The following is a 69,374-nucleotide window of genomic DNA, read 5'->3' on the forward strand; positions in this document are numbered from 1 at the left end:
AATTAAGCCCCTATCTCTCACCATGCACAAAACACAACTCAAAGTGAATCAAGGACCTAAGCATTAGACCAGAGACCCTGAGCCTAATAGAAGAAAAAGTAGGCCCAAATCTTCATGATGTTGAATTAGGCCCTGATTTTCTTAACAAGACTCCTAAAGCACAAGAAATAAAATCAAGAATGAATAAATTGGATGGATTCAAACTGAAAAGCTTCTTCTCAGCAAAAGAAACAATCAGTGAGGTGAAGAGCCTACAGAATGGTAACAAATTTTTACCACACACATATCAGATACAGCACTAATCTCCTGGATATATAAAGAATTCAAAAAACTTAACACCAAAGAAAATAAATAAATAAATAAATAACCCAATATGAATAAATGGGCCTAGGAACTGAAGATGATATAATCAACCAACAAATATATGAAAAAATGTTCAACATCTATAGCAATTAGAGAAATGCAAACCAAAACTAGTCTAAGATTTCATCTCACTCCGGTCAGAATAGCAGGGGGGATAGGGAGGGCAGCAGAATACAACTGACACTAGGATTGCTGTATGTATACACATGGATGTATAACCAATGTGATCCTGCAATCTGTACACGTGGAAAAATGAGAATTCATACCCTATTTGAATAAAATGAATGATATGTCAAGATCATTGTATTGTCTTGAACAAATAATAAAAAAAAGAATACAAGCAACAATAAGTGTTGGCGAGGATGTGGGGGGGGGGGAAGCACACTCTTACATTGCTGGTGGGATGGCAAATTGGTGCAACCAATCTGGAAAGCAGTATGGAGATTCCTTAGAAAACTTGGAATGAAACCACCATTTGACCCAGCTATCCTATTGCACAATTTATACACAAAGGACTTAAAAACAGCATACTACAGTGACACAGCCACATTCACATAGCTAAATTGTGGAACCAAACTAGATGCCCTTCAATAGATGGATGGATAAAGAAACTGTGGCATATATACACAATGTAATATTACTCAGCGTTAAAAGAGAATAAAATCATGGCATTTGCAGGTAAATGGATGGAATGGGAGAGTATCTTGCTAAGTGAAGTAAGCCCATCCCAAAAAATCAAAGGCTGAATGTTTTTTCTGATAAGAGGATGCTGATCCATAATGGGGGTGGGGCATGGGAGGAATGGGAGGAACTTTGGATAGGGCAGTAAACGACATTCCCCAGCCCTTTTATACAATTTTTATTAAAAAAATTTTTTTTTGGCACTGAGATTGAACCCAGGGGCACTTTACTGTGGTGCTATATCCCCAGTCTTATAATTTTTTTTTTTTAATTTTGAGACAGGGTCTTGCTAAATTGCTGACTGGCCCGAAACTTGTAACCCTCTAGCTTCTATCTCCTGAGTATAGATATAAATAATTTGTAGTGGTGGAATAGCATCCTATTATGTGGACATTTATACTCAGAAATAACCAGTTGAGGATCACACAACAGTAAAAAGCAATTTAATTGTCTTCCTTAAGTATATTCCATTTATCTGGTTTTGAAATTAAGAGCTGATTTGTTAATAACCACACTGCTGGACACTTGGTGGGTAGAAGGCTCTGTGCTAAGCCCTAGGTGAGACTTTTATAAAAGGAGAAAAGAAGCAATGGGCCAGAGGAGAGAACTTTCCTTACCAGAAGCAGAAGGTGATTTGGAGGCTGAGAAATACTTTGATGAGGGTAGTGCATTTAGAGTCTCCTAAATGAGGGAGAAGGGTTTTAAAGGGGGTGAGACTGGAGGATATTCTATAAGACACATGATGGAGGGGCCCCTTTCCACCATAAACAGAATGAGGCAGGTGGCGCAGAGAATGGATGTGACTAGTTCAGGCTGGCAGCACTAGGATGTTCTCATTCACAGACCCAGGACTCTCACGCTGGCCTGATCACAGATTCTGTTTCCCTGGGATTCTAGATGTGTGGCCATGACATTTCCTGAATTTTTTTCTCTTATACTGAGGGCATATGAAAGGTTGGTCCAGGTGTTTAATGTCACGGGATACTGGCCATGTCTCACAGCCTATACAGGCAAAGGGGAGGAATGCCTGAGAAAGACTTCGTAACAAATAGTGTGGGATGCTGGTTGACCTGCACATAATAACAGCTAATATTTGGAGACTAGTGAAATTATGTAGTAGTACTTTTACTACTCTGCTCACACCAGTATTTATGGTCAACACACGTGGAGATTTTTTTCCTCCCACCCCTGTGGGAAGCCACAATGAATGACCACACTCTCCCAGTCCTGATGCCTGAGGTTCTGACCAAACATTGCATTTGCTCTGGCTTGGGCGGGGTCTAGCTCAGAGAGTAAGAGGTCTTCTTTGTGGGACGTGCCTCTAGGGTTGAGTTACACTCCTCAATCCCTTGTAGCCCTGCCCCTTCTGCCCTTTTTTGGATAGAACTTTCTAAAAACAAGAGACACCCCCCACACCCATAAAAGCTCACTTCCAAACGTGCGCTCTCTCACACTCTCTCTCTCTCTCTCTCTCTCTCTCTCTCTCTCTCTTTCTCCAGCCCTCTCATGACTTTCTCTTGCTCTCCCTTTTGGGGAGCCTGAGGCTGAAAGTGGAGAAGACACCCTGAAGCTTGTGTAAAGGTAAATTGTACCCGTGTTTTATTTGGTGTCTCTGCAAATTCACACGAGCAATCTTCAGTACAGCTGCCTGTGCTGGTTGTGGGCTGCACACCCCAACCAATTCTTTAACTCTCAGTGGACATTAATTGGTTGTCCTACACTTCAATTCCATTCTGACCCTGTCTATCTGGAGCTAGTATCAGATCATAGGTTAAGGCCTTAGTCCTATAAGATGGCCCTTACTTGAGATAGCAATTGGCAGTTTAGGTTATCACTGAGCTTCTGACTACATACTTAAAAATTGGAGATCTTCCCCTCCATGGGCTCCCCTGGTTCATCCTTCTCTGAAATGGGTGATAGAACTCAGGAAAACAATTTTCCTATTGGATTACCAGTTATTACCCGTAGCAGCCAGAAGGAAGAGGGGCATAGGGTAAGGCATGTGGGAGGGGACATGGAATCTCCATATCCCTCAACCCCCCCCCCATGTGTTTACCACTGGGAACCTCTCTGAACCCTATCCTTTAGAGTTTTCCTGACACAGTTGTAATTAATTTAACAACTGGCCCTTGGTGAGCAACTCAACCTTCAGCCTCTCTTCCCTTCCTGGGAGAAGGGGTATGGAGGAGTGGATACAGGGCTGATTGTTGCAATCCTCCAATTACATGGTAAGTTCCTCTGGCAAGCAGCCTCGCCCCAAAGCTACTCAGGAGCCCTCAGTCTTCAATGATCTCATTAGCATGAGAAGATATTATCAGAGATCAGGAGGGTTAGAAGGGCTATATGCAGGGCAGGAGGAGGAGATATTACACCCATCATATGAAATTCACTTATTCATTAAATGCAAAGCTCCTGCCATCTGCCAGGTTCTGAGGGGAATTCTGAGATGGATAAGACTCAGGCCTGGCGCTCAGTGATTCATAGCCTGGTCATGAAGACAACCAGGGCTTAGGGAAGAATGACATTGATGTCATCCCAAAAAGACTAGCAGTAGTCCACAGGCGCATAGGAGAAACCAATTCTGCCTGGAAATGAAAAGAGTTTCTTGTAAGTGCAAAGAAAGGGTTTGGATAGGAGGAAAAGAGGGTGCTCTATTAAGAGTATTGATCCTGATTAATACTTGAGAATGAGATTCATCTCATTCCCATTGAAGCCCCTCCTTCCTTCCTCACTTCCTTTTTAAACTGTCCTTTAGAAAAATCAACCTTGGAGGTGACATCATGCCAGAGATCATCCGCTAAAGGTATAATTCAATGGTTTACTGTATATTGAGAGTTGTGCAGCCATTCCCACACTCTAATTTTACATACTCGAACATTTTCATCACCCCCAAAGAAACCCCATACTCCTTCACGGCCACTCCTATTCCTCCCACTCATCCTGCCCCTAACTCCCAGGCTTTGGGAAATAGTCTATTTTCTGCCCCAATGGATTTTCCTTTTTTAAATATTATATAACTGCTACCATAGTAATTCAGGTTGTGGGGTTTTTTTTGTTTTGTTTTGTTTTGTTTTGATAGCATTTTCTGACACTCAGTAGGTGCTTAGAGAATGTGCACTTGATGAATAGGTGAATGTAGAAAAGAATGAGAAACTGACCTGAAGTGTGTTTCAGGGAAATAATAAAAAAGCCAGGAGGGCTGAGTGTCAGAAGACCTGCCCTCTAGTCCCGGTTCTGTTGTTCATTTCTATAAGCCAGGGAGAGTCACATGACCTTCCTGACCCTCAGCTTGCTAATCCACAAAGGAGGCAAGAATGCAAAGGATGGAAGGGTTTTGAATGTCTAAGCAGGCTGCACCAGTGGAGAATCATTTATGTTTGTTATTTTTTCCTACCCCTTGACATGCCTGTAAGAATAAATCATGTACCCACCAATGACATAGGGTAAGGTGCAATGCAAAGTGACAGCATCAGGGATCCCACCTGGGGACGTCCCCCAAACCCCATTCCTGTTCCTGGAACAACTGTTACCAAGACAGGGAAAAAAAACTAAACGGACATCACACATTCATTGCCACATGGGCTTCCAAGCCAAAGGGAGGGATTAAAATCTGGTTTATAGTGAAGAATAAACTCAATTCACTGGAAGAACAATGATGATATCACTTTCTCCTATCTTTTGGCTTTCGGATTATTATGCTCAGTACTTCCCTCCTACAGGGCATTTCCATCAATCAGAAAGAGGGGGGACTTAGGCTTACGAGTGAGTTCTCTATGGTCTCACCCAGAATTGGAGACGGGACTTCCCTCCACAGTCCCTTTCTCTCTATGTAGGTTCAGAGGAATTTAGAGGGGGGCTGGGATGCCCAAGTAGATTTATTTTCTGAAGGTAAAATTCAGGTTTGGCAGAGAGACATAAAGGACAGAGGTGGCATTAGAGTATCAGAGCAAAACACCTAAATATCATGAAGAGATTTTTTTTCCTAAACCTGGCCTTGACATGAAGGTCAAGATGACTTCACCCTCAGGTGCACTTTTCTTTCACCCAGTATTTTTGTAAAAGCAAGTCCCCAAGTTCATCCTTTCATTGGGAGTAGAAGAACCTCAGGGCTAGGCTTGGTCCAAGACAGAAGCAATGGACCAGGCCCTACTCATTCATTGCCTCTGGTGCTCTGGGCACTACCTCCCCCTCCACTAAGGTTCACCTTCTTATCTTTCTCTGTTTCTCTTCCAGCACTTGCCCCCACAGCCACCTTTTTCTTCTCTTCCTCTAGCCCAGGGTTTCTTTTTTGGGGGGAGAGTACAAGGGATTGAATTCAGGGGTACTTGACCACTGAGCCACATCCCTAGCACTATTTTGTATTTTATTTAGAGACAGGGTCTCATCGAGATGCTTAGTGCCTCACTTTTGCTGAGGTGGGCTTTGAACTCGAGATCCTCTGGCCTCAGCCTTGAGCCATTGGGATTACAGGCGCGAGCCACCTTGCTGGGCTAGCCCAAGGTTTCTTAACCTCAGCACCACTGACATCTTGGGCCACGTAACTCTTCGTGGTGAGGGGCTAGCCTGTGCACTCAGTATACTTTGCTGTAACCCTGGCCGTTCTGCTAGATGTTGTAACTCCCCCCAGTTAAGACAATTAAGGATGTCTCCAGATGTTGGCCACTATTCCCTGGGGACCAAATCATCATGCAGAGCCCCTCCTCTAGTCCTTTTCCCCTTCCCTTGGAGCATTTACTGTGTGAAAGACACAGGGTCAAGCCCTTCATGTATTTTACACAAATGCTTCTCAAAATTCAATGGACATGAGAAATCACCCTGGGAGTCTCTCAAAATGCACATTCTGATTCAGTAATTTTGGAAAGGACTTGAAATCCTACACTTCTAACAGGCTCCTATGCATTGTTGTTGCCTCTGGTTCATGGATCACACTGAATGCAAAGTTATATGTGATTGTGTCCCTGTAGCCCTGTGAAGACTCCATTTTACAAGTGAGAAAGCGGAAGTTCACATCTTGGAACCCAAGTCAGGTCTGCCTGCCTCGAAAGCCAGTGGTCTCCGTGGATGTTGGCCAAGGTCCCTGAGCTTTCTTATTGCTTCCCCTCTCGGGCAGTGGTGCTGTGACAGGCTCCTGGAGGCTGAGGCGCAGGCCTGCGTTGGCTTGGAATATCCATGTTACATTCTCCCTTCCTTAGAGTGTGCTGCTTCTGAGCCCAGGTGGATATCCTGGAGCTTGCTGAGCCATACCACTGCCATGTGACCCTGTTCCAGCCTGCCTGCCCTGGAACCAGCTCATCTTGCCTGCCCATCCACCTGTTAGCTGGGTGCTGACCTGTGGCTCCTTTTCCCTTTCTGCTTCCTGTCTCCTCCCATCATTGCTCCACACTCTCACCTGTCTTCAGATCTGCTTCATCACTGTCCTGTCATTCTTCTCATAGGAGCCCGGGGTGTTTAAGAATGCTCTAGATTCTGAAGCAAGGGAAAGTGTGACGAGTCCTTGCCTAGGGCAAGATGGAGGAGGACTCAGCTGATGACAGTGATGGCAATTGGGTGCTGGCTGGGGATTGCGCATGTTTTGTCGCTTAAGAAAACAAACAACATCATGTCTGCCAATCGGGGAGGGGAGCACCCACACCCCCCCACCCCCCCACACGTACACACACACACACACACACACACACACACACACACACACACACACACACGGAGCATGTACACAGTTCTTTCTTCTCCATCTACCTGGGGACTGCTATCCTTCTCTTATCATTCTAACTCCATTTCTGCTTAGACCCAGTTTAAGGAACTCTGAGAACATTCATATATAGAACAGGTGTAACAACACCTTTTTTTTTTAAGTATAGTCTTGTTTTATTTTTTAAAATTATACAGTAAAGGATTTTGTTAAATTTTAGCTCAATTTTTTTCTTAAGATTTCCCAGTAAAGTGCAATAACCAGTAAATATGGTGTAATTAAGGTTATTTCGTAAGTTGACCATAGCATTTCCTGTTAGGTAGCAAAATAAAAATTAAAATGGAACTTAATTGTTTAAAAATGTCATAGTTATTTGTGGATCTATCCTAGGCTTACAGTTTTTTTTTTTAATCAAACAGTGAAAATAAGACAATTTCCATATAAACAACTGTCTAAGAAGTCTTAAACTACTGGAGTCTTCAATGCCTTTTGTAAAGAGCCCGAGTGAATGCCCCAGGCTCTGAGGTCCATAGGCTTTCAACCACAGCTGCTCATTTTGTTATTGGTAGCACAAGAGTAGCCAAAAATGTAAGTGAATAATTGGGTGTGGCTATGTCCCAATAAAACTTTATTGGTGGGCACTGAAATCTGAATTTCATGTGTTTTTTCATGTGTCACAAAATATTGTTCCTTTTCTTGATTTATTTTTTCCAGTCATTTAAAAAGGTAAAACCTATTCTGAGGTGAAGGGGTGAAACAAGGCTGGTCACAGTCCCCACATTCCACTGGCCTCCTCAAAATATTTACCACTCTTAGGTGCATCATCTGTTTCCAAGAGGGACAAGTACACACTGGGCTTCTCTGGTTACCCCGACTATGCATTATCTTGTTTCATGGTGTATTCTGCAAGGCAAGCATTCATCAAGACGAGGTTCTATGGACTACATTTTGGAAAATGCTGCTCCAGCTGATGCCCTCATTCCACAGGCAGGGAAACTGAAGCCAAAGGGCCTCATGAGCTGGAGCTGTGGTCAGGTCTTTTGATGGCCTCTGCTGGGCTTGATATGTGATATTCGACACTGCCTGCATCCCCTGGGTGAGCCCAGTCAGCACTGCACAGGCCAGGGCTACTCTACCAGGATACTAGGGCTCCCAGCTTTTCAGGCTGGTCTATGTAGACACTTTCTTGTTTTTCCTAGTTTCTAGAATGTAAGGAGAAATATGTTTGGGTTGAATGACTTTAACCCTAGGGACTGTGAGTAGTGCATGTCAGAAAACACTTCTAAAAGTTCCTGGCCCCAAGGGAATGAAGGGGAGGCACTTAGGGGCTAGCCTTAGCCTCTGGGCTACTGACCCATCATGAATTAAGCATAATCATTGAATTATTCTGACATCATAAGACTGGTATGCTCTGTGTACAGAATTTAAAAAGCACCTCTCTGTCACTGTCTTTTCTCCTTATACCTGCCCTCTTGGAGAAGTAGGACAGATTTTTTTTCTTATTCTTTTTTTTTTAAGTTTTATAGATGTAGAAACTGCAGCTCAGAGAAGCAAGGACACTTGTCTTTGACCACAGAGACAGTGGGAGAGCCTGAATTCAGACCCAGGTCTCATCTCACCTCACGGACTGCCTTCTGTATTGCTTCATTATCTTAAAGTGAAGGGTGACTAGACAATTAAGTATTCCATGACAAATAATCCTCTCCCCACCTCCTTTTCCTCTTCTGTCCCTCCCCTCCCCAGCCCCCTTATATACAGGAAGGGTCCAGTCACTTGGTGCGTGGTGAGGAAGTGTGGCTTAGCTTACTTGTCTATAAAACCAGACCAGCTCCCTCCACACAGCCAGCCCTGGAGTGTCACTTACGGAGCCTGAGGTGAGTAATGGGGGGGGTTCTGGCATCTTTGTTCTGAAGCATGGGGCTGCTGCTTTACCTGGGGCTGGCAGTCATGGGGGGATGGCAGAAGTCCTTTTAAGTGTTTTTTAAGGACAAGATGTGATGGGTTGAGGAGATATCTCTCTAATTCAACACCACGAAGAATTCAGTTGGTGCGGAAGGAAGGCCAGGAGGATTATGAGACCCAGAGACGAATTTTCAAGAGGGGCCACAAAACCTGTAGAGTTTGAAAGAAGGGGATGGAAAGACTTTGAAGGAGATGCTGAAACACAGACCCACGTGACAGAGGACAGTGAACACTGGCCCTGGACCCCTATTCCCTTTCCCTGGTGTTGGTGATCATTCCAAAGGCAGGGCTTCTCCATCTTCCGAGTCCGGGGGTGGGAGGCTCTGTCTTTAGGTGTGAGAACAGGGCTTGGAACAGGAAAGGTTCTTCAATGGTGTTGGAAAGAAGTAGGAAGTAAAGAGTGTGGGAGATGGAGAGGGAGGAAAGAAGAAAAGAAGAAAAACAAAGGGCAAAGAAAGCACTAGAAAGAAATTCTGTGCCTACAGTTATAAGTAGATCAGGGTGCCGAGTTCCTTTGCTGGGGAGCCCTTCACACAGACTTCTCCAGTTGGCACTTCAGGGGAGTTTGAAAGGTGAGTCACCTGGAACTCTGATTCCGTTCTCTGGTTCAGTTACTTGCAAAGCCAGTTCTTAAGAGTCCGGAGTGAGTGGGTTGGTTGCCAGGTGAGGTGGCGCATGCCTGTTAGTTCTAGCGGCTCGGGAGGCTGAGACAGGAGGATCGCAAGTTCAAAGCCAGCCTTAGCAACTTAGTGAGGCTCTAAGCAACTCCGCGAGATCCTGTTTCTAAATAAAATATTAAAAGGGGCTGGGACCAATGGAATAGAGAAAGGAAATCAGGGGGAAGGAGGGGAGGTACTGGGGAATGAAACTGATCAAATTACTATTTTACTTATGTTTTTATTGTGTGTGCATATGAATATATTATAACAAATACCACCATTATGCATAACTATAATGTGCCAATAAAAAGAATTTTTTTTTAAAAAAAGGGCTGGGGAAGTGGCTCAGTGGTTAAGTGCCCCTGGATTCAATCCCTAGTACTCCTAAAACAAACAAACAAAAAAGAGTGAGCTGGTCAGCTGAGATGGTAGAGTGACCTGGCTGTACTTTCTGCCCCCTCCCTTTGGGCCAGGAATGTGATGAGGTATCAGGGGTAGTCACCTCCTGGGAGGAGGGAGGGAGACCTGTCTTAGCGTGCCTGGGCAAATCTCAGATAAGTAAATATGGAAGCAACACTCTCCTAAGTTTGGGCTCGCTAGACATGTTCTTTGGCATGTTCTTACTTTTTTTGTGGGGGGGTGGTGGTAGTGGTGGTGGTCAAATTCTAATTAGCAGGCTGGAGGCCTGGGATGGCTGTAATGCAGAAGGAAGTGGGTGCAGGGATGTGGAGATGGAAATGTGGAGTGGAGGAGGGCAGGTGGAGAGACGGCAAGACCAGCGTGTATGAAACTGAGGAGCCGGAAGCTTTAGCCCCACCCCAGTGCACCCCAACAAGCCCCACATCTGTAGTATTCAAGTTTTGGAACCCATCTGTTTTAGCCTATTTCCGTTTCTCTCATGGAGAATATCTGAGATTGGAAAATTTGTAAGAAAAAGAGTATACTTGGCTCACAGTTCTGAAGGCTAGGAAATTCAAGAACAGGCAGCCATATCTGGTAAGGGTCTTCTTGTTGGTGCTTGCAGCATCCCAAGCAGTGGGCAACTTGGCTTTTATAACAGACTTGCTTTTAGATGATCCATTAACTCATTAATTCATGAACGGATGAATTCATGGAGGGCTGAATCCTCATAATCTAATCACCTCTTAAAGGTCTCACCTGGCCCCACTTCTTCATACCTCATGTTGAGTTTTTTTTTTTTTTCAATATGAGTTTTTCTTGGGACATTCAGACCATGGCACACTCAGGTGCCCCATCTATATGCTCCTGAGGTTGGCCTAGACAGACTCACAGAGCATTATACTGGGGTGTATCCCTCCTGATCAGAGGTCATGCCTCAGGAGAAGGCCCCCTTTCTTTCAGCAGGATCTGTCTGCTCTTTCTTTGCTGCAGATGAGCTCTTGGTTGCAGATGGTCACCCTCCGTTGCCTGAGCCTGATCCTGTTTGTCTGGAGCCAGGTACCAGGGCTCCAGAGCCAAGAATTCCAATTTGGGCCCTGCCGAGCAGAAGGGGTCAATCTCCAGCAACTGAGGGAGGCCTTCTGGACCATCCAGGAAACCGTGGTGAGTGCACAGATGCTCTGGACCCAGCCATGGGGATAATTATGAAGACCTTCACAGGTTGCTCATCAGTTTTCTACATAAGAACTCAAGGAGGTCAGGAGGCACTATGAGCCCCTTGGTACCCTGAGAAAGCTGAGGCTCAGAAAGATGTGGTCAGCCCCTAGTAAAATAAACAGAACTCAATGGAAAGAAATATGCTGATTTGTTCAGGCTTCATCCTGAATGGTGGGCTCTGGTTCTAAGTTCAAGATCTGAAATGAATGGCTGGGCTGCAGAGGGAGCTCCAGGTGCAGCCCCTCCTCCCCCATGTCTCCTCCTTACCCTGCAAAATACAGAGCAAACCAAACTGACTTATTTCCTCTTGTCTCAAATGACTAAAAGAATCAAACAGGTCCTTCAGCCAAGTCTGTGTTCAGACCTGGGATTCCATATGCCTGTGTGGGAGTGAGGGGACACGCTTAGTGATGTTCTATACATAAGACTTGTCCCCCCTCTCCAGGGGCTAGCTCAGCACCACCCCTCCTGGGTCCTCCTTTGGTCCCTCTGGTCTCTGGCGCCTCATAGACTGGTTGGATTTAGGGGTCCGGGGAAGCAGCTCATACTTGTGGGATTAGCTTCCTCACTGACCCCTAACCTAGAGACATCTTTTCTTTCTGTTCCCCAAGCAAGCTCAGGATAACACCACCAGCGTCCGGCTGCTGCGCCAGGAGGTTCTGCAGAATGTCTCGGTAATCAGATGGTGGTCAAGAACAATACCTCCTTTTGTGGGGCTGATGGAGTCCTTCCCAATCTACCCTGGGTTGACCCTATACAGGGTAGATCTGGCCATGAGCCAGAGAAGCGTGCAGATGAATCACTCTGTGGCGGTTGAGACTTATAAACATCTTTCTCCACTGAGCCAGAGTGTTGTCACCAGTCTCTATTTCACTTTTGCTTATATAAACAATGGGCATCTATTGAGCTGAACCTTCTTTTCCACTAATATGCTTTTCTCTTACCTATTTCTGTCTTCTCATTACCCGTCAATTCAGTGAGTGAGTACAAATGTACTGAGCCCTGATCCCTAAGAGGCGCGGAGCTTCAAGAGCTGAGGGGGGTTGTAGTGCATTGCTGTTGAAGAATGTTCCTTTTTCTCATTTCTTTTTCTATTAGTCATTTTTCCACCAACTCTTCACCACAAAGTCCAAGTTCAAGTGCTTTCAGGGTCCCTGACCTCCCCATATTAGGGAGGCTGTGTGGTGCAAAAGAAAGGGAATACCAGCTCCATGAGGAGTCAGGGTTCCAGACCCTCGTCTGTGCCTGCCACTGACAGCAGTGTGACTCTGGGTGGGTCACCTCCTTCCTGAGGTCTGGGTTCCTCCTGTGAAACAGGTGTTATTCTCTAGGGCCCCTGAAGTTCCTTCAGATCAAACGTTCATCATCTCCTAGAAGGCTCCTGCCCCTACTGTACTTATCTTGCCTTGGGTTGCATATGGGTCGTCCCTCCAGGGTGGGCAGAGGTTTCTGCTTTGCAGTGACTCAATCCTCCCTCAGGATGCTGAGAGCTGTTACCTTATCCACGCCCTGCTCAAGTTCTATCTGAACACCGTTTTCAAAAACTACCACAAAAGAGCTGAATTCAAGACCCTGAAATCATTCTCTACTCTGGCCAACAACTTTATTGTCATCATGTCAAAACTTCAACCCAGTGTGAGTAGAACCAAGCTGGGCCTTGGAGTCGGCCAATGGTGTGTTTTGAGAACACTCTCTTTCCTTATCCGGTCCTGGCTTCTATTCCACAACAGGGAGTTATGGGGGTTATGGAAAAAGAGTGCTGGGTTCAGGTCTAGGTTCTGCTTCTGATCAACTGGGTGACACTTTGCAAGGTGCTCAGCCTCTCTGGCTTCAGTTTTATCATCTGTTAAATGAGCATGACACTTCTCCCTGGAGAATTAAAGGAGATCGCTTCTGCCACCTGGTAGGAGTTGGGCATTGACTACTCTGAGGATAGCTCAGCTCTGTCCTCTCAGGCCTTGGGACCCTTTGTAGCATCACCATCATCATCATTTAATTCTTGGCTCAACATTGTTTTTTCTTGTTATCCAGCAGGAAAATGAGATGTTTTCTGTCAGTGAGAGTGCACACAAACGGTTTCTGCTGTTCCACAGAGCATTCAAACGGGTAAGGCTAAGAGCTGGGAGCTTGCTCACCTAGCAGAATAGCTCAACCTGTCACACTAAGGAGCCTCAGAGACCTAAAGTGGAATTTAATATAGGTGACTCCACCTGGTTTACCCCAAACCCACCTGACTTAGCAGGAACATAGGCATATTTATATCAATTAGCATGTACTTTGTATAAGTGGCAGAAATGAAGTGGTCTTTTGTTCCCCAGCTGTTATCAAGTTAAAATGCTATTATATTTCCCTACCAGATGATTTCATTATTGGGGACTTTCCCTGTGAGAGAATTTTATGGGTACTTGAACTGGGTAATGAAAGAAGGCGAGGAGTCACCCCACCCACCCCCAAACACATCTGCAGTATTTTCCATAATGCTCAACTGGTCTCATGTATGAATACAAATGATGGAAAATTATATTGTCTCTTCCTAAATTTAGACACACACACACAAAATAATCCAAATTTCATTCTCAGCACCTCTCCCCACAAGTTATTTTTTTTTCCAAAACGTGATTTTGATCATACATTAGCCTATAAATAAGTGGTGAAGAGCAAAATACATGATGGAAAGAGGCCACCCTGGCTCATTTCCTCATTTGCGCAGTGGACGCAGGTGGTGGGCCATACCCACCCCAGGCTGCATTCTGTGGTTCTTGTGGTTAGGGGTGCTGAGTGCTCTTGTCCTTTACCCAACACTACTCTGAGGCTACCCCATGGCTACTCTCTTTATCCTCATCCCTGAAGCAGACAAACACTCAGATGGGGACAAGGGATGGGAAGGAGAGATCATCAGAGACCATTCCACAGGTGACCCAGCCCTCGATTTGGAATCATGTCTGTTTCTGACATGGCAGATTGGAAGGAAAACCTTCTCTTGGCTAACGTGGCTGAACTCTGGCTCTCCTTTCTCCTTAGTTGGACATAGAAGCAGCTCTGACGAAAGCTTTGGGGGAAGTGGACATTCTCCTGACCTGGATGGAGAAATTCTACAAGATCTGAATGTCCAGACAAGAATCGTGAACTTGTTCATTCTTCATGTGATTTCAAACAGGTGTCCCTTCCTGTGCGGCTCGCTGGGCACTTCACACTCTTGGCCATGAACCCTACTGTGGTCCCAGGCTTCCCTTCAAAGACTTCATTCTTTCAGCATCTTTCAGCAGCCCAAACGACAGTCACAGGATGCTGTGAACAATCTACAAAGTGGATTCCTGTATTGATTACAACTCCATTTAATTACTGCCAGTGCTTCAACTGGAGTTATATTTATTTGCAAGGTGCTAAATTCCCTGGAGACAGCAGAATATAGTGTGCCCCATATTTCCCTTTTTATCTCCCATGATCCTTGCTGCAGTGTGGGGCAGTGGGTAGGTGCTCAATTAAGACTTAATAAACTGGATTTTATTTTTTTTACCTGTGTTTGGATTTTTGAGGAACAACGAGGGATGCTAGGATATAATATTGAACTTTAACACATGGAAGTCATATATCTGCAGGGGCACAACATTGGGGTGAGGGTGAGCATTAGTTTGAAAAGTAAATGATGGAAGATAACATGTTGGTTAAAGTGCCTGGCACAAAGCAGATTGTCACCCAACATTTCATTTCCTGCTGCACTCCCTACCCCTCCCCACCCTACCCTACTCCACCATCCCTTCTCCCTGGATCCCTCCCTTTCTTCTTCTTGTCATTTTTTCCTTTATCTGATACTTGAGAAAGTGACAGCAACAAGCTGACATCACTGATGGTGTCTCTGTGCCTGGAGGTACTGTCAAATCTGTGATGACATTTCTTGCTAATAAAGGGGGCAACTCATCCCAGATCTGGCAGTGTGTTCTCCCTACTTCTGGGCAAGTGCCTGGGGAGACTGTGTTGTGTATCAGGGAAAGATCTTCTCAATGGCAAGAATGGTCATTCTCAAGCTCTAACTGTACTTTGTAGTTCACATCAATCCAAAGATAGTATCCAATTATGACCTTGCCCCAAAAACTTAAGAGAAAGACTACACTTAAGAGCTGCTAGGAGGCAGGGTGTCTCCTTTTCCATGACAGAAGAGCTACTGCGGAGCCCCTGATCCTCCAAGAACCCCATGCTACTTTCCTTCCCACTTTGCTATATGTTGTCTGGACCTGGCAAAAAGATGAGGGACATTTTTTAAAGCAGAGAGAGGTAATGACTTGGGATGACTAAAACAGACCAAAAATGAGTGTTCTATCAGGGTTAGGATGTAGAAGAAGGGTAAGGAGGAAACAAAGACTGTGTCTAAAAGAGCAGGAGCTGCTAGGGTCAGGGTACTTTTCTATAGCAAATGAGGGAGACTTAGACTAAAGAGGATTGGTATATATATATATATATATATATATATATATATATATATATATATATATCACTGTCACTAACAATGTTGGTTCTGAGAATGTAGGATACTTTATAACATCAAAGTAAATTGGACAGGAGATAAATAGTTTCACACTAGCAAGTTCCAGCCTTTGGGTCAAGGCAAAGTCCTTCCTAGGAGTGTTATCATACCAGGCCCTGCCTAGCTCACAGGGCTGAGGCCCATCCTCATGAAGTGCAACCCAGAAGCTGTCTGTTTGTGTGAGGCCTAAGCTTGGGAAGGGCTTCTGAAATGGCAGCTATGCCTACACTCCATACTAATGCCATGTGATCTAGAGCCAGAGCGGCAAAGTCCCTGTGACCAAAGACACTGCAAATGCCACAGTCTGTTACATGGTTTGAAAAGGAAGCAGGCAGCATTGAGACAAATGCTATGCACACCCAGACTCCTCGAGGCACACAGTGTGGGGTACAAAGGTGTGCAAGATTATGTGGGGCAGAGCCATGCTCAAGGCACAGATAGATGGGGGCATGCAAGGTGATCAGGGCTCTGTGAGGGGATGGAGCAGTCATTGGAAATTAGCAGACAGACAAGACTTATTGTCATCAAGGTGTGGCTGCAGGGGTACAGCTAGGAGGGTGAGTCAGGCTGGGAATATTGATGTAATCATTTGACTCAGTGTCCTCCCTCTTGACAGCAGGCTGGTGGCAGATGCTCATATATTCACAGCTGGTCTTCAGACATGGGGTATGGAGCCAGGGAGCTTCGAGCACCTGGAAACACCAAATAAGCATCACTGAATTTGGATGGATGGTTTTAGTACCTTTCCAGTTGTGTTTCCATAACAGGAAATGGGGGGCATGACGGGGGGGACTCTGAGTTCTAGAAGGCAAAGACAAAGAGGTAGCTGATTTCCATCAAGTGGGCCAGCCTTGGGGATTTTCAGGGTGGTATCCCACCCAATACCTGGAAAACACTTAGAACTAATAGGGGAAGGAAATGCCTTAAATGGAGCTCAGATTGAAATCGTGTGGCTAAACATGGGTCTGAGGAATCCCAGCTGTCAGAGGAGTAACCCCTTGGGGATAAAAATGTGACTTGTGGAACAAATATGCATCTTCTCGGGGAGGAATTCACAGGTACAGTGATTCACCCTTGTACCTCTCTGTAAGAGCTTGGAGAGGCCATGACATGGCATTCCAGAAAGGGGCTGGGCAGGGAAGGGGAGGAAAATTGCTGACCATGTGGCACTGTGGTGCTTCTCCTCCTCCTCAGACAGATGGCTTCTTCCCTTCAGATCATCTACCTTTAGTATGATTAGTTCTTAGAGGACAGGGCTGTGCCAAAGACCCCAACATGGCACAAGTACTATAATATTCACAGAAATCCATGGTAGGGACTGTGATCACGTACTTAAACACAATTCTACGATCAGGATGTTCAGGACCCTGGATACAGTGAGCACTCATGGAAAGGAGCTTTTATGTTTTGTACTTTCCAAGAGGGGAATGCAGAAGTAGCTTCCTTCAAAAACATCTCCTAGCTGGGTGCAGTGGCTCACACCTTTAATACTGGCTACTCAGGAGGTGAGGCAGGAGGATGGCTAGTATGAATCCAGCCTGATCAACTTAGTGAGACCCTGTTTCAAAAAAAAAAAAATACAAAGTGTGTGTGTGTGTTGGGGGGGGGATATGGTGTGAATGGGGATGTAGTTCAGTGGCGGAGTGCTTGCCTAGCATGTATGAGGCTCTGGGTTCAATCTCCAATACTGCCAGAATAAACAAACAGAATCCCCCATTGCCTTTTACAGTTCATCATTTGAAACTGACTTACTTGGTTTTAAAATGAATTTGTTCCATCAATGTTTTTGCCCCGATACTGGGAATCAGAGTCTCAAGTAGGGAGGCAGGGTAAGCTGTGAGAAAGGCCCCTGCCCAGGAGAGGACTGTGTGGTCCCAGCAGATTCAGAGGACGGCTGGTGGATGGTGGAGTAGACAAACACGGTGGGACCATTCCTAAGCTGCAGTGAGCTTTCTCTAATGGGGTGGGAAGGAGAAAGCTCAAGAAACTGGAGGTAACTGGCAGAGCTGGGTATCACTCTCTCTTTTTCAGCAAGGCTCATGATTGCCAACCAGAGACGACCTTTCACAGCTTCCCTTGAAGGCAGAGGTTGCTGCTTGACTAAGCTAATTAAGGTCGATAATTAAGCTAAATAAGTACAAGGAATGTGTGAAACTTCGGGCCATGGTCTTAAAGAAGCACTTCTTTCTTTCTTGGTGGGCTGGAATGTAGATATGATACTAGAGACTGAGTATTGACCAGGGACCAGGACCATCCAGAGATTGAGGGAGCAGAAAGTCCCTGCATGACTTCATGGCTCAGGCCACCCCTTCCTATCCCTCTGATTCTTTGCTTGAGAGGAAAATAGGCTGCTAACTTTGGAGCCATGTGTTTGGGGGTCTGTTTCATGAACTTAGTCAACACTCTAATTAAAACTTGGCTTCTCCGTGGTGACAGAGAAAGAAAAAAAATGGCATTAGTTCTTTTTTTGGTATTGAAACCAGTATTTTAGTCACTGTTGGTTTCTTTAGAAAATAAAAGGTTTTCTTAATTTGGGAAAACAAAATGGACGGATAGATTCAAGGCTTCTTTCCTAATGGAAACTCTCTATGTCCATTCCTTGATGAAGCCTCCTCACCCAAGGTGTTTAATCTTGTCTGCTGAGTCACTTTCTAAGTTAAGCCTGACCTCCTCCAGTGATGGGTAAACGACCTCATCTCATCTTAGGGTTTACTAGAAAGTTTTTCCTCACATTAAGATGAAACCCTCTTAAACCTCCCAGTAAACTAATTTCTTCATTCGAAAGTTCTTCAAGTAGCTGCAGGTTACTATGTATCATTCTCTAACAGCTAGTTAACTAAGAATACCACGATCCCTGGGGAGTTGGTCTTCTGACAACACCAAATAAGGTAATGGATACAACTTGTCCCCCGAATGGGCCCCAGGATCTGGGGTAAGATCTTGCAACCTGGAGCTAAGACCCTGCTCTAGTAACAGTGCTCTCTCTGGTCCATGCCCAGAGTTGGGGGCGCGAGTTCGGGCTGAAGCTGCCAATCAGAAGACGGGTGGAGCTTACCTGTGGCGGGGCTGAGGGCGCAGATGTTCCAGGATCCGCAGGAGGGACCTGCTTCTGGCCTAAGGGGGATGGGAGTGCTGATGTAAGGGCGAGATGGAGCCTCCAGTTCCGCCCCCGCCCCGCCCCATCTTGCGGGAATCCTGAGGATGTAAGGCGGCGGCGCGGGGTGGGTGGGGGGAGTCCTGCTCCCCCAGAACCTGGCGCCAGGCGCACCATCTACGCCCGCGCTCCTTCTGATCTTCTGTAGGGTCACCCGCCAGCCACCAGCTTCCGCTCACCGGCAGCGTTAGACTCTGGAGCGCGCCGGGGGCAGGCGCTGTAGATGTTCTGGGAGCGCGGCCGCTGCAATCTGGGCCGCTGCTCCCGGGGCCGCTGGGAGGCCTCCAGGGCGCGCATCCTCAACGCCATTCGGCGGACCCGCCTGGAGAAGGCTTCTCCGTGATGACAGAGAAAGAAAAAAATGGCATCAGAGGCCTGAAGCCAGCTTTCCTTTCCTTCCCCAAACTCAAGGCTGCTCCCTCCTCGATGCTTGGCGACGTCAGACCTACAGATGCTCAAAGTGTGCGGGACACTAGATGGATCGGCTTACCCTCTCCTGAAGACCAAAGGTCTCAGGCCGCCCTCCTCCTCCTCGAACCCATTCCCAGGTCACTGACCTTCGCCCCACTTCCCTACACCCCAGGCTACTCATCGCTATCTTCCGGATTTTTGCTGCAAAATCAAGCAGAGATCAGAACCGTCTGGGAGCTTAGCTTTCCCACCCCAGCCCAGAGCCCAGCTGCTCACCTCTCTTCCTTTGAATCGCTCTTTTTACCACCAGCCCCAGAAGGGCCAGCAGGAGAAGACCCAGGACAGTTGGGATCAGGATGTGAAATCCTTGATCCTCCCTTCCAAACTCTGGACCACGGTTGAATTCTCTGGGGAGGGAAGGAATGGGAGAGAGAAAGAGAAGGTAGTAAGGGAGATAGGTTTAAAGAAGCACTTTCTTGTGGCAGACTTTTTAAAGACAACTCTCAGACTTGTTCCTTTGTTAATAGAATTCTTTCCACTCCCCCCCCCAAAGACTCTTGTCTGTGGAGAGTAAACTGGGGTTCAAACTCAGATGTACCTTTTCCTGGATTCATGACTTTGAACGAATCTCTAACTTCTCTGAACCTCATTTCCCCACAAATCTGCATCATTTTCACTTTTGCAGAACTGTTATTAAGATGATACAAAATAGTGGATATGAAGAATTTAATGCTCCTGGCCTACAGCAGGAGATGATAAATGCCAGTCCCTTGCCAACACTGTGCACCTTGGTTTACTTACATGGTTATTGAAAATATTAAATAAGTTATAGTGTTTTTTTTTTTTTAACTAGGGATTGAACTCAAGGGCTACTGAGCCACATCCCCAGATTTAGAGACAGGGTCTCATTGAGTTGCTTAGCACTTTGCCTTTGCTGAGGCTGGCTTTGAACTCATGATCCTCCTGTTTCAGCCTTCAGATCCGCTGGGATTCCAGGTGTGCGCCACCGCACCTGGCTTGAGCTAGTTTCTTATTACTATGAAAAAGATGTTTTTCTGAGTGCTCCCTCTTCCCTTTGTTTTCTGTACATACTGAAATCTTACTTTTCTGGAAGGGGTAGTGCAATTGTGCCAAGCCAAAAGAAATCTCATATTTCCAGTTCTCATGTTCTTGCCCATTACAAACTTGATCACAGACCCCAAATAGTATCAGGGGTTCTAGTATTATCTGAAATCACTTAGCTCTCACAGCCTGTTTCCCTATTTATAGAACCCCAAATAATGTTGGAAGTCCCTTTCCTCATTAACGCGTTTGTGATTGCTTAGGCATAAAAAATTCCAATATTAGAGATTTTTTTTGCCACCTGCTATAGTGCTACCACCTAGTGGTTAATTGCTGCCTTCCTTCAACTGCACCTGAGTCTTCAGGCTGGGGCTGTCCACTAGCAATGTAAGTCACATATGTAATTTTAAATTTCCTAGTAGCCACATTTAAAAATGAAACAGATGAAAGTAATTCAGACACTTAATAGCTTACTAGTTCATTTGATTCTCATTTAATTTTCCCCCATCAAAACAGAGTTGAATGATTCTGAATGTGAAAGACTTGAGTCTATTTCTTTCTACAGACTCAGTGCTAGAACATTAAATGCTAATGAGATTCATACCTGCTATATTCATAGGTAGTATATTTCACAGTGGTCTTCTACAGACAAGATTAAGAAGGGTCTCTAATAATGGATGTTGCGGGAAGATTTTAGTGGATCTCTTGACTCTTGCCTACTTTACCTGGCTTTGAAACCATCATGGATGATGGGGGCCTCTTACCTCTGCCCATGCAACCTAGTGTGCTGCTTGTAGCTGGCCCCTGGGGGCCTGAGCAGCCCCTCCTGAGTTGAAGTCTTTGATGTTGTGGTGGGTGGCAGAACGGTTGAGGGCTTGGCAGCTGCTACTGAGAATGCTCTGGATTCTCGAGGATGATGAATTATTGGTGTGGTGGGGGAAGGGTAGGGCTCTGGAGGGTCGTCAGTCCTTTGGGTTGGTGTGGTAACTGCAGGAGATGAAAGAAAAAGGGACCTTCCATATACACTTTACTCTAGTCTCCAGAGGCACTGGGCCACTAGCTCTTCCTTCAATACATTCTTCTCTTTTGCCCAGACTACATTTGTTCCTAGAGTCCTCATGGCCTGAAGTGCCTTCAGAGCATACCACCTCTATGCAATCAATTCTGTATTGGCTTCGAATACCATTTCCTCCAGGAAGCTCCCCATCTCATGCCTTCCCAGGAAGAAGAGCTTGCCCTCCTATGAGCATGGGGAGACCTTGTTTGTAGTTCTGTTCTCACTCTGCCTTGTGCTATATTTGTTTATTTGTTCTCCCCCATCACACACCTATCAGTAACAACCATAGCTCTATGAACTTCCCAATTACACTATTCCTTTTGGCCATCAACAGGGTCCCCTCATGTAATAATATTCAATTAATATATACGATGATATGATGGAAATATTAACACGTCATAAATGCATTTAAAACTAGAAACATACTGAACTATGAAAGTATTGTTAGTATAATAACCATTTATCTTTTAATTGAAAAATAGAGTTGTTAAAATCACTAGACACCAGCAGGTAGAATACAACTCTGTGGGCAGCAAGAAGACATGATGACCTCCAGCTGGGAAACGTCTGCCCAGTCATGGGTTTGGCAGTCATTCATAAAAAGAGCTGATTTTGTGAATGGAGCACACGCTCCATTGCTTGTGGTGCCACCTAGTGGTGATGTGCAAGTTCTGCAACTATGTCAGGGAGTCATAGCTTTAGGATAGGCTTGGAGGATGTAAAGGCAGGTCTGTTGGGCTCTGCTCTGCTGTGCTCTGCCACTCATGGTGAGCTGGACACCCACCCACCTCCCTCCTCCGTTTCCACAGTGCTACAGCATCTTCCTCATCTCTCTTACTCATGCTTTGATGGACTGACCTTTGGATGTGGATTCAGAAGAACTGGCATGTGCAACCATCTGGAGCCAAGTGGGCATCCGCTGCTCCAGAAATTTATGAAACCATTTTGGAGGCTCAGATATCAGCTCCTCCTCCCAGAATGGATTGTACTCTATTGGAAGCAAGGAGATTATGTTGATGGTATCTGGAGGAAAGACAGGCTTGGAGAAGGGACTGTTGGCGTAAGTAAAAGCTGACTCAGACAAGGTAAAATGGCAGTGAGGGCATGAGAGCAGCATTGCTGGAGAGGAGCAGAAAATGAGCTGGTCTTGGGGCCTCCCTGACAGAGCACTTTTTCTCCTAGCACAGCTAATATGCCCTGAAAAACCATCAGACGCTATTGGGACTGTGAACTGTTGAATTAGTTGCTGCATTTGTGTAGGAAATCACTGGAGAAGAGGAGAAAGGCTGGATGCATGAGAAATAAAGAACCAGACCAGACAGTAACAAATCTGGCCTATAAATATGCCTTGATAAGTGGGTGTATTTCCTTTATATTCATCTCTGATATATCTCATGGAACAGTTATATATGACAGTTATGTCCTTGGCTTCCAGTTTTCACTGGTGCTCAAACTCATGTCACCTCTCCCCTTGTGCCCTGGGTGGGACAGGCGACACAAGGTCAGCATCTCTTATCCTTTTGCCTACTGTGGATAGACAGTTCTGTGGGTCAGGAGGTTAGTGGACTATGAAGTTCAACTCTGTGGATGCTAATTATTATTGGGCTGGCTAATATGGCAATAGCATAGAAGTCTGGAGGACTGTTATTTAGATGGCTGTCTCAATCTTCCTAAGTGGAGACATTTTCTGAGTGGGCTGAACCTGCCTGCAAGCAGCGGTGGCACCTACCACTGTGGACATTCAGGGTGACCTTCTGGGTCTTGCCCCGTTCTGTGTGCGTGCCCACTCCGCAGGCATAAACTCCACTATCACTCTCGGTCAGTTCTGTCATCTCCACTAGGAACAAATTCTTGTGTAAGCACGGCTTCAAAGTGACTCGACTGTCATATTCCTTCTTGATGAAGTTATTGGATACCACCGTGGAACAGATTGCAGGTTTCACCATCTCCCGGCACAGATACATCCTCACGTTTATTTTAGGAAGCGGGCACTCGATGGTAATAGATCCACCCAGTTCTCCATCCAGCTTTACTTCTGGGAGGATCTTCAGAGCCCCACATACTGCAGAAGAAGGAGTTAATGCAGAGGGAGCCTCATTCCCAGACATATCCCCAACTCTAACTTTCTGCAACCCTAGCCCAGGTTCTAGCCCAGCCTCACTCCAAACCATGGCCCCATCCCCATCGCCAGACCAACTTCAGTCAGTCCTCAGCCTCAACCTGTCATGATTTCTTCCCTTATCTTCATTCATCTTTTCCCTTGCCTAACCCAATTTACCACCTCAGGCCAAGTCCTTACACACCCGTCCCCCATGACCATACCTTAACTTAGCTCTTTGCCTCATCACTAAATCCATACCCATAAGGACCCAGACCACCCCTATGAGAATATGATCAAAACCACAACATCCACTTCAAGGAGAAATAATGTGCCTAGGGTGACCCCAAATGGCATATAGCCCCCAAGGGGCTTCAGCCTGAGGCTGGGAGGTGCAGGTCAGTTTTGCTGCAGTAGGTTTTCCTCTCCAGTTTTGTTTTGGTCATATCCATTCAGCCAGTCATTTATTCCAACAGTTCTCCATATTCAGTCATTCAGTAAGTGTCTACTGAATGCCTCTCATGAGCATCTCTCCCTTGCAGAACAATCATTTAGTGAGCAATACCAACAGTCAGCCAGTACAACACGGAGTGATCAATTCCGTGACAGAGAGAGCACAGTATTCTTTGGAAGGAGCAAGCAGGGGCCCCTGATCCAGTCTCTTGTAGGGGGTGGGGTAGTTAGAGGAAGGTCATTTGGAAGATGTGGTGTCTAAATTGTGATCTGAAGGAAAGGACATAGAGGGCAACTGAGAATCCTGATACTTGTCACCCAGTGGGGAGCTCAAAGGAGTGTGTGAGTGAATGCGGGTGGGGGTGTGGGCACACTGTGTGTTGACAGGGTGTGGAGCTGGAAGGGATAAAAGATGTGGGTTGCAAGAGTCTGACATTAAAAGGCTTGTGTTTTAGGTGAGAGGTCTCATGCAGCTCAGCCAGCTAAGAAGAGGGTAAGGCCTCAATGATTAATTATTAACTAAACAGGTCCCAGTAAGTGTCTGAATATTGTCAGGAAGAGGATTCATAAGGTAAAGTGTGTGTGTGTGTGTGTGTGTGTGTGTGTGTGTGTGTTGGGGTGGGATGGGATGGAGTGCAGGGCAGCAAAGGAGAAGTCTTCCAGATGGTAAGAATGGTCCCCACCAGGGTGGGGATGCCAGAGAGAACAGAGCACATCTGTGGATGTGGATGGAGAGAACTCCTCCTGCTTAGGGAGATGCATCCCCAGAGCACGACTTCAGGATAGCTGCAAGGAGTTCAGTCAAATGAGTGTCAAGAAAAGCATCAGGAGAGCAGTGAGATTTGAGGATTCTGGATCAGGACATCCCTGATGGGTAAAATGGGTAAATGTGGACAAGGGTAAAGAGGTGGAAACCATCATGGGAGGAGAATGCAGACTACAGGGACTGGAGAGGGAGCTCTACGGGAGCCCACTGAAAGCGTAGCCCATGTTAGCATGGTGGGAGAGCTTCAAGCATGAGCCCCCCCGCATCCTCTTGGGCCTGCGAAATCCTCCCCTCCTTCTAGAGAGAGCAACATCCCTTTGGCCCAGCTAGAATGGCGGTGCCGCTCAGGGGCAGACTGAGGTGGTATGATTTAAGCACTCTTTACACCTTTATATCTTCCATTCCCTGCCCCACCCCTCTGCCTTCTCAGCCTCAGTTTGATTAGCCATCCATCATACACATATATCCCACTACCTCTCAGAGTGTCTGACACTGCATTAAAACTCCACTCCTTTGGGCTCTTAAGACTTTTCAATGCAACAATTATTTGAATTTATTCTATACTGAAGGCATCACAAAGAAAGAACTTTTGAATAAAAATCCATTTTGATCCTCAAGGAGCTTATCATTTAATTAACCAAATAAACACACACGGAGCCACAATATGAATGTCATCAGTATTCTGAGTTCAGAAGCGGGGGCTCAGGAAAGTCTTTGAAAAGGGAGTGGAGACTGAGGTGGACTTTAAGGAACTCATAAGAGGCGAAGGTGAAATGGAGGATGTTTCTGGTAGAACGAATAACATGGGTGAGGAAGGGCAAGGTGGCAGGGGTGTGTAGCACATGTTCAAGGAAGAGTCCTGTTTGGCTAGAGCAAAGTGCAGGAGAATGTGTCAATACATTGAAGGTTTTGCAAAGAACAATCCTATGACTAGAGTCAAGCTGTTGGAGAATGTGTCAATACATTGAAGGTTTTGCAAAGAACAATCCTATGACTAGAGTCAAGCTGTTGAGAGGGTGAAAGTGGGAAAGATAGTCAAGAGAGGATAGTTGTGCATTTGACCCCTTTCCTTTTCCTCTGTGACCTTGCTAGTAGAAGCTGCCACTGCTTCTCATTCTGGTAAGCTACACAAATTGGCCATTGATTGGACCAAACTCTGGTTGAGACTAAATGGGAAGAGGTGGTAAAAAAAAAAGCCATTCTGGCATTTTGTGGCTGATATTAGAAACACTTACGGCAGATGAAATAGCCCACTTGGATGGGACCAATGAGGAGTCGGAGATAAAGGGTTAAGTGATAAAGGGTTAAGTATGTAGCTGTGTCTCCGGTCTTTGTGGGTTGTTAAAGTGGGGTGTCCAAGAGACAGTTGCCAACTGAAATATGAAATTCAGAAAATAGAATGGGACTGTTGAATGGATTAGGGAGTCCTCCTTTAGAGTTGAAAGCTGGAAATTCAGGAGTGAAAAAGATCTATAGACAGAGAATATGGCAGTAAGAAGAAAGGTCTTTGGAGGCACCAGCTTTAAGATCCCATAATAAAGGTAGAAATGTCTAGGAAATGAGATACCTTTAGCCCTTGAGAATTAACAACTGGCTAAACAGTACCTGGAGTGGAGAGAGGAGCACTAGCAGGGAGCAGGGGTGATCCAGTGACTCACATGGCCTCCGTCCTTGTACTGGTTTGCAATTGAATCCATCAAGGAACATTAGGGGCGGAGACGCCTGGCGATTGATTGCCTGTGGCCACTTCATAAAAAGTGTGAAGTGTTTCCCCAGAGTACTTACCTGGCAGGAAGTAAAGTGACCAAAGCCAGAGATCCATGGTTCTTTCCAAAGCCTCTGGAGCAGGAGCAGAGACCCACTGCCAACCCGAGAGCCCTTCACCATCGGGAGCTTGAAAGAGATTCTGGCCCCATCAAGGGGCAAAGGCTTGAAAATGAGGAAATGACAACCTGTCTTGTTTGCCAGCTAGTCTTAGCCTAAAAAAGAAAATACCAGCAAACCACAGCGGAAGTCAGGAATTGAGAAAACATGCTGTGTTGGGTGAGAATGGGTCACCAGGGTTCAAAGGGCCTCTAGGAAGCTCTCGAGATTGTTAGCGAGCACCAGCCTGGTATCTCTTTGCCTTCACACTTTTTCTTGGAGGGGCCTCCTGTGCTTTATATGTATCCATTAACTCCTGAGCTGAGGGCCTTTGCTTTACCCCTGTCTTCAGGACAAAAGAGCCTCATCTCCAATTCTTCCCATTGGATGGAAGCTGTGTGGACAGAGGTTTGGACCTGAAGCAGAAGATGCTGGCTGTGGTCCTTATCAGTCACCCGTTAGCTCATTTGAAGAATACCTTGGAGCACCTACTATGTGGAGTTGCCAATCATGGATCTGGGGCAATTCAGTACTTTTCTCTGAGTCTTGATTTCTTTTCTTTTCTTTTTTTTAAAGAGAGAGAGAGAGACAGAGAGAAAAATTTAAGATTTATTTTTTAGTTATCGGCGGACACAACATTTTTGTTTGTATGTGGTGCTGAGGATAGAACCCGGGCCGCACGCATGCCAGGCGATAGTGCTACTGCTTGAGCCACATTCCCATCCCAAGAGTGTTGATTTCTTTACCTAGAAAATATATGAAGGTGGGACTAGATGACCCCTGGCATTTCCTCCTACAGAACATCATCCCTAGTTCACTCCGCCATCCCTCATCCCTCATTTCCCACAGCTATCTCCATAAGGTAATTCCCTCCAGCAGGGACCCAGGCCACTATCCAGGGACCATAGGAGCAATGTCACAATCTAGTTTTGGGAAAGCTTTCCTGGACCTCAGTTTTCTCATTAAGAAAGTAGGGAGGGTTTCAGCCCTGCCTACCTCACACATCTTTTATGATGCCCAGCAAAAATTACAGATGTGAAAGAGCTTTAGGAGTCCTATTTCAAGTGGAGACGTGCTGCACTGTTACTGATCAGAGAGTTCCCAGGGCCTCAGTCCTCGGTGCTTCATTCCTGGATGTCAGTTCCCACCTCCAGGTGCTGCAGCCTCCTGTGCCCATGGAGGATTCATGCTATTCCTGCACCACCTCAGGAAGGAGGCAGCTGACAGAGCCCAGGGCTCCTCAGGGGCTGTGTGCATCACAACCCACTTGCCCCCACACACCAAATTTGTCACATGCTCTCCAAAACAACAAGTTCCCCCAGTTAGGGGTCCATTGTGAGCAGGTGCAGAGGAAGCACGTGTGGGCGGGTTGCCTGCCCTGCCCTGCCCTGCACTGTTCTGGCTAGATCTACACTGGCTCAGAGGAGCTAGGTCCTGCAACCAGCAGATGGGCCATGATGTCAGAGGCCTCTGTCAGGCTAGGGGGCCAGAGGTTTCAGCTGGGATCAGCTCCCACCCTCCCTCCTTAGAGGGCCCTTCAGTGCCCTGTAGCTGCCAGGCTCTGCTGTTTGCTGGGACTGTCTTGGGGACCCAGGGAGAAAAGAGGAAGGGAGGGTCCTAATATAAATGAGTGAATGTGATGTGTGTGGCTGTGGGTGTGAGAGCTTGTGGGTGTGAATGTGTGAGTGTGCACAAGCTGTATGGATGTGTATGTGTATTGTGAGATGCATAATTGTATAGTGTGTGTATGATGGCTATGAGTGTATGAGTGTGCAATGTGTATTGTGTGATGTGTGGAGTGGGATGAGCAGTGCATGGCACGTGTGTGCATGAGTATGATGTGTGTATGAGTGTCTGCAAGGACCTGGGTGCACTGCGCTGTAGCCAGGCCTATCCAGGTGGAGCTGGAGTTCTGCGAATGAGCCTGGGTAAAGAATTTCCCACATGTGTGGCCCCAATGAAATTTTTAAAAGCATCACATGGGGTTAAGAGCAAGAATTGGGGTTCTGAAATGAAATTATGGCATTTTCCCATAAATGAATGGAGCTGGAGACTGTCATGCTAAGTGACATAAGCCAATCCCAGAAAACCAAAGGCTGAATGTTCTTTCTGATATGTGGATGCTAACTCACAATAAGGGCATGAGGTAGGGAAGAATAGAAACACTTTGGATTAGACAAAGGGGAATGAAGGGAAGGGAGGGGGATCGGGAATAGGAGACACACTGGAATGAATTGGACATCACTTTCCTATGTTCATATATGAATACACGACCAATGTCATTCCACATCATGTGCAACCAGAAAAATGGGAAGTTGTACCCCAGCTATGTGTGATATGTCGAAATACATTCTATTGTCATATATAACTAAAAACAACAAAAACAACAACAAAGAATTAGGGGTCTGAATACTGCCAGGCAGAAGGTAACTGGAGAGATCAAATTCCCACACCTTGGCCTGTACAGATACTGCCTTGAGATGTTGTCCCAGGGTGTCTAGGAGCAGGGACCCTTAGGAAACCTGGCCTCTGGATAAATAATGCTGTTTACCATTCATATTTTCTTCTCTCTTCTTTTCCCCGTGTGAATTTAATCTCCTGATTCATGGGCTGCTGTGTTCCTGGCGTTCCTAGTCCCAGAAGCACACAAAAGGTGCAGGGGACTCAATGGCCAAACAGCTTCCAGGGGCCAGAGGGGTGTATGAAGGAGAGCATTCAGGCCTAGAGGCATAGTCGTTCACTTTCCATGACCACCTCTTAACTGAGGCTTTGCTATCCCCCCCCCGTGTTACTGCTGGGCTTAAAGGAGCATTCTTCCTAAGGTGAGGGTGGCAAGAGGTGAGCCTTACCTGGGGCACAGCACACACCCTGGAATACAGTAAGAGTGAGTGGGGTTCACCATTGTCACTGGGTTGCGTTTCTCTACCTTGGCCTTCCCCATAGCTAGTTTCCAAAGGGCCATCTTCTGGGCCTGTCCACCTGGAATGCCTCCATCCTTAGGTGGCCTTCCCTATGACTCAGTGCTCCTCTCTGCAGTGTCTGACCTTGAGAATCTCTGCTGGTGGCCTCTCCAGGGAGCCCCTCCCCACCAGGTGGAGGCACCCACCTTAGGTATCCTGAACTTCCCTCCTTCCAGGAACTTGACCGTAGGCTTACTTGGCCAAAACATACAGGAATTCAGGGTGAATTATAATGTGATTCATCACCCAAGTCCTGGATTTTAGCATATTCACATTTCCATGTCCAGGATAAAGACTTTTGGCTTTAGTTAAGAGTGGATTGTAACCTCTTCTTTCTTTTCTTTCCAGTTCTGCTGATGGAATTCAGGGTCTTGTGCCTGCTAGGCAAATACTTGACTATTAAGCTGCACCCCCAGCCCAGAGCAGCCCTTTTATTTTTCAGCCTTGAAAGTGAAACTCTAGAGTTCTTGGCTCATACGGCTGGATGAACTCTCTGTTCTTATTTTAATTTCATGGCGAACTGGGGGCCGTTGGCTTTGGCCCTTCATCTGCTCTCTTGGGTGCATGCCCACTGCCCACTGAGATATGAAGTCTCTCTGAGATGATCCCTCATTGTTTCTATGACACAGTCTCCCTAGCAGAGGTAATTGTTTTAGGGAAGCTAGTGAGGAGGTGGGGAAACACTGTTTCTCTGTATTGGGGACCAGCTTCATAGACCACAGCACGGATGGTTCCTCACTGCCATCTGTCATTTTTAGGAGAGTTGTTCCGTCTTGAGTCTTGGAAAATTCATGAACGAGTTTTCTGTTTTGCTTTAAAAAACAAAGTCAATTGCTATAATATATTTGAAAATACTGTTGGACCTTAGTAATGCATGAGCATATCATTACCTAGCAGACTTAAAAAGAAAAAAAGTCAAGATAGTTCTAGAACTTGAGAAAGCTTTCCTTGGCATTAAATATGTAAGTAGCTCCCTGAGTGGCTGATGGCCACTGCTAAGTGGTCTATCATCATCAATCTCACAGTTAATAGTTATTCCCTGTACTGGGCTGAATGGTAGCTTCCTAAAATTCATGTCTACCTAAGAACCAGCTTTTCCTCTCCTGTGCTCCTGGGCAGCTGATGAGCTTTGGGCAGACATCATTATCTTTGCAATCACTAGTGACAATATCAGTTAGGAATAACGAGACTTTCTGAGATGTTAGTGACATTTCTTGGCCTTTTAATCTGGGGACTGGGGGACTGGCCTCCTGGTTATTGGCCCTGATGCAGAAATTGCATCTTAATTGTTTGCCACAGGCTGGGACCTCTTGTGGGTCAAGAGTAGCTTCCTGAGGGATAAAACACTTATAGGTTCCAACATGCCTTGTAATTTTAGTTCTCTTGGAATGACTCGCTGTCATCCCGGGAGAAGCTAGGACTGTATTCCCATCACAGAGAAGAGGGAAGTCAACACTCCTGATGGCCACCTCTCTAGCCTGGGGAGGAGCCCAAGGCCCTGAGCCAGGCCAGCACTTGGGAATTGGCACAAGACACTGTAGTTAGTGGGACTGGAGGGGAGAATAGGGGGAAGGGAAGTCTGAGTCCCTGCAAAGGTAGGCTTGGGAAGTGACCCTGAGATATCGTGCTCAAGGCTCAGGTAGAAAGCACGGTTCCCCACCAGGCAGAACGGAAGACTAGGGAGAGCTTTCTTCAGGAGAGACTTTTCCATATCCAGCCCCTGAGGAAGATTCCAGGTAGGGATTGGAGAGGGGACACAAGCTGCCAGCCTGTAGGATGTGACATAGTTTAGTGCCAGAAGCTAGGATAAGCTTAGTAAATAAGGGGTCCTTTATCTAATCACTAACCCCCTCAAAGAGACTTTGGATCAATCACTCTAAACTTTCAGTTATCATTTAACTAGCTTTTAGTTGATGAGCCTATAGAAAGAGTTTACTCTTGTGCTTTTGATTAGTGGCCTATTGATTTTGGAGGGAACACCAGGAACAGGAGTTTCAAGGTTAAGTATTTACTATTCTAAGGTTTTGTTGTTTGTTTGTTGTTTTATCAGTGCCCATCAGAAGCCCTGGTGATACTAGCTTTCAGTTTATTCCACTATAGTCTTAATTATATTCTATAACAAACTTCACATAAAACCATTCTTTCACTGAAAACCATTCTTTCATTGAAGACAATCTTGGTCCCACTTTCAGGAACTTTCCTAGCCCTCTTTAGTCTAGCCTTGGGGAGGAGGTGGGGGAGCCTGTTGGCTTAGACACATGCCCCAGGGTGTCTAAAAGTGGGACCAAAGAAAAATGCTTTGGAAAAATTATCAGGAAAACCCCAGGTGTGGGAGACAAATGCAGTCCAACCCTTCTTGGTGGCAATCATGGTCTTTAATTATGAATTAAGTCACATTTCTGATTTGTTAGCAAGGGCCGGCTTGTAGATGCTGGTTGAAATACAGAGCTCAGAGGAAGAAAGAGCTTTAATTTTAGCTCTTGGGATATCAGCCCCTCCCTGGCACCATCTGACATTCTCTTTCCTTCTCTCCCTCTTATAATTCTTCAAACATGTGTTTGACAGCCCTCTTATCTTAGATCCAGGGGAGTGACAGGAAGGGAAGGAGTTATCTTCCCTGCAGGTGGGACCTGGGAAACATCAGTCACTAATCACATTTTTCCTTTCCTCCTCCTTGTTCTATAAACTACCTCTAACAGTGGGGCAGGACTCTTACAGAAAGGTCCCTGGTCAGGACATGCCAAATCTGGTTGGATACTCACTTATCTTACTGGGTGCCCTTGAGAAAAACTCAGGACCTCAAAGTTCTTGCCTAGGACTGCAAGAGTATGTTGGTGATGACTTGTATGTATGCTTTAGGACTCCAGGCATTGTATGATGTCACCCATTGGGGGGTGAGGTGAGTGTACCTGCTAAGGTGTCAGGTCTTATGAGTGGATACACACTGGGAGTATCGGGCCTCCCTCAGTGATATTTATTGAGACGTGGTCAACTGGGTTTATGGTATATCTGTCCCATCATCTAGCAGGATGCCTGGATTCTAGTAAATATTCAAACATGACTTTTTAATGAAGGAAAGAAGAAAGGAAGGAAGAAAGGGAGAGATGGATTGGAGGGGAAAATATCAGTGGCATCCCACCATAGGGGTGTAGGGAGGCCCCAAAGGTTCTCCTTCCTGAAATGAGCTCCCCACCCAGGTCCCCCTTCTTTCAGAGAGACCCCTCTAAGATCTGAATCCTTCACACTTGAAGTTCTCTCAACAAAAACTAGCTGCAGATGGACACTCCTTGTCCCCACCCCACCCAACAGGAACAATTTGGCCAGGCCTCGTTGTCACTGAGGACAGGACCAGCAACCTCTGAGCACAGGTAGAAAAAGCCTAGGTGGGGGTGAGTGCAGGCAGCAGATCAGCATAATTCTGAAGGTGATTGTCACAGGCAATGGGGCAGGCGGCTGGTGCTGCCCTAGACTTCACTGGGTTCCTCCTGGCCCTGGGCAGCTATCTTGCCAGACTGGAGCAGGAAGGCCGAATACGCCATGTCGGCTTCCTCCTTGGATGACTAGGGGGCAAAAGAAGAGGCATCAGTGGATGAGGGTGGGGAGGGAGGGGTGCTTTCCACATCCGGGATTCATCATCTTGACCTGAGCAACACAAGCTTGTGTGGTCCCCTGTTCTCAGGCCTGCCCTGTGCTCACCAAGAAGCTCTGATTTTGAGAAATGGAAAGTTGCAACCTCTAAAAATATCTCCCTCTGTCTCACTACCTCCTTCCAACACGTGGGGCGGAACCACCTCTGTTGCCCTGGCCTGTCCCCGGAAGCTGTGCCCACACAGTCCATGGGCAAGGTAGCCCAGGCTGGCATCAGGTAAGGTGGTTTGTGTTTTTCTTTCTCCACTAGCCCAGAAAGGTAGCTTTTCAGCAGCCAGTGGGGAAGCTGCCTGTAGCTTTGTGGATACCTCTTGCTAAAAGCAGAGGTGACTGTTGTTGCCAGGGGAATTAGATAGAATAAAAAGCATGAAGGCTTCAGAATTAGAGGCCAGTCAGTATCCTTCTAGGAAGCCACAGGATGAGGGTGACACGTAACCCAAAATCCAGAGTAAGCTCTAGTGGGATTTCACGTACTGTGTACTGCCACTCCACTGGGGTGGGCAGGGCCTGCCAGTCACCCACCACCCATCAAGTTGCCCACCACCAGTGAATGTCTTTCAGGCCCAGACAAAGAGCTGGTGCTGAGCAACTCTCAAGGGAGGGTGGGTGACCTAAGGGAAGTCCAGGGGTCCCGCAGCCCAGAAAGGCATCTCCCAACCCCCAGCTCTTGACATGTGATCTCCCGCCTGTGCCCACACCTGTCAGGCACTTTTCTTTCTTCTGTCCTGGCTTCCTCCCCCCTGCAGGTTTATAGTCTACCAATGCAGCTGCCTTCTTCCTCAGCTTTACACACAACACCCACAACCAGGAAGCCTTTCCCCTCCTGCAGAAAGTCCCCCTGATACTGTTTGTGCCATCTTCCCTGTTCTGGGGTCAGCCTCCATGCAAAGGTGCCCCTGATATCTAACCATAATTCCTCATCTTGCAATTCCTTGTCACTCTAATGGGGCTCTCCCTCTCTCCCGGGACTCTTACCCTTTTTGCCCTCTTGGGTTCTTCAGGTTCCGTGTTGCCCTCGGGGGTGGCCATGGCCTCTGCATATACAGAGAGTGTGGTTAGCTCTCACTAGCTCCTGTTTCCACCCCAGACTCAGGGTCAGACTAGCTCTTGCTGCATGACAGCGGGGTTGAGCATTCTCTCCACACATACCAGCTTTTTCTTCAAGGATGGTCTCCTGAGTGACTGGAGCGGCTCCCATATTGTCAACGGCACCAAATTCCCTGGAGTTGTCAAAGTCTGACATGCTAATGTCCGTCCTGTAGCTTCTAATTGAAACCCGGTCTGTCCAGGAGATTGAAGGATTGGTGTAAGGACAGGGTTGGGCCAGAGAAGACCAGAGCTACTCCTCTCGAGGTAGCTCTGCCATAGCCCATGGGACAGCTACGGGGGTGGGACCTCTGGCTGCTCACTTCTGCCTCTGACTCAAAGCAGAATGGATCTGAGTCCCTCTTGGTGGATAATCAATACTCCCTGACCTTTGTCATTCTGTGATTTCTAATGCATAGCATCTGTTTTGCCCTCACATCAGCCCTGTGAGATGGTTATTATCATTCTGTATTGAGCCATGAGAAAACTGAGGCATGAAGTGGGGATGTCACAGAGTCACGCAATCCTTTAGTCACTGAACTAGGCAGATGCCCAGGCCTCCCCGATCCTGGTCTCCTGGCAGCCCTCCCTCTGAACTTAGACCCCAAGCTGATTGCTGTCTTCCAGAGACAGTATCTAGATAGTAGCACCTAATTAATTTGGGAGGACATGGAGGTTTGTCTTTCCCAACTCACTTTCTCAGAATCCTTTGTGCAAGTCAATGGAGAGGCCACCAAGTCTACAGGATACTGTGGTGGCCTCCCATGTGGGCAGCTGAGCCAGGAATGAGGGTTCAAGGATGGAGGTGGGGTTGGAGAACATGCCGGGCACTCACCCACATTCTTCCGGTGCCGGGCTCTGGCCACCCACACAGCCACAGCCCCCGCTGTCAGAACCAGGCCTAGAGGCACCAGGGTGGACAGCAACACTTTGGAGCTTCTGCTTTGTCCCTCAGAGCTAGAAGAAGGGTTAAGTCAATCCATCACTGGAAGGGAGACTCAGGAGCTGCCGGATGAGCTGACAGGTTGGCCCCAGCTAATGTCCTTCCCAGGTTAATCCATTCCACCCTCCTGACACAGCTCCCGAGCTCTGTTCTCCTAAGAAACCTTCCCAGACTCATAAGGCAAGATATGGACCTTTTCTGCATCCCAGGCTTGGAAGCTTGTACTGAAGTATAAACACTGTTCTGGCCATCTGAGGGCACAAGGGACCCACAGCCCCAAGCTCAAGCAGAGGCAGTTAGGGCTGCCTCACTATTAAAGAGATCTTTGGAACTGGTGGCCCAGCCTTACGACTTTATCTGTGCTCAGAGTGAGGAGTCCCAGTCTTTCCTCACCTGCTAGTATCCGAGGATGCTCTGATCCCAGATTCTTGGTCTCCCGTATCCTCTACCACGGCTCTTTCTTCTGCAAAAAGCCTGGGATTCACAACGGCTTTGTTCTCAATCACTCTAACAGTGGGCTCCGCCACTTTCTCCTCAGCCCCTGGATTTGTGTTGGCTGGGCTGACCTCACGGGACCCTGGAGCAGAGAAGAGCAAGGACTCAGTTAAGTCCCTCCCACCCACCCCCACTTCCCCAGTGTTCTTACTCCCATAGGTTAGGGAGCCTGAGGACTGAAGCTTCATCAGAAATCACAGGGTTAGAGTTAGAGCTCACGACTGTTAGGGCGGGACCAAGATTGACATTAGAAGCAGAGGAGTGATGGCCTTCTCTAGCTTGTCACAGATGATCTCTGCCTCATTGCTACCCAAGTTGTTTCCATAATCAAGACTCCGTGTCATGGATCCAGCTGTGAATAAGGGCTCACTCAACATCTGGGGACAGGGAGATTTTTCACAAGTTGAAACCCTGCCAGAAGCCTCCTAACTGCTGGGCAGTGCTGCCTCCTGGTGGTAGCTGGGTGGTGGTGGCCCCCTCAATGAACCAGACCAATAGGAGGACCCAGACACAATGGGATATGGAGAGTGTCTAAAAATACCTTCATTAGGGCAAAAAAAGAGGCTGGAAATGCAGATCTGCTGGATGAGGTCATCTTAGTTTTCTTTCTTACTTTTTTTTTTTTTTTTTTGGTGTTGGGAATCGCAACCAGGGCCTTGCTTGTGCTAAGCACATGCTCCACACTAAGTTAATCTTTGTCCCATGCCTTAATTTTCTTGATCAGACCTTGCAAATGAAGGTATTTGGCCCCACTTTTGAGGGCAGGCTTTGATAGAGGGCAGGAGGATGAGTAGATGAGTATATTGCATGTGATAGTGAAATTTCCATCTTTCTAGTTACAAAATGCACTTTGGTTTGATTTGAAGAGGCAACTATGGCACTTGGCTTAACTGCTGAGGTTAAACAGCCAACTTACTATTTTTATATAGCTTGTATTTCTATTTGGGATGCCCCTTATGGAGAACTCCCAATTGTCCTGCACCCCCCCACACACACACCTCATCCAGTTTCTGATGCCAAACCCAGGGCCACCTGTGGTTGAGAAATTGTCAGGGACTTTTGAGTGGTCCTCCTTTGGGGTTCCAGAGAGCACAGGCCCTCCCCTTAGAGACTCACCCACTGCCACCTGCTCAACTGCCACATAGACTGCTGCAGTCTCTCCATAATTGTGGTCTTTTCTCACGCCACACCAGTACCAGCCTTCATCCTCCTTGACAACTGAATTCAGGGTCATGGAGATGAACCGGTTGTTCTGGTCACAGGTCACAAGGGCCTGGCTGGGGCTTTTGTCTTGGCTGGGCAGCTCCCTGCATTCCCCGTTGCTCCACTTGCACCAGTACTTCTCAAAGGTGTAGTATTTGCAGGGGAAGTGGCACTGGAGCTCAAGACTCTTCCCCAGCACAGCGGTCACATTCTCCGGTACCTTGAGGCTTGGTTTTCCTGAGGCAGGGAAGGAAGAAGACATAGGCATAGAAGTTGGCATGTGGAGATGCTGCAGGAAAGTGACCATGGTGGTGATCTTTGTCCTCATTTCTCCTTTTGCATAGTGCTCTAAATAGATTAGGCTAATTACTTCAGCAACAGAATGATGTGCTGTTGTCATTGTCATTACTGATGCCCACTGCGATCGGTCCAGAGTCTGTTAAGAGAACACAGAGCTTTGCTCCTTGGTTTCAGTTTGCTTTCCTTACTCTTCCTTTTCTTCTAGACTCACATTCAAGAGCCTTATTCAATATTCTACTTCACCTACTGCAAAAGAGGCCAGTGTTCCTGAAATTTGGAAGTGCTACAGGTAGTAATTGGAAGAGTGGGGGGTGCTTGTCATAGGTACCAAAATGTGACCTTTGAATAGGAAGGCTCTCTCCTGGGGACTGTCCTCATCCACACACCAGGATGCAGGTGAGATAGGAGGAACAGTGGCTGGGGAGACTGCTGCTGACTTGAGTGGTCTCCCTTTTCTCTTGCCCCTAAGCTCTTACCTTCAACAATCTGGAGCTCCGTTGAGGTCCTCCAGCGAGTATTGCCATTGGTGAGACACCAGTAGAAGCCAGCATCCTGGGTGGTGAGCTGGTTGAGTATGACCGTGTAGGTGCCATTGCCCGGCTCTTTAAAGAGTGCGAGCCTGCCCTCATGCTCTTCCTGAACCTCCCCGTCGCTGGACACCAGCAGTGGGCAGCGGCCATTTTGTGTTCCTTCCCAGCGACACAAGTACTTGATGCTGTTGCTTTCCTTCTGGTCATAGGGGCAGAGCAAGGACACAGAGCCTCCTGTCACGCCCTTCACCACAGTGGGATTAGAGGGGATCACAGTCTCTGGAAGCACAAAAGGAGACAGCATGGAAGGGTGGCAGCCAGGAGCAGGCTTGCATGGCCTAAGCAGCTTTCTCCCCATGACTCAACAGGGTGGAGGCCCTCACCTTTCTCAGGAAAAGAAAAAAAAATTCTCATATCACTGAACATAGAGCTAGAACCACCATGACCAGACCTGATGAGCTTCACCACCATTCTGGGTGGTTTGTTCCTTTTTCCTACCCCTTGATATAAATTTTTATCTATTTCTTAGCTCGTGGCTCAAAAATGACTCAGTGGATTGCAGCTAAATTCAGAAAAGCTATGTAGAATGGGTATGATTTTAATGCAAATTTCGCAGCATAGATAATCTGAATAACCAAGGACCCTGAGAGGTATCTCAAATGGATAGACAGACATCCTCAAAGCATCTAATGCTGAGGTCCAGAGAGAACCCTGGGTGACTGAGGATGTGGAGGAATATGGCGAGGACCCTGAGCTGGAACGAAAAGGGATGTGCAGGGAATGAGGGCTTCTTAAAGAAAAGTTGCAAGGGCAGATGCTGTGAACGGCAAGTTCTAGTTTGTTGCTTTTCTGAGGACAACTCATGCAGAATGTTGCAGGGATGAAAAGGAGGAGCAGGGATTTAATTGTTTTGCAGTGTGGATGGCCTTCCAATATATGGCCAAGTGAGCCAGATCATGTTGAATAACAAATAACCCTAAGAAATGTGGGAATGGAAGATTTAGAGGCTGGGGCATCACCTTCCTGGGAAGCTTTGAGGCCAATTCTTCTCTCATCTGAATGTGTAGGATGAGGTATCTGCTTTGCTCAGGGGTCAGAGGAGGGAACAGGGCCAACCATGGCACCCAAACCCAGATAATCTACAAATCTTGCCATCATCGGGAGCTTTGCTCTCCATATTCCTATTGACCAGAGGTGGCCACAAAAAGGCCTCTGATAACAGGAAAAGAATGAAGAGAGCACAAGGCAGAGGCTGCTGCATTTTCTAACTTTCCTGTACTGCTGTGTACATAGCATCCAGCTCTGGGGCTCCTAAGGAATGGATACCATTGACAGATGAATATTGATGAATAGACCCAGGAGCTGGAGCTAAGCTAGTTTCTCACTGCTTGCCCCACCCCTTCTCTCTCCCCATCCAGGGTCTTACCCTCATTGATGAAGAGTTGCCAAGCCTGGATGGGCCAGCCTTCCTTCTGCTGACCGCCAGGGTGCGCCCCGCATAGGTAGCGTCCTGCATCTCCCTTCTTCAGGCCTGTGAGCAGCACACTGAAGTGGCCATTTTCCCTTTGGGTGAGTAGGATCCTGCCCTCAAAGGCTGGATCCCTCTTCCCCAGGGTGTTGATGACCACATCACAGCTTCCTTGGCTGTTTACCCGGCACAGAAATTGGGCCACATTTGTCTCCTCAGGGCCCAGGGCACAGTCAAAGTTCACGGAACCCCTCAGTTCTCCATAAAGCAACTCAGGTTCCGGCTCTAGCACCTGGAGGTCAACATACTTCTTGTTACTACTGGAACCGTCCCCAGCCTGGCAGATATATATCCCAGCGTCGCTGAGTCTCAGTTGTTTGATGATGACGTTGAACATTAATTGGTTGGTACCCTGAATAACTATGCTGGCTCTTCCCTTGAAGTTGGGGTTCACATAATTGGTGTTAATGACTAGCTCTCCTGTCTCCTTGAACAAGTACTTCATTTTCTGAGAATTCTCACGTTTGAAAGGGCAGTTGATGGTCACTGTTCTACCCAGGTCTACTGTGTAGACTTCAATGTCATCTTGTGGGTCAGGACCTGTAGGACCAAGGGCAGGGGAAAAGTTGTGATTTTGTTTTCTTAGAAAATAGGGTCCTGTGCTGTTCCCAGTGAGGTTCTGGGTGGGCTGACCACAAGGAGTGCCCTACTCTCCAGAGGGATGCTGTCAGAATATGTCTGCTGGGACTCCGAAAATTATACCTGAAAGTGAAGCCTCAGAAGCAAACTTTCTCTCTGAACTTCTCCTGCCCTCCTGCCTCCCACCCTTGTTTTTCCCAAAGGCAAGTCATAGAAACTAGAATTCCTCTTTCTCAAGGCAGGCCTTAGAAACTAGGACCCCTTTACCCCAAAGTTAATCACAAAACCTAAAAACATTACTCTAACTTTCCCCCCACCTTTGTGTGTAACAACTGGCCATAAAGAAATTCTCTGATAGAGCCTAGTTTGCCATAAGACCCTCATTCTGAGGGTTCCTGGCTCATATCCTGGAGGAAGAAATGCTAATACTGAAGGGCCAAGAAGAATTTGAAGAGTCAGGCCCTCCTGGGTTTCTGACTCCATCTACCACGATTAGCTCATGCCTTTTTTGTCCTGTGACATTCCCACATGGCCTTCCCTGCTTCATGGAACCTAAATATAAAATCAGACAACTTTCCCTATATGTTTGGGTTTTTATTCTGAAGGTTCGGATGCATGTGAAACTTTCATCCAATGAATTTGTTATGTTAACCTGCCTTTTACTATAGAGGTGTTGACCATGATCCATACGATGGGTGAGGACAGGGATAACCCCCTTCCTCCCCTCCATCGTCTCCCCCATGATGCCTCCACCTAGCTGATACTAATCTCTCCCACCTCCCTGCCTTTCTTATGTTTGAATTGGTCCCTTCATCAGGTCTACTGGAGATCTAATTATGTTCTCCACAGACTGGAGGGCAGAAACGTATTTTTCTCATATTTGAGTCCCCAGCACAATGCCTATTCATAGTAGGTGCCCAAATTCACACGTGAGGAAATGAACAGAATGAACGTCATAACAGGTTGGTGAATTGCCGCGCATTACAATAGATATTTCTAAAAATTAAAGCAGTTCAATGGTGGAGTGGGCTGTCTTGTGAAGCATGTGTGTTTCTGTTATCTAAAGTGTTTAATCAGAGCCTAGATTCCCCTCGTCTACAGTGTTCTTCTGGGTATCCACATAGGGAGAACTCTGAGTGCTCTTTAGCTCTTAGGACTCCATCACAAATGGAACGACCTCTGTAGAAAACGGACCACGGCACACACAGCCCAAAGGAGCAAGACATACCCTGAAGAGTCCCTCCAAATTTCCTTCTTGAAGACTCTTTGTCTTTCAAGTTGCCCTTGACTGTCCCTAGTGCTCTCATGGTTACACTCTTGTCGGTAGTGCCTTTCTGTTTCTCTCACTAATCGGCACAGGCTTGTTCAGATGTCCCCGACTTCAGGACCCCGTCTCTGGTCAAGAACTGAGATTCTAATCTATGCTGACAGTTCTGATAGATGAATGGATCCCAGGTGAAAGAATAAATCCTCATTTTTAAAAGAAACCTTCTGGTGGCCCAAGACCTCCATCTAAAGGGTGCATTAATAGTAAGAATTTAAGGATCCTTGGAAATCTTTTTGTGTCTTTTCTTTTTCTCTAGGCTCGTAGACCACTTGTTCCACCTTCGCTAAATGTAAGGAGAGAAGTTGTCCTCCTGATACTTCTAAGCTAAGCCTCAGTAAAGCCCTAGAATGTCACAGGCCCAGAAGACTTAGGCCCCCAGGTAAACGTCACCTGTCTCCTTTCTGTGTCCTATTCTGAAAAGTTTGCTTTGGAAGGGAGGTGCTCCCCACCCCAGGCCAGGACCCACTTCCTATCAGGGGTCCTTCCTCCGGCCCTCCCACTGCACCTGAGTGAAGCCCGCAGCACCCGGAGCCTTACCCTGGCTGACCTCCAGGCTTACATCGAAGGACAGGCCTCGGCTACTGAGGCCCAGACCACACTTGTAGCGTCCAGAGTCATCTCGGGAGAGCTGGGAAATGTTCACCACGAACGCGCCCTCCTCCGGGAAGTTGGTGAGGTTGGCTCTGCCCAAGTAGTCCTTGGAGATGTAGCCCTCCGAGGAGATGAGGGTCGTGCAGACGCCCCTGGACCCTTGCCGGCACCAGTACTTCCGGGTGTGCCGGTTGACAGAGGTGGCCGGGTAGTAGCACTTGATGGACACTAAGCTACCTTGCACACTACTTACCTCGGCGGGACCAAATATGGGACTTTTCATGAAGACCACTGTGGAAACAGAAGACGGAGGCTTTAAGACACCCTGGGGGATGGGGGGTGGGTAAAAGATTGGTGGAGGGATCCAGACAGCTCCCCCAAAAGATGCAATTTCTACCTCTGGATATTTACAAGATACAAGTATATAATTGCTGTATTGGGTAAAATGATTTCTTAACCACTATTAAATTCTAATGTAATTCAATTGCAATCTTTTAAACCCAATTGTTGAGTAACTTATGATATCTTTTATTTTTCTACACTCCCCTTTTGTAGGGTACTGTATAATTCCATTTCTTATTGCTATTTCCTTATATTTTAAAAAAATACTTTGTAGACTATTTTCCTTTTTTTCATAAAAAAAAATATTAAGAGCTGGGAAAGATAATCAAGTCACACCAAATCCCATGGTAGCTCATAAAGATGCTTGGTTTGAGGTCAAATTCTTTTTATTCCCAGAGAAGACCTTCAGCAGACCCTGACCTTGAAATTAGGAATTGCCATTCCTGTTTCTGATTCCCGATGCTCACTAAGCCTTTTTCAGATATGATGCTTCTGCATTACGTCCTTCTCTAGGGAGTATGAATTTGGAGAGGGACATCCCTGGGGAGTGTGATATCAGTGTCCTCAGGGAACTGGATTCTGGAGGGAGTCAGATGAAGGACGTGGAACCCTGGGGAGTTGGGACCTGGCAGACACACCTGGGAAGACAGCCATCAGGCAGGTGAGCAAGAAGAGCCTCATCGCTGGTGGCTCCCGCGTGGGCTGTGCCACTTAGGCCAAATTCTTTTGTGAGATGCTGAAAAACAATAACCACAAGGAGATGAAGCTCCTCAGTCTTCAAAGATGAGATGACCTTAGAGTTTCCATAAACTCCATTTCCAGCAACTGACATAAATTCTGCTAATGAATGAATGAATGGCTGAAGTTTTATCATCCTCTACTACTTATTGGTCCTCAGTAGTTATAAGTAGCTTCAGTCTTCTTACCTAAGCTGCACGTTCCTTTTGTCTAGGGCTATTGATGACATTCTTTTGTATCTCTGTCCAGGAGATGTGGTATAGAGACCTTAGGACTGGCTCACTGATGATTGGTTACTATCAAGAGGTGGCTCCATTTTTGTCAAAACATCAGCCCTCCAGATATCTCTGGGAGGTGGAAGAGGCTGGCATATTTTTTTTTGGTGTGTTCAGATAAGTAAACTGATTCCCACAGAGGAGGTCTAATAATTATGAAGGTTGTAAATATAATGAGGGAGCAAGACATCACCTTCACCAATTGTTTCTTACCACGTCCAGGGCACTCTTACATAATTTATATGTGTTGTCTCATTTAAAACTTGATAACCCTATGAAATAGGTATTCTTACCACTTTTTGCATCAGTGGAAATGAAAGCTTAAAGGTTAAGTGCTTTACTCAAGGTCACACACAGGGATTAAGCGTGTGTGGATGGGCAGAGTCGGGCTTGAGCGGAAGATTTGAAGCCAGCTTTCTGACTCCAGGGTCTGTGCTCTGGGCTACTCCACGGCAGGATATCGCAGCCCAAGTGTGATAGCATGTTTACACCTGGTGGTTTGCAGGGCCTCAATTGCTTCTCCAACCCAGTCTTTGATGCTATTCATTTGAGCTCTATAACTTCCTTGAACCACAACAGACATCATCACAACCATGATGTGGATAAGAAAATCAAGGTTTTAGGATGCTGAGTGATGCCCAAGGTTTCCCAGTGATTTGGTGATGGCAGCAGAGTTAAGCATGTAGATGTTAAGATCTTTGTAATCATGCCTGTAAGGCCTGGCAGAAACCAACAGAGAATCTGAGGCAGCCCTTGTAGATTTTGTGTCCACCACCAACACAGCCCCAAGAGGCTTGAGGCCCAGGACCCCACCTGACTGCAGCTCTTCTCAAGATCCAGATTGCAGCCTAGAGAAGAGAAGAGGAGAGGAGAGAAGTCCCCACATCCCAGCGGACTCTGACAGACTTTCAACTTTGGAATGTATATGTCAAAGAGCGTTAAAAGAGAAAACAATAATAATAAGCAAGGGCGGTAATGAGCACCCATAAAAATAGATAAGGGAGCTGTAGCAAGAGGGAGCTGGGCATTATCTCTCCTCAGTGCCTTGGCCCGGGCTCCTGTTCCCAGAGACTTCCTTCACAGCTTGAGCCAAAGGCAATAGCATTGTTTATCTTGGTTATTTCTTTTCCGTAGGGGAATTTCCCAGCAAGGAGTCCTTGTATTTCCGTGTGTAGATAAAAGTATTTTGTTTCTCTAGTTCTTTGGAAGAGTATGGGAGGGGTTGGGGACAGATATGGATGTCAGGTGGCAACTCTAGGCTTTCTTGAGTCCAGCTAATTGCTCCAGACCTTTCTCACCCGATCAATGATAAACTCCTGGAGTGAGACCTTAGCCAAAAACCAGAGTCAGCCTGGGTTGAAAGTGCTCAGGGGCTGCTGGCTGGGGGCTACCTGAGTGGTGAGACTCTCCCACATAGGAGCAGCTGGGAAGCCTGTTGTTTTCTTCTGCAGTTAGGATGGGCTGGCTGCAATGTCCTGAGAAACCTGCCACTTGCCATTTGGGCTCAGCCCTCAGCACAGCTGCAGGTGGGAAGGTCAAATAGCACAAAGTTTTAAGAGCTCTAACCTGCAGCAGCTATCCTTTATTTTCATTGCTATTCTCACCTGTAGAAAAGCAAGTTTCCTAATATTTTGTGAGACAGAAGTGGGTCTTTCCATGGGCTCAGCTGAAGACTGCATCCCCTCCTCTTGATTAGTAAAGTGACTTGCCCCATTTTATCAGAGTCAGATGCCAGGGTTTCTAATTTGGTGTGGGGCGCAGTCAGCTCTCAGCCTGCTTTCTTCCCATTCTGACTTATTTGGTTGGTGGGACATGTCTGCATGGAAGAGGGACATGTGTGTGCACCCATTACCTTTTGCATATTCTGAAGCCAGAGGTGAAGAGCATTAGGTGAACATAGCTAGAAAAGCAAAGCTAGCAGAGGATGACCTTAGTACAGAAGCAGAGTCCAGTCCCAAGGACATAGTGGGGAAGACAGGGCACGGATGCTCTTGAGAACAGGAACTTTTTCTTGCCCAGAGCTAAATTTGATAGCAGCTAAAAGACATGTACTTTGAGGATCAGTGGGGACCGCTTTATCTAAGCCATATTTTTCTCCAAACCCAGAAAATTCAAGTTTCTAGGAAGCCTCAGTCACAGGGTATCTGAAGCGGGATTTAAAAGATTTGCCTAAGGAAGGAAGGAAAGGGCAAAACACTTACTTGGTACCTATTATGTGCCGATGCTTTGCTAGTTTTTTCCCTGATTGATTTCATTCATCAGCACAGAAACCCAAGAGGTAGATGTTATTATCTTCATGTTGCAGATGGGAAATCTAAGGTTTGGAGAGATTCTGGATCCCAAGACCCACGTAAGAATTAGAATTTGAGGATACCACTCCATTATCACTCTTTGAATGGGCTGAAGGATCTGTTTTATTGGGTTCTATGTATGCTAGTACATCATGCTTGAAGGCACCTTTTCTGGTCCTTAAACTATGAATCTAATTTTTTCAGTGGTGGGACTGAAATATCATTCAGTCCAAATCATTCTCAGCTTACTAAGTTAATGCCTGATACATTTATAAGGTATGTCCCCAGGATCGTGGACATACCTTGTATATCCACCTTGTATAAGGCCCATGGCTTATAGGGGCATAAGCCATGTTGAAAAGTAGAGTTTGTCTCTTATGAAATTAACTTAGCTAACTCCACTGCTGTTAGACTGCTCTTCAGCTCTCCTGGCATGGAGTTCAAACCATCTAATCTCAGGTTTCCTTCTTTTTCAAAGGAAGAGGTACCACCAGGACCTGTTGCCTGGCTGGGCGTCTAGAGAGTCATGTGTTCATATAATGCTGTAGCAATCTGAGCTCTCAATATGCTTAGGACCAGGAGATGGTCAGTGACCTTCTCACGGTCCCAGGAGCTTCAGAAAGGACAGAAAGCACCTGCTAAAAAGACTGGAAGTCAGATTGGCAGTTTCTAACAGCCCGTGAATGTGAACTTGGAGGAACAGAAAGCTGTGGAATTCAGAGGCATGGGGGGTGTCTGGCCTAGCTAGGAAGGGTTTTTTTCCTGGCCTGGACTGAACAGCCCCTTCCTCTGCTTCCAGGAGAAGGGGCTGTCTCATCTTCCATGGATATGCGGGTCGAGCACAGAATGAACTTGGAAAGAGTTGACTGAAGAAGGAGCTTCAAGGATGGAAGAGAACACAGAGGTCGAGTTCTGGTCTACCATGGGCTACAAGGAGAGTCCTGTCACTTGGGCAAAATATGCCGGTCAACTCCATCATCTGTAAAAATAGGTACAAATAGCCCTGTGTTCTTCTAGTTTGAAGGGCTAGTACTTAGGATGGGAAGATGGGGGGAAGGGTAATGGGATACTGTACATGGAAGCACTTTAGGGTCAAGTGCTCTTCGACCATAAGATATTTTAATTACTCTTAATCACAGGAGGGTAGGAAGGGTCTGTACACTTGACTTTCATGGTTGCTGCGCACTTGACTGAGAGTGGCACAAAGCACTGATTCCTCAGTGTGGTGTCAGCTCTCAGTTGGTGGCTGTGTGATTTGGGGTAGACTATATAAACCCATTGAGCCTCAAGCTTCTCTTCTGTAATTGTACCTCGTGCAGAAGGTTGCTATCAGGATAAAATTGAACAACATATATGAAATCCTTAGCATGGCAACAGACTTTCAATTCTTTCTCCCTCTCCTCTCTCATACAAATGCAGCCTTCTCTTTTTTCCAGTCATCAAGTGAGAGGAGAATGGAAGGCTGCTTGGTGGGCATCTTTTCAAGACAGGGAATGAGCTCTTCAGGTTGGGCCACAATGGCTGAGAGAGGAGACAAGCACTGTGGACCAGCTTATAAGGAAGAACGAAGCACCACCTTTTTCTGAGTGTTTTACATGTGTTAACTGGGTTAATCATCACAGCCACCATAGAAGATAGAATAAAATGGGCAACCCCATTTCACAGATGAGAGGTCGAGGCATAGAGAGGTAAGGGTTTCTAATGGGGGGGCATGTAGAAGCAATATTACATAGCTTCTAAGTGACAGATGCAATTCTGGACCAAGAGCATAGGAGCTTAGCTGCTCTGCTGTACCCAGGGATCTTGTTGGTGAGAGGAAGCAGTGGGGACAGGAACGAGCAGAATTTCCAATCTTAGAGAAAGAGGGTTAGTCCTGTTCTCTCTGCCTTACACAGAAAAGGAATCTCCCATGAAGAGACACTTGGACCCAGAGGTAGGTGCCGAAAGAGAAATTTCTTCCTTAAAAAATATTAGCTGCTATTTCCCTGGCATCGACCATGTGTTGGGCACATTACATATGCTTCCTGTGTCTGAATATATCCACCCCAAAGCATCTTTCTACTCTACCACACTGTGTCAATACCAGTGACTCTGAGATCTCAGCTCCAGTCCACCCAGAGAAAGGGCGAGACATAGGTTGAGCATCTCTACTGAACATCATGCTTGGATAATATAGGGTGAGTATCCTTTACCTAAAATACTTGAGATTAGAAGTATTTTAGATTTTGGATTTTTAAAAAAAATTGGAATGTTTGCATGTACATAATGAGATATCTTGTACAGCCAAGTCTACACATGAAATCCACGTAAGCTTCGTATGTGCCATGTATACATAGCCTGAAGGTCATTTATACATTTTTAGTGCACTTGCATTTTGACTAAAACCTATCACATGAGGTCAGGTGTCAAATTTTCCACTATGTCAGGTTGACTCTCAAACAGTTTGGTGTTTTAGAGCATTTCAGATTTCAGATTTTGGGTTTAAGGATGCTCAACCTGTAATTTTTTAAAGTTAGGTAAATTCATATTTTGGTGATATCAAAATCTCACAAAATCTCACAATTGCATCTGAATGGCTGTATCGACATGTCATCATTCCTACTCACTGGATGTTTTTTTACATCATTCACATAAGCTCGTGTATTTCCTGAGCTATAAATTGGAACTACCAGGGTCTGGGGTTGTGGCTCAGTGGTAGAGGGCTTGCCTAGCATGTGTGAGGCACTGGGTTCAATTCTCAGCACCACATATAAATAAACGAATAAAATAAAGGTCCATCAACATTAAAAAAAAAAAAAGGAACTACCATACCTATGCCACCTGTCTCCCAGGTTTGTTGTGGGTCGAATGAAATAAAACCGTGAAAGTCCAGAGTAAGTGGATTTACTAAATGGAAACCGACATGATCACGTTTCATAAGCCAAAACCATGGAGATGCAGGGTAGCAAGAGACCAGCAATGATCACAGAGCGAGTTGCTCTCCTGACTTCTGGCTCAGTTCTTTCTGCTCCATCACTGCATCCTGGGCCAGGGAAAAGCATGGCTGAGAGCTCCAGCCATGACTTTGAAAGACCCTCTAGTTTCAGCTGTTAGGCATCTACCTGCCTCTCCCGAGGCCCCCCAAATTGGCATTTTCCCTCTCTAGATGTTAAAGAAGCTGTAATTTCTCTAGTGAAGGGACAAAAGGGATATTACACAATATGTGAACTGCCTGGGCATGGAAGGTGGCCCTGCCCAACCTTATTCTGTTACTCTGTTACTCTGTGAGGACCTCATTTTTCTGCTTGGAGCAAGGGCAGGATGATACTATGATACATACTTATGCTTCAGGTGGAAGGAATCTGCTGAGGCAAAGCTGAATCGCAATTAGAAAGGAATTCAGAGACTCTCTGAAGCCTGAAGGGACTGAGCATAGCCTCTGCAGACAGAAAATTTCAAAGACTAGAAGAGGCTGAGTCCCTGCATTCTATATGCATTATCTGAATCCAGGTTTGTGAGGTGCTCCATAAATCCTGGAATGATTGAACTAAACTGAAAAAAAAAAAGACCAATTTCTGTTTTGCTCTAGAGGTCACAAAGTTATTTCACACGTATTTTCTTATTGCACCCAGATCCACCCAGAGTGCTAGGTCTTATTTATATTCCCATTTTACAGATTAAGGAACTGAGGCTCAGAGAGATCAAGTGTTTTGCCTAAGGTCACAGTTAATAAACAGTGGAGGAGTAAGGGAATCTGGGGACGGAGCTTAATGGGAAGAACGACATATGGTGACCACACATTTTCCTTCTTGTCTGCTGGTATTTTGCAAAAAAAGGATGGTGGGGGACTTCTCCACCCATGTCTGTCCTTACTCGTGCCTCTGGGAAATGCACCTTACCCCCCACCTCCACATACAGCCACCCAATCTGCCCCATTGTCCTCCTCACTCCAACCTTGTGAGGTGTGTGGGACTGAGCTACCATCCCAGGTAGCATCCTGCCCGGGATCCCGGAGCAACCACACTTACATTTAGCTATTTCTTCCTCTCCTGTTGATCCGGCTTCAGGGGCACAGCCTGCCGGCCAGTCCGTGTAACCCCTGCCTCTGTGGAAGCTGCCAGCTGGGCACTGGATACTGCTACCAAAACTGAAACTGTGCTCAGGGCTTGACCTACACCTGGGCTCTTAAAGGGCCACTCTCCCATAGGCACGGTGGCTAGCCAGGGGCACGTGACTCACGGATCCCTTCTTTCCTTTCATTTCAGCTTTCCTGGCTCGCTCCATTGGCTTTCCCTTGACCTTGGGGAGAGTCTTTTATTTGGGAATCCTCCATCATTATAGCTGCAGGATATGGGGCAGAGTGTCAAACACAAAGATCCTGCTCTGTCACTTTCTAGTGAAAAGATCTTAATCACATCACCTTCATATTTCTTTTCATCTGGAAAGTAAGAACAATCATACCATGTCTACAGGTAGGGGATACGGCCAGGTATTAGATGTAAAATGCCCAGCCCAATGCGTGGTGTGAAGTTGACATTCATTCCATGGGGTGCAGGCAGCAGGAGTGGCTCTCTTACTCCTTGATCTCACATCCCACTCACTAGGGAACCCACTCAGTCTGGACCACGGCACCCTCCACACACCTTCAGCAAAACCCCTTTTACCAGCCTTGGTGCTTCTGGAAACTGGCAGGCAGAGTTTCCAGGAACCTGGGGGACTTTTCACTCCTGGAGGGATTAAAGATTCTGATTGCTTCTGGGTTCAGCTCCACACCAAGGAAGGCACCTACCTGTCGGGCTGAGGTAGCTACCTCCTTCCCACCCACAGTTAGTCCCTGGTGTGTACCCGGGATGTGATGTGGTTCTAGGTGTCCCAAAATATTCTTAACCATCCTGTGTCACACACGGGAAACCCATTCCCCAACACACACACACACACACACACACACACACACACCTCACCCCCATCCCTCACTACAATCCTATACCAGAAATTCTGCCCCGTCCTACCTGTGCAGGGCTGACCTGGCTCTGTCCTCTATAGAGTCCTACAGGCCAAACCCCAGAAGGGGAAGGAGAAGGGAGAAATAGAGCCATGGAGAAAAAGTGAAGTCAGAGTCTGGGTTTTATTTTAGCTAACCACTGATTCATGCTAATGTGTAAACCCACAATCACAGGTTTGAATAGCAAGAAAAGAAACCATATTTTTTTATTCTGGAGTTTAATTCCATATCCTCAACTCATATCCTGGCTGATGTGAAGGGGAAAAAAAAAGTTGCACAGTGACTTTCAGGCAAACGCGGTCTTGTTCAGTACCTCAGTCCCTTCATTCCAGGTTTAAAATTCAGTCTCTGAATTTTCCTTCCTTTCTGTCTTCCTTCTCTCCCTCCTAAATAGCTGGGGTGACAGGCACCTCGATGCTGGGCTCTGATCTGCCCCTTTTTGAGGCCCTCGGGAGATCCCATGCAGCAATGTCACACTCTGTAGCCTTCTGTGTCCCAGTGTTCCCATATAATTGTGGGTGCAATTACATTAGCAAGATTGTGGGCCACCAAAGTTCTATAGAGGACAGACTAGGTGCAGGTCCTCTTGGCTCTGGAATTTCCAAATCCGTCTGGATATCCATCATTGTTAATCTCTTCTTTTCTACAGCATCCTGGACTCAGCTCCATGGTGGTGGCAGGGAGCACACACGAATGCCTAAATTCTCTTCCTGCCTTTTTTAGCAATTTTCCTCCTCTCCCAGTTCCAAGGTGGATATCTGGGGTGGGAGGGACATAAAGGATGATGGAGATGTTTAGGGACAGCGACAGGACAAGCCTGCTACTGGCAGACGACAACTCCTTTCAAAAGTTTTCTTAGACCTCTCTTCGTTTGAGCTCAATAGTCAAAGTATTTGTAGGTTATGCTTCCTTGTTTCTCAGTAATCTGCTTCTCCCAACGCAGGGAATAACTTGTGTCTAGTTGTCTGGGCTGGCAAGAGAAACCGGCATAGAACTTGATGGGCAAAGGGAGGGTGGGAAGAGCGTCCATTACATCTTTGTTTCTCACGTTGCCTGGAGGAGGGGACAGATTTCCTGCCTTATTCTGTTTTTCCATGATGGTGAGTAACTTACCAGATCATGTTCTGATACATGTTCCCAGTGGCATCCAAAACCGTTTTAGCTGTGTCAGACACACATTCCATGTGCACAGATACACACAGATATATACACACATATCCCGACATACTCAAAGCCCACCTATCCCGCGGATCCAGCTAAGGGACAGGGGAAAATGAACAGTAGAACTCAGGAAGTCAATTTCTTGTGACCTATTTAGAGCTCAGCCACACACTGGTGGTGTGATTGAAGTCACTAGCTTCCCCTTCCACACTGTGGTTTTCCTACCTGGAATCTGGTGGCCCTGAATCCAGCCCCAGGGGAGGAGGGACCAGCCAAGAGGGTTCAACTGCCCAACTTGATAATGACACCCCTGGTGGTGATCATGCTTTCCAAAACTTGGATCTCTTTGTCTGTTTCCAACCACCCCTTCCTCTTTTTAAAGTAACAAGAGTGAAAACATATAAGAAGAGTAGCTTCTCATTTTCTCTGCATGATTCTGGGAGCTGGTCTGAGTCAGTGTGCAGGGAGGTGCAGAGAGACTAGTCTGGGTCAGCACACAGGTGTCCTGATCCTAGTTCTGCCTCTAACTTGCTAAGTGACTTTTGCCAAGTCTCTTCCTCTTTTAGGTCTGCAGGCTTTTCACATATTAAAATGAGAAAATAGGGCCAAATGGTTCCCAAGCCCCTTCTAGTTTTAGGAGTCTGTGTTTTCCGTGAGCAGTGTATTAGTTTCTTGTGGCTGTTGTAACAAATGATTATGACTTTAGTGACTTAAGTCTACAAAAACATATTCTCCCTTAGTCTTGGAGGCTTGAAATCTGAAATCAAAGTGTCAACAGGGCCACCATGGAGCTTCTAGGGGACGATTCTTTCCTTGCTTCTTCTAGTTTCTAGCTGCTGCTGGCATTCTTGTGATCTTTGGTATGTAGCTGCACCACACCAATCTCTGCCTTCATGGTCACATTGCCTTCTCTGTGTGTTTGATGTATTTCTGCCTCTCTCTTATGAAGATACTCATGATGACATGAGTAATATAATAATATTATATCATCTGATAATCCAGGACGATGTTCTCATCTCGAGACCCTGAACTTAATCGCATCTATAAAGACACTTTTTCTCAGTCAGTACACATTTTCAGATTCCTGGGGTTAGGATGTAGATGCTACAGTCTGGGGAAAGGAGGGAAATTTTCAGCCTACCAAAAGCATCTCTTCTGATCACAGTCGATTAAAAGTTCAGGGAGATTAGAGACATGCCGGAGTGTGCATCCTTGTACCCAAGGACACATAGTCTATCGGAGGATTATCACCCGCATACAACACTATGAGGGAGCCCCAGTAGCCAGGTGGCATCCAGCATGCACAGGCTGCACAGCCTTCTGGATAGGGTCTGGGCTCTGTACCTAGGCTGCCTGGTTCACATCCAAGCTCTGCCATCTGCAAGCCATGGACCTTGGGCCTAATTATCCTAACTCCATAAGGATGTTATAAAGATTAGGTATAATATGCTCAGGGGTGGGAATTTAACTGGTGCTTATGATTCAACATCGAATAAATAGGACAGCATAGCCTTCCAGAACTGAGAGCGATTCCCCAGTGAATGATGAGGATTAGAGGGCAGAGAAGTGCAATGACTTGCCCAGCATGCATGGTGAGGGAATGGCATAGATAGCTCTATAACCAAGATCTTCCAGCATTGGTCATTTTCCTCCACTTCCCAAAGCCTTTGCTCTTAGGTAGAATCTTTTGCACTAGGGTTTCAACAGATAGGAGGGGATTTCCATTTACACTATCCAGAGAAGACCAGAGAGGGCCAAGCTCCCCAGACGCACACAGATGCAGCCCTCAGGCTGTCATGATTAGCTTGTTGCTCGAAGACCATGGATGGACCCTATCACCAACAGAGGAGGGGAGCTCCGAGCCCACAGCCCTTCTCCTCTCTCCACCGCCCATCTGGCCTACCTCTGTTTGAATGGTTCTTATGAGTGTGGCTTTTGCCAGTCAAATGAGATAAGAATGAACAGATGAAACGCTGTTTGCTACCAGTTCTCTGCTCCTACCTGCGGGTCTTTAGTTGGGTCAATGTTTAACCCTTGTCTGGAGTCAATGTTTAATCCACGGCCAGTCAGCCCTGTAATCCATCAGTCCCTCTGCAGCCTAGAATATGGAGTCACATTAGTATTAATCACTGAAAAATAGCATGTGACAGAGAATCTGCCCAAGCCCCAAAGAGCATCCTCTCTACCATTTTAGAGGATATTGGCAGCTTAGAATTAGTCATACCACAGTGACCACTTACCCCTGTCAACAGATCATTATAGAGTATTTCCTGACCCTTGCTGTGCATGGGCAGAAGCACAGCATTTATTCTTCTTATTCCAGTTCTGCCTTTTGGGTTGGGGGAGAAGAGCATGCAAGGGGGACTGTTGTTCTTCCTGCTGGCTAGCAAGTGTGGCCACTGTTTGGAAGCCTGCTGGGAGAGCCAGGGCTGGACTAGTCTAGCAGGTTTGGCTTGGACAAGTGTTTCGAGAGTTTCTGAACCTGGACTTATGCTTGAAGGCCCCAACCTTTTCCCGGAATGAGTCTTTCTGTTTTGGAGCAGGTGCAGGATGGGAGAGAACTATTTATAAAAAAGACTCCCTACAGGCCTGACTACTGGGTGATAGATAGTAGAGTGGTTTTCCAGGGTCATTCCTTAGGAGCTCAGAGTACGACATCTACAATCTGGTAGATTCTTGCCCCTAAGAGAATAATCAAAGGATGGCAAACTGGGTGGGGTGCAGGGAGAGGGTGAAAGAAGCGAAGAAGGCTATTGGCAGATTAGTGACTCCGATCTTTGAATAGCGTTGGACCTACTGGTCAAACACATGCAAGTGAAACTCTGATCTTTTTTCTCTCCCAAATGAATGTCCAAATCACCTCCTTTTCCTTGACTGCTCGCTGTGTCACTGCCCAGATGTTTAGCCCCTCAATTATTTTCCTTGCTCAGTTGACTCCCAACCACAGAGTGGAAACAATACTCCTTCTGGGGCCTGTGGGGTGGAAGGGTTGCCAGTGCTCTTTCTCATTCTGACTGGAAGAGGGGTGAAGGCAAAGGCTTGTGCCTCGGGGACTGGGTCCATCTTGCCCTGAGGAGGTTGTGATGGCCCAGGGAGCAGCAAAGCTGAGCACCGAAAAGCCTAGAAATGGAAAGTTGGCTGTGGCCCAGAAGATCTCTTGGTTCCCCTTTGGGGTTGGTTGCTGAGTCCCAAGGAACCTTTATTCTCTGGTTCTGAGTGGCAGGGACAAATGAGCAAACGTCTTCTGAAGTTAACAAACCACTCTCCTGCCCTTTCTGACCTCCACACCCTGGCTAGGGGAGGAGCAGAAGGAGGAAAAAATTTTTGGAGTAGACATCCAAAGTCAATAGGCAAGTGTCAGGTAACAGGGCCCAACCTCTCTCATAAGCCACTGGAGTCCCCCCAAAAGGCTGACTGTTTCCTTGTTCCTGGTCGGAGTCTGGCCTTTAGCCCAAGGTCTGCCTGGCAGGTAGACACTGGAAAACTGTCCATGTTATCCCCTGCAGCCTGTGCCCATCTAAGCCTCAGTGTTTCCATCTGTAGACGGGGAGTTCCTTTCTTCCTGGTGATATATACTGCAAGTAACTTCGACTTGTCTGTACTACACTGAAGGTGGTGGGTGAGGAGAGAGCTGGCCAATGGAAAGCCCAGTCTAGTTGCATTTGCTAAGCGGACAGCCCTTCCCATGCCAGGCCCTAAAGAAGCAAACTCTTTGATGCCCTATTTCTGAACTCTTGTCACAAGTGAATTGCAACATCTTTATGGCAATTTGGAAAACACTTTGGACTTGGTAGCCCTGGCTTTCTCCCTCCTCTCTAAAATACTCAGGGTTGGGGAGGTAGGAATTTGAAATTCAGGGAGAGAAGTGGCCTTTGTTTGACCTCCATGCTGAGAGCAGAACTGGTGGTTCTAGACACAGCAGGCAAATACATGGGGAGTGAAAACTAGGCCAGAGGTTGAAAAAGGCAGAACATAAAAATAGAGTCCAGATCCTAATCGGTGAACGTGTGTCTTTAGTGAGACCAGGAGGCAAACAGTGGCCGCTGGCCCGGTGACTCACTACTGGAAGTTCCACATGGCTCCAGAGGTCTAGGTGGGGTCCTGTGGGGCTAGCACGTCTCTGAGGCCCACCTGGGTTTCAGCTGACCCTGTGAAGAGTGGCAATGGGTGAAAGCTCATATTCTTGCAGTCAGTGAAGGGAGCAGGCTGGCCTGGGAGGGCCGGTGCCCATAAGCCACGTTGTGTCACTTAATGAAGAATGGATAGCAAGGTGACCAGAGAAAGTCCACTTCCTTCAGCATGGTCTGCATTCTCCAGTCCACGTTTGCCAAGTTCTCAGCCCTGTGTCTGTGCACCAAAGGGACATAACCAAATATGCCATGTCTACTTGGTTGAAGTGCGTGATAGATCTTTCTGTGACGGCACCTTCTTCTCTGTGTGACTGAGGATGCTGGTGAGCAGATTCTGCTTTTCTCAGACCATACGGGCCATTGGAGGAGGAGAAGCATCCCTCAAAGTGTCAGCAGAGGACAGCGAGAAGTTGGCTTAGGGTCAAGCATTTGCCTTGAGTAACCTTAGATGGACACTCCTATGGATCATTTCAAATCTGAGTTCTACTCGTAGAAATGCCAGCAAGCACCCCAGGGCTGGTGCCTGAATTTTTAGCTCTCAGGACTTTTTTTTTTTTTTTCTTTTTAATGCTTCAGTAGGCCAGGACAAGAATAAGCTACTTAGTGAGGAAAGAGAACAAATTACCAGAAAGGATTGTGCAAGCTAAAAGAAAGAAGCAAGCCTTTGGAACTCTAAGCAGGAAGAGACCTGAGCAGATGAACAGTCTGTAAATGCAAATGAGGAGAGAGGCAGATGGCACAGCAATCAAGGAGGAGTGGAGGTAGACCTGGTGTTCAAGTTTCAGGTTGCCCTTTCCCTGGTAGTGTAACTAATTAATTTCTCGGGGCCTCAGTTTTCTCATCTGTAAAATGGGAGCCAACACACCTTCCTTTCAGAAATGTCACATCAAATGTGACAGAAGGTGCTGTGTGGAGACACAGGAACGAGCAGCAGCAGAGCTAATAAGCAGGAGGAAGGGAGTGTCAGAGAGAGCTGTGCCTTGACCCAGGAAGCTGCTTGATCCTATGACAATCAGTGGCTTTCCTGCACTCTGTACTAGATATCCATATAGAGGTCTCCCTGATTATAGCCCAGTGGTTTCCCTGCCCCTCGTCTCAGTGGTGAGGACATTGTGCTACCAGGGAGATACTAGGAAATAAAAAGATAAAATCTCTGACCATATACCTAGTGGTATAGCTGGCTTGCTCCGTGTATTCTGTTTCAAGCCCTTTAAGAGAAACTCCTGACCCAGCTGCTCATCAGTTGAGCTATAAAGGAGAGCTGTGAACACTTGGGGCTACCCCGCTTCCTTCCCTCTATACTGTCCTCAGATCTTATCTCTGTCTCCTCAAATCTCCTGGCCCTGACATTGACCTTGGCTCTGCACTGGCTCTTTCTATGAGCTTGTACTGGCACCTTCCCCTGGTGTATCTCAGCTCTCTAGAACACTCTTACTCCTGGACACTCTCCTGGCTCTAGTCACTTGGCCAACTTGCTGGCTGGACGGGTCCCCTCCTGCCCTGAAGATAGGTAGATGAACAGGACATTCTAGCTGCTCAATTCTAGAGAGAAAGTACCAAAGCTGTTCAGAGGAAGGAAGGAGAGGGTGGCCAGGAAGCTCTTCATGAGGATCAGATCAGAGAGAGGCCAGGAGAGTCTCGGGTGATTTAATGGCTTAGTGCAGGGGTTGGCAAATTACAGTTCAAAGGCCAAATGCAGTCTGCCTTCTGTTTCTGTGAATAGGTTTCGGAGGAACCTAGCTGTGGTCATTGGCTTCTGTTACCTCTGGCTGCTTTGTGCTACTCAGGAAGAACTGAGCTGCTGCACAGGGACTGCAGAGCCTGCAAAGGCTAAAATATTTACTGTCTGAGTTTTTTTGTTTTTGTTTTTGTTTTTTTAACAGAAAAAGTCAACGGACCCCTGGTTCAGTGCTCTGGTCTTCCCTACAAGTGATCTGAGGAAGTCCAGTTTGGCGAGACTGCTTCTCTGAACAAGAGTCCAAGACACGTAATGTCCCACCCTCAAAACTATTTGCAATGTGTAAATAAGGTATACAAAAGGCTCTGATAATTCCTGCATAAAAGAATCTGTTGTTCTTTAACTTAATATTTCCCAAACTTCTTTGAACTGCTAAATCTTTTCCTTAGCACCTCCTAACATCCCGAGAAGCTGGTGTTCTGTGGCTGCCCCCAGAAAATGCTGTTTAGATATAAAGAACAGCCTGAATTTGCAGGGAAATGGATGGCACTAGAGCAGATTATGCTAAGTGAAGCTAGCCAATCCCTAAAAAACAAATACCAAATGTCTTGATATAATGAGAGCAACTAAGAACAGAGCAGGGAGGAAGAACAGGAAGAAAAGATTAACATTTAACAGAGACATGAGGTGGGAGGGAAAGGGAGAGAAAAGGGAAATTGCATGGAAATGGAGGGAGACCCTCATTGTTATACAAAATTACATATAAGAGGTTGTGAGGGGAATGGGAAAATAAACAAGGAGAGAAATGAATTACAGTAGATGGGGTAGAGAGAGAAGATGGGAGGGGAGGGGAGGGTGGATAGTAGAGGATAGGAAAGGTAGCAGAATACAACAGTTACTAATAGGGCATTATGTAAAAATGTGGATGTGTAACCGATGTGATTCTGCAATCTGTATTTGGGGTAAAAATGGGAGTTCATAACCCACTTGAATCTGATGTATGAAAGATGATATGTCAAGAGCTTTGTAATGTTGTGAACAACCAATTAAAAAAACAAAAGAACAGCCTGACTTCTTGACCCATCCCTGCCACCAATGAGTCAGGTGGCCTTGGCTGAATGATGCACCTGTCAGGGCCTGCTTTCTCACTGATTGAAGGGAAAGATGGTGTCTGTCCTGACTCTCTTACAGATTCTTCAGATAGGTCCCTAAGATAGCAGGCATGAAAGGTGTAGAGGGATGACTGTGGTCTTTGGGTGACTAGTTTTCTTTCTTCTATCACTTAGCAATGGGGACTAGGCCAAGGGCACGAGTTCTCTACTAGTCCTCACTTTGCTATCCATCACGAGGTGGGTTCACCCAGTGACTTGAAACAGGTGACTCCGTGACCAGGCCTCAGTTTCCTCACTTCTAAGCTGAGGGGTTTAGACTCAATCTTTAGGATTTATTAGCTTGGAAATTCTATGCTTCCATTCGGTTAAATGCCTGAACTTGCTACTTCTCTCTCACAAACTATGAAAACTGCATCTCTTTGGTTTCCTTGGTCCTGGACTAGGTGTGAGGAGGTACTGCTGAGGGATTTCTGATGCTGCTGACAGTTTAGGAGCCAGAGCCTTCTGAAAATGTCTACTTGACACTTCTCAACTTGATATTGCTAGCGCAGGAGGGGCAGGAAAAGAGCAGATGCAATTTCTAAAAAGACAGTGGGATCCAGGGTGGAGCAAAAGTTCCCCAACAGACACGAGGTAACATGGTCATCAGGCGGAATCCACATAAAATTCCTCTTTCGTCTCCTACCCTGTCCCCCAACACCATTTTCCAGCTTTGCCAACAGTCTGTGATATCAAGGATTTATAAGAAGTTGAACAAGAGGAGCTTTATAAAGATAAAAAATTACTAAAAAATACTTTCTTCCTCCATGAATTTAGGAAATTCCAGAAAGTCTTGGCTGAGTGAGAAGATCCATGACATAATGAGAATGGATCCAAAGAAGGACTGTGAGCGGAGGGGTGGATTTTCTTCCCTTTGGTCTCCTTGTAGAAACTACCTACCAATAGGGACATTTAGGGGACTCCCAAATGAAGTGATGGAGACACAGGGAGATTCAGAGTGCTGGCCTGGGTGTCTCTTCAGAGGCCACCTAGCCCCTCTCTTCCCTCAGCCAGTCACAGATATTTATGGGGGAGCCCACTGAGTTGGAAATTCTCTTGGGACATAGATGGATAAAACACAGTTACTTCCATAAAGCAGTTTAGACTGGGCATGAACAGACAGGACCTGGCATGCTTGAGTAGACTTAAATGTGAGCAGCAGACTGCATGCTAGCAGACAAGGGGGCACCCAGAGAGGGCTGGGGTGGTGGTAGAGAAGTTGCCACCCTCCATATTGGTTGGAAGCCTCTTACATTTTTAAACATGCAGGAGTTGGAATTCCACAGTTTTCCTAGGTGACCTCTTCCAGTGTCTAATGGGTCCTTTCTTGAAGCCTTCCTTGAGTCATTTGGCTACCTTTGGCTGTGGACAAGTCTTGACCTTCTAGGCCTAAGACAGTCAGTGCTCCTTCCCCAAGTGGACACCAGGGACTAAGGTCATGGACATGCTTGGTCTTGGTCTTCCTTCCATGGCACTGAGCCATTTATTTTTCCATTCCTGAGAGTCCTGGGTCCCTTTCTGGGGCCGTCGGACCTGCTTGGGTAGGAGAGTCACCCTGCAGTGTCTTTCTCTCCTCCTGCAGCAGATGAGCTGGTGAAAGGGTTGACTCCAGGAAATGTGTCATCTGAATCAGGGTGACCCTGGGTATTTTTTCTGCCTCCTGAGCTGCAAAGACACAGAGCAGGCTGTGAGGATTCTGGAGTGACCAGCACTGAGTTAATTGGATTCCTCACGGACCTTCTCAACCCACCACAAGTTTCTAAGAACTTCCCAAAACTTAGCAACTGAATTCCTCAGGACAACAGAAATTAGGCCAGGCCTTTGGGGGCCTGGCTTTGAGGATTTCAGCCTTCCTGCTTGCTCCCAGAAAATCTCACCCATTCTTCAACAGGTCTACACACCCAAAACACTCACTTTAGGAGTATTTAAACTTGGCACATGGCTGTGAGAATATCAGTAGGCCAGGCAGGAGGGTGGACATGCAGTTTGGCCCATGGCTGGGCTCCGTACTCTTGCCCTCTGCCCTTGGGGTTGCTTATGCCTCTGTTAGCAGAGGTCCTGCCAATCCCCAAAGAATGCCGCAGATGATTCAAACTAGAATTTAGCTTTACATCCAAAAGCCTGGCTACGACTCTAAACTGACCCAGGCCTGAGGTTATGTGGGAGGGGAGACAGGGACCAGGACCCTCTACCTAGCTTCAGCGCCACTTCAACTCAACTTACATGGTCCATTTCCTCGGAGCTTCCTTTGCAATAGGACCAGAGCCACAATCAGAAATGGGGCTAGCACAGTGCAGACTGGAGTCAGGATCTGAAAGCTGCTCTCCACCTCTGGAAAAGCACTGGAAGGGATGGGAAGAGGACAAGAGAGGAGAGGTTAGAGAGGACAGAGGGTTAAAGGGCCCACGCCCCTCATTTTACAGATAGAGAAAACAAGGCTGGCTGGTGGGCCCAGTTCCCATGGCTGGTTGGGAGCAGAGACGGGGTTGCTGCCTTTAAGTCTCAAACCCCAAATCCTTTGCCAAATTCCACCCTCCTGTGTGTGGCTGCACCGTGTTCCCTAGTGAGAAATGGGGCAATTGGGAGGAAGGACTCTGGGCTTGGCATTTGGCTCTGCCACAATCTTTCCTTTTGGCTTTGGCAAGTCACTTCCCCTCTCTGGAACTCCTGTTCCTCATCTTTAAAAAAAAAAAAAGTTCTAGAAATTTCCAACCTAAACATTGGATAGAATGTTCTAACATTTAGATTTTGCCTGCAAGCCATGGGAACATATTCAGGTAGCCCTCTCACCAGGGTTTTGCAAGGACCCTGAGTGGGGGAGGGTGTTGATGTTTCTGTCCCCTGCCCTTTACTGTCCCCTGCCCTTTACTGTCCCCTGCCCTTTACTGTCTTGCAGGTACAAAAGGGAGAGAAGAAAGAAGAGGGAGAGGGGCATGCCAGGATCGGGAGACATGGGGTCAAAATCAGAGGAGGGGCCTGGGGCTCACCTCTTCATGGAGGATTCCATGCCAGGGGGCTTTAGGGGGCCTGTTGCTGGAGCCTGACTTGGTGTTGCTTGGGGACCTGTTACTGGGGTCTGACTTGGCGTTGCTTGGGGACCTATTACTGGGGTCTGACTTGGCGTTGCTTGGGGACCTGTTGCAGGGGTCTGACTTGGTGTTGCTTGGGGACCTATTACTGGGGTCTGACTTGGTGTTGCTTGGGGACCTGTTGCAGGGGTCTGACTTGGTGTTGCTTGGGGACCTGTTGCAGGGGTCTGACTTGGTGTTGCTTGGGGACCTATTACTGGGGTCTGACTTGGCATTGCTTGGGGACCTGTTACTGGGGCCTGAGTTGGTGTTGCTTGGGGACCTGTTACTGGGGCCTGAGTTGGCATTGCAGGGGTCTGACTTGGCCTTGCTTGAGGACCCGTTGGGGCCTGGCTTGGTGTAGCTTGGGGACCTGTTGCAGGGGTCTGACTTGGTGTTGCTTGGGGATGTGTTACTGGGGTCTGACTTGGCGTTGCTTGGGGACCCGTTGCTGGAGCCTGACTTGGCGTTGCTTGGTGACCCCTGTCTCCCACAGTGCTGTGTAGGTCTCCATAAGTGCTTCCTTCCACAGATGCTGTCTCTGTGCTGGTGGTGCCCAAGGTCCACATGCCTGTAGGTGGGGTTGCTCCTTCAGTGGAGCCCAGGGCTTGTTGCTTAGAAACAGGTGTTGCTTCTCGGAGGGTTTCCTGGGCCAGCTGTTCTGAGACTGGGGCTGATGGCCTCATGGTTCCTGTGGTTCTCCTGGCTGCATCTGGCTCCGTCCTGACCCTGTCTGTTTCCTGCCCTGCCCTATCAGCCTCAGTAGTCCTCTCCTTCCCACTCTCGCTGGCCCTAGGTGTGTTCGTGACTAAGCTGTGGGTGCCCCACTCCTGAACACCTTCTGTTGTTTTGGACACACTTCTGGGTTTTGAAGCTGGATTCTCTGGAGCAGGGACTGTGGCCTTGATGGACCCCTCTGCCCCACTGCCTGTCTCCAGAGCTTCTTCCCAGGCTGTAGCAGGGGTTTGTCTTCCCTTCGCTGGAGCTGTGATTTTGCTGGTTCCTGAAGTTGAAGTAACTCTGTCCCATTCTGTCCCCTGTCCTAGAGTGTGGGTGGCTCCTGGGGTCCATCTGTTGGATGCTGGAGATCCTGTCCCAAAGGATGTCGTGACTAGCTCACCAGCAGCTGAAGTGGCTGTGGGGATGGTTTCAGAAGGGCCTGTGTGAACAGCAGAGAGGGACACATTGGGAGGCTATCCAGGGCACCAACTAGATTTAGCAAAGATCACTGGGTTTAAAATATTTGCTAAACAGCATGCAGCCTCACTCAGAGGTGCAGTCTTTGACCCATATGTTGGATACAATAGAGAGGTGGGAATCCCAGGTGTATCCTCTAGACCCTTGCAAATTCCTAGCTCCTTCTCCCAGGCACACATATTCTCTATCCAGCTGCCCAAGTCCCAGGTGCTGCCCTTACCGCAGAGGTGCACAGACCATTAGGTACTGCTCTTCAGAAAAGGAAGAAAGAAACACAGGTTCCTGCAGAGCAGCCTGGTGCAGCAGATGGGTGGAGAGCAGCTGCCCAGGAACCACATCTGCTCCCCTTGCTGGTGCTCCTGACCTGCGGCCTCCAGCACAGAGTGGCTCTCATGGTCTCGTGGCCCTCCCTCTCACTCTGGAACCTGCCACAGAGGTCTGGGCTTGGGAGCTGTCAAATGCCTGCTGAGAGGCTCAGCAAGGGTCTGTCACAGGAGAGCCCAATCCCAGTTCTTCTGTCCTGTCTGTCACAATTCCTCTGTAGTACTGGCCCCTTTTGCATGTCTGAACACAGAAGTCTCAGGACCCCAAGAAGCCACATTTTCTAATTCACTGCCTGTTCAGAACCATCTCCAAAATACATTTTCCACAGCATTGGGGCAGGGGGCAGGGATAGGGTGGGAGAGCTCATGTGCATTCTATTGGAAGGTTTTTCCTAATATCTACCTTTTTTGTTGGTGGTGAACCCAGGGGTGCTTAACCACTGAGCCCCATCCCTAGCCCTTTATTTGTATTTTATTTAGAGACAGGGTCTTGCTGAGTTGCTTAGGGCCTTGCTAAGTTTCTGAGACTGGCTTTGAACTTGCGATCCTCCTGCCTGAGCCTCCTAAGCTTCTAGGATGCAGGTGTGTACCACCGCGCTCAGCTATCTACCTTCTTTCTAAAGGCAAGTTCCTTCTGAAATGAAAGGCTACCTCTGAGAGTCTTGACCTGCCCAATCTTTCCTCAGTGTTCTCCAAAGGTTTAAGCCTCGCTCGCTGTGCCTGGGTCTTCTCTTGCTCCTTCCTAGCTCAGCCTTCACCACATGAGGCTCATCAAACATGGCTCATACCTACAGAGACGGTCAGATTCATGTTCAAGAACAGCCTGTTGTTTCCGTCTCCGATGCCACAACGGTACTGTCCCACATCATTCAGGGACAGTTGGGACAGCCTCACCACAAACAAGCTGCTCTGTGGGAAGTCTGCTAGAGTCGCACGACCCTGGTAGTCACGGTGAGTGTAGTGGTTGCTGGACACAATTGTTTGGCAGATCCTCGTTGGCAGCTGCAGACGGCACCAGTACTTCCTCTGGTGCCTGTTGGCTGACGAGGGGGTGTAATGGCACTGGATGGTGACAGCTCCCCCAGGTTTCCCAGCTACCAGCTTCGGGCCCTTCAATGTATTTGCAGCTGCAGGCAGAGAAAAAAGTCAAAGGGGAGGAAGCGGGTGAGGAGAGTCGCTGTTGGGGGAGTTTTAAGCTCAAATGCTACTAAAATAGATCACAGGGAGAGTGGAGCAGAGTCAATACAGAAATGGAAGAGCTTAGCCATTGGGGAAGCAGGAGTTACCCCCAAGATGTGGAATGCATCTGTACCCAAGGCCCCAGCTGGAAGATGAAAACACAGTGAGAATCTTACTCACTGCTTAGCTAACACTGATCACATGCTGGGTCTCCTTAACCAGTCCACCTGGGTTCATTCCATGCGCTCCAGGACAGATGTTTGAAAAGATGCCATCTAAGCTCATCTAAGAGGGCTGGGGCAGCATTGACACAGGGGTCCCATTTGCATGGAATGTAAAGATACGAAATGATGAGAAAATATCAGTGTGCTTTTCTTCTAAAAAGAGAGTGTGCCCTGAAACACAGGAATCCTGCTCTGCTTGGTGGGTACCTCTCTGGATTACAGCTGCAGAATTTTTCACACTGGCTATTTCTCTGCACAAGCAGGAATGACCAAGTGCCACTGTGAAAGGACAGAAGAGTCTACCGTGAAGGTCGCCTTTGGCAATAAGCCTAAAGGCAATTCCTAGGCGAACCACAGTGTAACGGTTGCTGAGTGACTTTAATTTGATAAGGTGCTAGCAGAAACAAAGTTTATTCTTTCTCTCGCTGCCTCTTTGTACTATCTCTGTGGATTTCTTTGCTCCTTGATAAAATCTCAGGCATAGTAGTCATTGTCTAGTAGCTTTAATTTTCTCTCTTGGGTAATAAAAGTCCAATCTAGTGTGAAATGACATATCCAGCCCAGTACAATAAAAGGCTGCAGTGGCAGTCTCGTGCAAAGTTTTCCTTTCTCTCAGCTGGGTTTAGAGGCCTTCCATGGAGGAGGGGGACAAATTGGGGTCCCTTGTTTTGCTCCCTCCTTCCTCTGTTCAAACCTGCTCTCTGTGGCCTCTCCACGGCTGGGCACGGAAGAGAGGGGACAAGTGAAAGAGACAGGCATCATCTGCCCTTAGTTCTTTCTGCACATGGCAAATGTCCAAAACTGTCTGTCTGTCTCTCTCTCTCTCTTACTCTCTCTCACTCTTTTTTTTTCTTTTGCCACTCAGATATCTTTTTGGTCGCTTTGGTGGTTGATCCCTCCTTGTGAGACCAGCTTTTCCTCTGCTAACCTTTTTTTTTGGATACTGGCAACCACCCTGTGACTTTTGGCCATCTGCCCCTCCTTTTGTGGTCACAGTGTCTTCTGGGTAGACCTTTCAATGGAGGCCCATTTGGTCACAGTGAGCATACCTTTGTCCTGCTGTCAAAGGAAATCTGGGACATATGGATGGCTTTCTAGAAGTTCCTTCTCTTATTTGGCTTACACTGGGGTCATAGCAGGTGGAAGGGACCCAGCACACTGGCAACTCTTTCCAAAACAGCTCCTCTGCCCTCTGAGGAGTGTTCTTTGGCTTGGGTGGCTGTATGGGGGGCTATCACTGGGAGCAGGTGTACGTTCTGTTTCTGCAGTCCTGCAAGGAGGCTCGGCATCTTGCTTTAGCATGTGGGTACCTGGCAATTTGTTCTATGTCCTTAGGGTCTCTGAAGCCAAGAAAGTTCTGTTTAATATTCTATTGCCAGGAACAGATAAATAATTTGTGGGTCTCAGTGCAAAATTAAACTGTAAAACCCCTTTTTCGAAAGTTACTAAGAATTTCTAGATGATCACAGCAGCAAATTAAGCCAAGTTCTGGGTCCCTGTACATGAGCTGACTCTATTATATGTGCTTAGGTCTAATCACAAGAAGAGTAGAGGTTATACAAGCTACATTGTATTAATTCTCACTGTAAATTTTACTAAACAGCCTACCCAACCATGCACTGATGACAACATTAAATGTTAACTTTTATTAAAGGTAAGACTATTTACTATTACAAACAAGGACCAGCAATGATGCTTTGATAAAGCGTTCAGGAATTCTTCTGATCTACATGTGGCACATTTGAGAGGAGCACTGTTCCGTTAATCAGCAGAGTGGGGAGGTCTGACTTAGCAGTAGAAAACCGAATAAGAATCCTAAATCAACTCTTGCTATGCTCATTTTTTTTCAAATTAATTTGTAAGTAAAGAACCAATACCTTAAGAACTCATATGGTAGCTTACTGATCAGTAGCTCTTGGTTTTATATTATGATTAACGGATTATTGGGGGAATTTTATATTAGTCATCTGTGAGAATATCACCTGTGAGAATTAAAGAATGGGCTACCACTTTAGGATCCTGACGGCTCTGACACCATTCTTTACCCTTGGTGTGGGTGGGTGCTCCTGGCTCTCACCCACCCATCATTACCTGTTGCTCTGGCCTCTCTTAGGGAGGGCTGAGTGAGGCCTGCAGTTGGAGGGACTTGAGCCAGACTTGGTGTTAGAAAGGTCTATGGCAGTACTAAGGGAGAGGAGGGGCTGTACCTGCCAAGGAACTCTCCTCCCGCCAGCAGAAGGGTGAGGAAGACAAGAATGTTTCCATGATGCAGAGGTGGGTGCCAGAGGGGAGAAAGTTGTCCTGCAGCCATCTGAGATGGGATCCTCTGTGTGAAGGGGCCAAAGAAGAACCTGGGCAAAGGGAGGGAGCTGAACCATCAGCTCCAAGTGTCCACAAAGTCACCCACAAAGGGAAGAGGTGGGAAGAGCAGCCAGCTCTGAACCCCAACCTGGCAATCCCATCGGTTAAGAGCTGCCAGCTCATGCCTCTCCTCTCTCTCCCATTGCTCTGACCCCACCGGGATCCCAAGTGTCAGGGAAGGGAGAAAGGTAGCAACCACACCCCCTTCCTGGTCTGCAGGGCTTTGTGCGGGATGGGGTGGGGGGATAAAGGGTAACTCTCTGAACACAGATTAAGGCACTAACCAAAATATTTAGCTGGACACTAAAAGTGATCACAATTAGAACACTTGACACTTAGTAACTAATTTCTAACTGTTCACTATGTTAGCAGAAAAATCATGAGCCTGCTGGATTGGGGGCAGAGGAAGCCTGCTTTTATTGAAAAAAATTAAAGGAGACAGTGGAATACTAAAATAAGGAGGTGGTGTGATCATATAATACAGAGAGTACCTAGTCAAATATGGGCTGCCTTTGATTTTTTAATACTTTGATTTGTTCACAAACCAGACATGGTTAATCCTTTTTGGTATTATCATAGCATTTCCATTCACTTACTAATTAATTTCTAAGCTTCCACTTGGAAGTAGAATTTAGGTAGTAGACATTCTAGGCACATACTGTAGTCCTCAGTGTCTCCCCAGTACCATAAAATCCAGATGCCACTGGAGATCGGGACATTGATTATCTGAACCCGACATGAAGCTGGTCAGCCTCACCACATGAGCCTGCAGGGACCTGTAGGGCAGGGATCCCATCTCTCATTTCTCTGTCCCCAGTGCCTGGCACATAGTCAGATCTTCACAAGTAAGAGTAAAACAAGTAAGTAAATGAATACGAGATGACTTTTATTCAGATGTAGTTTCTTTGTAGACTCTGAGCTTTTAAGAGGAGGGAAGTATCTTCATTTTTATGACCTTAGTGCTGGGCCCTGCAATTTGGAGTTTATAGAATGAGTGGGTAAAGAAGCCTCGCTATATTTCTGTCTTGTTTACACCCTGGAACTTTTAACTTGAAAGTGGAGCTGACTTTGGATCACCAGCTCAAAGGAAAGAGAGCAGAGAACCAGAACAATGAGTAGCAGAGCAAATGTCCCAAGTTCTGCCACAGGAGCGCTCACCTCTCTTATTTCCCCAGCCCAGATCTGACCACTCCCGGGCTCCACTGCATGGCCCAAGGACCCAGGACAGAAAGCTATGAATGTGCCTCAACGGTGCAGAATTCCACTGCGTTGCCCTCCAAGAATCTCTGCAGCCTGTAAGGCTCTGGTCTGGTTATGTAAGCCCTGAATTTGGACTGTGTTTGAGACTCACCTTGTAGCAGGCACAGTAGGAGGAGGAGGGGCATTTTCCATCCTGCCCCCTGGTGGATGACCTGCAAAAAAACCACTATTAATGGAAAGAGGCCTGAGGGGAGGCAAATGGGAAGCTGGGTGAGCAGCCCTGGGGATGAGCACCTTCTGCTTTTGGGACCTCTGTTGGCTCAGAGAAGGGGCTGGGGTGGCTACATCCAAGAACAAAACAAGACTGCCCTGATTGACTCTGTCCTCATACTCCTGATCACACACATGGGTCATTGGCACCACCGTGAAGTGTCCCTTACCTTTAGCTCTGTGGGTTCAGAAGACATCCAACTCTGTCTCTAGGAGACCAGCTCCAGCACCCACTTGCTGATACCAAGCTATGAATTTGGATGGAGCGCGTAGAATGGAAAGAGTGCATGCTTGAAGTTGGACCTTAGTTGGAATGGCAGGGCCTTGGAAAAGGTAGTCTCAGGGCTCCATGCCCCCCCCCCCCAAATATATATGCTTAGGATTGTGAGGACAGAGTCATCCCTGCACACGGGAATGAGGGAATCTGTGTGGGGTCATTGTACAACATAGCTAGGAGTGGCGGGTGCTGCGCCTGAGGGTGTAGAGAATTCCCCTTGGCTCTTGCCTTCCTCCTTGCAGAGGGGAATTGGTTCCTTCAGGGGTCGTCTGCTTCACTGCTAGTGTGCATACAGTAAGAAGGAGCTAAAGGTTAAACCGCAGGCCAAGCTGCTGTCGGCACTAGGGTGCCACTGTATTTCTCCTTCACAGCTTCTAGAAGACCCTCTCTGTCCCCTGGTCTACAGGGATCTCCCTGTTCTGGTCTCTCCCATTGCCTGGGGATCTCCTGGGGTGCAGGGCTATCTCATTCCTCTACCTTCAGGCTCTGAAACAGGATTGGGCACAGGTAGGTGTGCAATGCACAGCTCTTGTGCACAAGGACCCGCCACTCTTGATGGCACTATAAAGGCTATCTCTCAATGGCTTTCTACTGCTTGCAGATTGAAAAGAGAGATTTTACATTATACTTCTTTTGTATTCTCCAGGGTATTTGTAGATGCATTTGATTAATTACAAATCTGCTTTTTAAATCCTGTCTACTGCCTGCAGTTCCTGGGACCTATAGTTGGCCCCTGTCTGTCCCTTTCTGCTCTAACACGTACTTCACTGATACTGAGAAGGTGCTCTTGGGTTATGGGTGTAGCTCACTGGAAGAGCGCTTGCCTAACATGTGTGAGGCACTGGGTTCTATCCTTAGCACCACATAAAAATAAATAAATGAAATAAAGGTACTGTGTCATCTACAACTTAATAAAAAAAAATTCAGAATCTTAAAAAAAAAAAAAAAAGATATTCACAGCCAATGGTTTGACCCCCAACT

The 69,374-nt window shown here is 46.9% G+C and overlaps 4 protein-coding genes across 6 annotated transcripts in view; 1 reads left to right on the forward strand and 3 right to left on the reverse strand.

Annotated features, from left to right (window-relative positions):
- Positions 1-10,746: 10,746 nt before the first annotated feature.
- Positions 10,747-14,087, forward strand: Il24 (interleukin 24). The gene is made up of 5 exons (XM_005329533.3): positions 10,747-10,917; positions 11,583-11,645; positions 12,451-12,606; positions 13,003-13,077; positions 13,993-14,087. Exons 1-5 carry the CDS (start codon positions 10,747-10,749, stop codon positions 14,074-14,076), a joined length of 549 nt encoding a protein of 182 aa, XP_005329590.2. The 3' UTR covers positions 14,077-14,087.
- A 636-nt stretch (positions 14,088-14,723) lies between these two features.
- On the reverse strand, positions 14,724-23,285 carry Fcmr (Fc mu receptor). Its single transcript, XM_078024673.1, has 7 exons — positions 22,907-23,285; positions 22,036-22,167; positions 20,885-21,107; positions 19,335-19,465; positions 18,827-18,979; positions 18,549-18,607; positions 14,724-16,185 (listed from the first exon to the last, which is right to left on the reverse strand). The coding sequence occupies exons 1-7, from the start codon at positions 23,283-23,285 to the stop codon at positions 16,018-16,020; spliced, it is 1,245 nt and encodes a 414-aa protein (XP_077880799.1). The 3' UTR covers positions 14,724-16,017.
- Positions 23,286-31,670: 8,385 nt separating this feature from the next.
- Pigr (polymeric immunoglobulin receptor) lies at positions 31,671-50,257 on the reverse strand. Of its 2 annotated transcripts, none has more exons than XM_078022723.1 (11): positions 50,182-50,257; positions 42,528-42,625; positions 41,494-41,838; positions 38,949-39,590; positions 37,469-37,801; positions 36,606-36,929; positions 35,388-35,571; positions 34,887-35,008; positions 34,115-34,246; positions 33,941-33,999; positions 31,671-32,877 (listed from the first exon to the last, which is right to left on the reverse strand). In XM_078022723.1, the coding sequence occupies exons 2-11, from the start codon at positions 42,568-42,570 to the stop codon at positions 32,782-32,784; spliced, it is 2,280 nt and encodes a 759-aa protein (XP_077878849.1). In that variant the 5' UTR covers positions 42,571-42,625; positions 50,182-50,257; the 3' UTR covers positions 31,671-32,781. The 2 variants fall into 2 exon arrangements, with proteins under 2 accessions (XP_077878849.1, XP_013215832.3); XM_013360378.4 differs by lacking the exon at positions 50,182-50,257 and adding an exon at positions 49,201-49,360.
- Positions 50,258-53,601: 3,344 nt separating this feature from the next.
- Fcamr (Fc alpha and mu receptor) overlaps positions 53,602-69,374 on the reverse strand; it is a 20,020-nt gene continuing 4,247 nt past the window's right edge. Inside the window, exons 3-8 of one of the 2 annotated variants that reach the window (XM_078022724.1) lie at positions 67,998-68,058; positions 66,493-66,636; positions 63,671-64,009; positions 61,282-62,521; positions 60,518-60,636; positions 53,602-59,959 (exon numbers count right to left, since the gene is read on the reverse strand). In XM_078022724.1, coding sequence (XP_077878850.1) covers positions 59,778-59,959; positions 60,518-60,636; positions 61,282-62,521; positions 63,671-64,009; positions 66,493-66,636; positions 67,998-68,058 — 2,085 coding nt within the window. In that variant the 3' untranslated portion in view covers positions 53,602-59,777. The remainder of the gene's footprint in view (positions 59,960-60,517; positions 60,637-61,281; positions 62,522-63,670; positions 64,010-66,492; positions 66,637-67,997; positions 68,059-69,374) is intronic. The other variant, XM_078022725.1, reaches the window with a different exon arrangement.

Source organism: Ictidomys tridecemlineatus, chromosome 10, assembly GCF_052094955.1.
Source record: "Ictidomys tridecemlineatus isolate mIctTri1 chromosome 10, mIctTri1.hap1, whole genome shotgun sequence".
In the NCBI taxonomy this organism is placed as follows: Eukaryota; Metazoa; Chordata; class Mammalia; order Rodentia; family Sciuridae; genus Ictidomys; species Ictidomys tridecemlineatus.

What these genes read in the sequence shown, in the direction of transcription:
- Il24 (XM_005329533.3), top strand. Translation starts at nt 10,747, where the DNA reads ATGAGCTCTTGGTTGCAGATGGTCACCCTCCGTTGCCTGAGCCTGATC. An exon ending in AGGTTCTGCAGAATGTCTCG is followed by an intron (nt 11,646 to 12,450) that starts GTAATCAGATGG and finishes ATCCTCCCTCAG; the next exon opens with GATGCTGAGAGCTGTTACCT. An exon ending in TGTCAAAACTTCAACCCAGT is followed by an intron (nt 12,607 to 13,002) that starts GTGAGTAGAACC and finishes CTTGTTATCCAG; the next exon opens with CAGGAAAATGAGATGTTTTC.
- Fcmr (XM_078024673.1), bottom strand. Translation starts at nt 23,285, where the DNA reads ATGTCTGGGAATGAGGCTCCCTCTGCATTAACTCCTTCTTCTGCAGTA. An exon ending in ACTAGGTTGCATGGGCAGAG is followed by an intron (nt 19,466 to 20,884) that starts GTAAGAGGCCCC and finishes TTCCCTCCCCAG; the next exon opens with AGAATTCAACCGTGGTCCAG. An exon ending in AGCGATTCAAAGGAAGAGAG is followed by an intron (nt 18,980 to 19,334) that starts GTGAGCAGCTGG and finishes ATCACGGAGAAG; the next exon opens with CCTTCTCCAGGCGGGTCCGC.
- Pigr (XM_078022723.1), bottom strand. Translation starts at nt 42,570, where the DNA reads ATGAGGCTCTTCTTGCTCACCTGCCTGATGGCTGTCTTCCCAG. An exon ending in GCATCCTCGGATACTAGCAG is followed by an intron (nt 35,009 to 35,387) that starts GTGAGGAAAGAC and finishes CCCTTCTTCTAG; the next exon opens with CTCTGAGGGACAAAGCAGAA. An exon ending in CATCCTTGAAGAAAAAGCTG is followed by an intron (nt 34,000 to 34,114) that starts GTATGTGTGGAG and finishes CTGTATATGCAG; the next exon opens with AGGCCATGGCCACCCCCGAG.